Raw genomic sequence first — 72,089 nt, 5'->3', positions numbered from 1 at the left:
GCACTTAAAATAGAAACTACAAACTGAAACAGATTAACATTACAAATTCAGGATCCAAAGAAGAATATTCTTTAGAGAAGTAAGAAATCCACTTGTCTATACATGCTTGTTAGAAATTTTAAAAAGATGTATCTGCTTTAGCCATGTGCATTTTGCTATGCATTTTTTCCCCCAAGGCTGAAAGGCAGAATTTCAATGAAACGATACATAACAGTGTCATGAAATATTTTCCTTCAAGCTATAAGGAAAGGGATAACCAGGCAGAGAAATTTGGAGCTATTATGAAGGTTGAAAAGAAAATAATTAAAATTAACTGCACAGCAATTTATTGGTTTGGACAGTTGATACATCTATTTTTGTTGTAGAAAGTTTCAGATTTTTATAACTATCTACATAGGAATTCTCATTTCTCTACAATGTTTAGATAAAGGTATCTTTTCTTTGTTAATTTTAGGAATGCAAACTGAAATGTTCAAAGAACTACAGTTTCCTCCATTAAAGTGAGTGGGTGGAAGCAGATTCTTTTGTAATGAGCAAAAATATTTGCTGTTCTCTCTGTTCTTTTATTGGCTTGCATTGGTTTCTTGTCCTCTTGTGGGAAAGCAGAAACAATAGCTCCATGTTCCATGTAACCAACTGAAATGCCTGGAACAGATGGAGGCACCATTATATGAATGACTCGGCAGCCAAAATTTGTTTGCATAATCTGTTTGGGATATGCCCATGGATGGTCTATAATCACTCATGAATCTTTCCCAACTTATGTATATATAATTGGAGCGGATTCATGAAGGATTTATGAACAAAAAACTGAACTACACTTGTCAGAGGAATTATCTACAGTAGGTAATTTAACCTACTCATTAAAGGTCTCATATTTTGAGATTAAATGTTATTTGGGTCCACTTGTCTGATGGCATTTTTAGTAAGTTCTTCTTCAAAAAGTACTTTATTAGAATTTTTTATTCAAGCCATATTGACTCTTATTATGCTACATATGTCAAAATATGCAATAAAATAATAAGCTAAATTAAAAAGTCATTTTTAATTTCATAGACTTTAATTTCATAGACTTTAATTTCATAGACTTTAAAAGTCTATGAAGATTCTAAGCAAACAGAGAAAGGATTTTCTGTTACTGAATATTTTCTTTAAGATGACAAGAATAAAAAAAAATCCTGCAGCATGAAAGCAGTTGAATGTATCACTAAATGTCCATCAGATTCTCTAAACAGGTCATTGCCAAGCTAGTGAATTTCTTGGTTGGTTACACATCCTCATTTTCATTTCAAGATGCCATGGAAAGCATTCACTGCCAGGCAGCAATTAGTACTTAATCAGGTCTTATGGCTGAAATATTTGTCAGCAGCAATGGGGAGGAATCATTTGCTTCATTTCTAAAGTTCAGCACTGTCCTCTATGTAAAGTGATGCTCATTAGCATTCAGAATCATTGCATGGACAGCCTTTCCAGTGCTTGTTTTCAGATGGCTCTTTTTATCACTAGGAATGATTAGTGCCCTTACAAAGAGGCCCTTCAGATTTTTTTCTCAAGTACCAATTTCCTGTTATTGTTTATAGAATATTTGTTTCTAGTTCTTTAGCTGTGTATTGGATTTTTAGGTTAAAAACATCATAATATTCTTCCTTTTTCTGGCAACTCATTTCAACTTTTAGATGGAACTGTGCCTTCTGGGATCCAAAACAGCTCCCCGTGCAATGTAGAAATGCACACAGACTGATTGAATATTACAAATCTGCCTGTTTTCCCTTACTATGAGGAAGAAAAGGATTAATGTATCCTCCATTTCTGTGTATCAGGAAAGATAAGTGTAGAATAGAAGCAAAAACAGAGAGCATGCCCTGCCCCCATCTTTCCAGGAGACACATGGAGCAGTTTCAGAGAAAGGGAAGAGAAAATCAAGCAAATAGTTGTGCTGCAAAAATTCAAATAGTGCCTGTGCTTGTTTCCTCTGTTATAGATGTTAACAGCAATAGCTGAGTAAAACAACTGAAAGGCACAGCTGCTTTATTCCACATCCGTGCTGATTCTGATTATATTACAGAGCTCCAGCAGCTGGTCTGTACTCACAAAGACCGTTTTATTAGATATTTCTAATTTCTATTGACACTGCATCAGCGGATTTTAAATTCCCACAAGTAAGACTTCAGAGAAGAAAAAGAGGTGAAAGCAATCCTTTCTTTACTTATCTGTGAGACGAAACTATATTACCATATTTTATATGTAAATTATTCTTTACAAGAATTCTGGAGCCTTGCAATTCAATTAATATATGACAATATTTAAAAAATGAGAATAGAGAAAAAATGCAGAGCAAGTTTTGGTGTTTTGTTTCCTTTTGAAGGGGGGTTGTTAGTTGTCTGTTTGGTTTGTTGGGTTTTTTGGATGTCACATTTAAAATCTTTAATTTCTCTCTTTGAGTATTGGATTTCAGGGTGAATCATAAAGAACAAAGCAAGCATAATTTGGTCAAGGAAATTTGTTTGCCTAATTTTAAAGTAGTCTAGATAAATATCTGAATGGGAAATACCCATCAATTGGACAAGCTCCGATTAGAGTTTTCTGGCTTATTATTCCCTGTAACTGTTCTTGGAAAAGAGAGGTAGTAAATTTTAAACTATCAGAAATTTTCAATACTTCAATATGTGATCAGAAGCTGATAATTTCTTAGCTTAGATTGGGAAAACTGAGCCAAAATGTGCAAAAACATTCAATTTTTCCACTGTTTTTAGCAGTTGAACAATGCTTATCCATGGTGTAAAAAACCTCCCTTTTCAGTGAATTATATAGTCCTTTAAAAATATATTTATATTTTCTTTTAAATTTGAATGTCTATTTATTCCTACATTCCAGAAAGCAGTTTTTTTCTTTTCTTCCCATGAAAGGTATCATGTTTTCATGCAAAACATATTAGGAATAAATTATTATTGAAGCTAAAATCGCTGAAATCTTATCCATGTAGCATCATTCTAAGAGCAATGACATACGTCTTATGAAACAAAATCCATTGTTCTTGTGGAGGCTCAAAATGTGGACATTAAGGACAACATTAGAAGGCTTACATTTTCGTTACTGTAGATTCTGGGAAGGAATTGCTTGAATACTAATTCTTTTCTGGTGAGTTTGTACATTTTCTATTTGCATTACAAAGAAAAGCAAATAATCATGGTGATCCTGTTAATCAAGGTGTCATGGAAATTAAAGGGGAAAAGTTTTTTTTTCCTTCAAAATCAATGACTGTAATGCTATAGGTTAAGTGCTACCAATTTGGAGCAGAGTGGTAGAGTTAATTAATTCATCTTACGTTCTGTCCTCCTATTTATACATTCCCACTTAATATTTACATTACCTGAGGGCATGGTCTGTGGTTAACTAGAGTTCATCTTACAGTCGTATATATTTTATTAATTTCTCTTTTGAAGAATTGCTTACCAACCAGTTTGCTCTTCTCTAAGGGACTAAATATAATGAAATAATCTTTGGTTTATGTTGTTTCTCTTTGTTGTCAACAACTTTTGAGTTGGACAGAAATCTTAATCTTTCAGCCATGCTTATTTTTCTTCCAAATATAGAATGCAATTATTTTTATATAGAATATATAACATGCAAATATGTTTGCCTTCTCTATCAGGATGTTTTAATACGTAATAAAAGCATCTTCTTGTCTCATATTCATTTAATTGGTGATATGACAAGCAGGCATGGACCTGAACCAAGCCTCCACAGAATCCCATGAAATAAATCTGTCCATTGATTCAGTGAAACCTTAGTGACTTTTTGCTAGGTCTGGAAATACTGAATCTGTGCTCGTGTTGGAAGATTTTTCATAATTTTTGTTATGTTCTAGTTCTTTAATTTGCTTTATGAAAGTGAAATAAGACTCAGAAGTCTTACTAAACTTCATAAAACTTCTTATCCTGTCAGGACACAGGACCACAGCATGGCAGAAATGGTCCAGTGCTTGTGGAGATAGGTCAGTCCCACCCTTGCTCAGAGCAAGGCCAGCAGGTTGTGCAGGATCATGTCCAGATGAGAGTGGTCGTGTCCAGGGACGGAAGTTTCACGACTTTTCTCTGCATCTTGTGCTAGTGTTTAACTGTTTGCACAGTAAAAATGTGTTTTCTCCTGCTTAAGCAGAATTTTGTATGTTTCGGCTATATTTCAACTTGTCCCTGTTGCCTCTTGTCATGCCAGAGGGCATCACAGAAAAGAGTCTATCGCCACCCTCATGAGGTTCTTATATACACGTCTAAGATCCTTCTGTGCCTTTTTTTCTCCAGGCAAACACTACCAACTTCCTCTTTTGTTGTGTGAGAAAACTACCTTCACATGCTTCTTCTTCTTTTTTTTTTTTTTTTTTTTTTGGTAATTAAACCTGCTTCTGCTGTAACTCATAGTGTTGGTAGTTTCATTTGCCTACTAATAGCTAATTTACCCTCAAATGTATACAGGTATTCCAATTAAGCTAATTATCTAAGTTCTGTCTCCTTTTAAAGAAATACAGCATATTTGCGTTTTTCTTCCATTCTAATTCATTCCCTTGGAGATCTCAGAGTGACTCTCTAGTGATTCTATCTGTTTAATAGACCATCTTTAGTATTCTATGGTTATACTTATCTTCTTGAAGGTATTTCAAAGTATCTGAGTATTTTAAATATACTCTGATCTGGTCTGTTCCTCTTCCTGGTTGAGATTTTTTTTTTTTTAACTTTAACTGCTGTGATTAATGGGAATGATGGGACTAAAAATAAATATGCGTTTTTAATTACTTCTGAGTTCTATTATTTTGGAATATGAGATTAGTAGAGCCATGTTCTGCCAAAGCTGAATACTTAATGAAAATGGCTTGCATTAGTAGTAACGATTATTGCTAGTGATAGTACTCTCTGATGCGTTTTTTTCCACTTCTCCTTAGAAAGAAAAGAAAGGACGAGAGCACTTGGGCAGTACAGAAATGTGCAAGGCACTAATTGAGACCAATTCATCTCTGAATGTTCTAGTGGTGGGATGATTTAGCATAGTTATGCTTAGTTTCACTCTTTTGTTCTCTGTAATGAATTTTAAAGGGAGCTGACTGAGCCAAAGGGAAAGCAGGAAAAAACTATGGAAACCAGAATAACTCAAAACACATAAAAAATAATTCAAATTGATGATAACTCAATTTCAAATCCCCTGTAAGGAGTTGTTTGTTAGGAAAAGGCCCTAAGCTTCTGTCTGAAAGTTCAGTGAGACTGGAAGCTGCTTTTCTTGGTCATGGCAGCAAATCACTAAGCTACAGGCAAGAGGAGCTTGGCTGACTGGCAGAAACAGAAAAGAAGAATTCTGTATGTCATCACAGGAGTTGGCCAAGTAGCACAGTAAAGAAAAAAGAAAGGTTTATTTTTAACAATTTTATTGAAGTTCAGATACATAATAGGAAAGTGGCAAATAACTTTGAGAGATTTCTTTCCTGTTTCATACCAATGCCTCTTTCATTGACAAAGATTTTGCACACAAGAAAGCCAATAGGTTAGCTTGGCATAGGCTTCAGACACCCCAACTTCATTTAAGAATTTCATGCTTTAAAGTGCAGTACTGACAACTAACCACACTTGGATTTGTTCCAAGTTTGCAATATCGGTCTTTGAAGGAAGTTTCCATATTTTTTGCTTGATGAAGATACAAGACCTTTCCATCCTCAGAGTGAGAGAAAAAGAAACTAAGGAAAATTTCTACTCACTCTAAGAACACATTCTAGCCTTTTCTTCATAAAACAGAATACTTTGAATTCATTGCATGCTATTTCTTGGCTGAACATAGCACTTCTCTCTGAATTTCAATGCAATATGGCTAACAGCCAGAAAACTATCCCCATCCTTTTTCCTTTTCCCACTGAACAGAAGTTCGAGTATAGTGTTACTGTGCATTCAGATCCACCTTTTACACAGAATACAACATGATGAAATATTTGACTTTCAAAATGTGAATACGTTTTGTGGTTCAGAAACATTCTTATTCCCATGTGACATTTCTTCTTGCACCAACCCATGGAGTTAAGTTTCCTCTCTCTCTGTTCAGGTGGTTCAGAGCGCCATCTGTGTTTGTTTGAGGACTTGCAAATACAAAAAATTTGTAGAAAGGCAGATAAGTATAAACCAAAAAAATCAACAACCCCCATGTCACAACAGATCATATAGAAATAGAAAATTTGGCTATCTACAAAGTAAAACTTGAAGTAACTTAAAAATTGGGATATTTATGGGAAAAGACTAACCATTCCTGTCCCATCTCAAATGCCACCTGCCTACTATATTGAGTTTTTTTATATTCCGTATTGACTAACTTTTTCTCACTGGGATCTCAGAGCACTTCTGTCAGCTGTATGCTGTGTAATAATTTTGTCTCTCGAAATATAAAATTTGTTTTTCAGATTATTGTTTAGCAGCATGGATAGATATGAAAATTAAATGCAATTATTCAGGTGATGACTTCATAGTCTTTGCATTCATATAAGAGTATGCCTTTTGTATACTTATGTTTATAGGTATATAATGAGCATGCTTATAAGGCATATAATTATGCCTTTTGAATGCAAACATATAATTGAAGTAATCTCATAGTGACCTCACAGTGGTACAGGAATACTGATTCTTGCAAACTGAAGGTCAAATGGAAATGGAAGAACGGATTGTAATAAACAATTGATTTGAAAACCATTCATCTTTTTTGGAATGCTCATATGTTAAATTATGGAAAGTAATTAGTTTGAAAACTGTTTAAAGTAACTACTTATGATGGTCTTATATTCCTAAATTTTAGAATTAATTGATGAAATATACTGAATATTTTCTTTTGAGCCTTAATTCTGCCTCTTAGATCACCTTTATCAGTCACTCATCAGAATGGTTTTAATCCATAGAATGAGACACGGAAGAGAGCAAGATAGGGTAGCTCAGGATAAAGATATGGAATTATAAACCTAAATCTACTAGAAAATGATTTCTCATCTTTGTACTGAAAGACTCAAAAAGAAATAAAATATTAGTGCAAACTGTATTTCTAAGGCTGAGATGTCATACTTCTAACTTCATGTTGTACTTCTAACTCACTTTCAAGGACACTGAAGCCAGATATGGTGATCTCTCTGTTAATGAATGTTGGGTTTAGCTGTGCCACAGCTCATCTGAGAAAAGAATAAGCTGTAAGGGGTTGCAGAATCCTAAAGTATGAATTTTATTGTCAGAAACCTATTATTCCTATTTTAAAACCTATGTGTCTGTTTCAGTCTTTTTACTTCTGTCATCTCTAGGCAATCCTAAACCATTCACAAAAAGCTGTAGATTTGTTACTGGTGTAAGAACAAAATGTACAGAATTCCTAGTAAGAGACCGACTTATTATTCTGTTATTTTAATAAGCCATCTGCATTAGTTTAGAGCTTGAGCTGCAGTGGTTTCTGCACTACATTTAGTGCTGAAATTCAAGACAACAGTTTGATCAAATGATTGTTTTAGCCTTTTTATGCACTCATTATTGGCTGCTATCATGGGACTGTGGATAGTTTAGGAGCATTTAGGTCTTGCAGCTGTAAGAGTTTATGAACTAGAAAGCTTACGTGAGAGTTTAGTCCTAAAAGTGCTGATCAGGTAGTTTCGTCTTTCTGTCTGTCTGGGGAGGTTTTCTCTCCTGAATTTGCAGTGATTCCTAGATTTGATTAAGTACAGAGATGGTAGATTAGAGTAAATAATTAAGTAAGCAAATAAATAAATAATGTTACCTTCAGGCAGTGGCAACCAGGTTTTCAGTGAAAAAATTAGGAATGTCATAGGATTTTATTATACTATTTCAAATCTGTGCTCTAGGATTCATGCAATCATGGAATCATGCTGAGTTGGAAGGTACTCACCAGGACTATCAAGTCCAGCACCTGGCCCTGCACAGGATAGCCCAAAGAGTCATACCAGCTGCCCCAGGGCATTATCCAAATGCTTTTTGAACTCTGTCAGGCTGGTGCTGTGGCCACTGCCCTGGGGAGCCTGTTCTCGTGCCCAAACACCTTCTGGGTGAAAAGCCTTTTCGTGATGTTCAACCTAAACCTCCCCTGACACAAATTCAGGCCATTTGCTGTCACTGTCACCCCAGAGAAGAGATCAGAGCCTGCCCCTCCTCTTCCCCTCACAAGGAAATTGTAACTGCAATGAGGTCTCTCCTCAGTCTCCTCTTCTCCAGGCTGAACAGACCAAGAGACCACAGCCACTCCTCATACAGCTTCCCCTCCATATCCTTCACCATCCTCATGGCCCTCCTTTGGACACTCTCCAGTAGCTTTATATCTCTTTTATTGTGGCACTGGAGGTGAGGCTGCCCCAGCTCACAGAGCAGAGCAGGACAATCCCCTCCCTTGCCTGGCTGGCCATGCTGCCCCTGATGTCCCCAGGCCATGCCTGGCCCTCCTGGCTGCCAGGGCACTGCTGACTCAAGTTCAGTTTAGGGACTGAGCAACCATCCTATCTGTTAGGATGTAAAGGTGCCCTTTGATGTGAGACAAAAAGTTACTCTAAGACAGCAAATTTAACCTACCTAGGGACAGACACGGATTTTCCATTACGTAGCAGAAAAATAGATATTAATAAACAGCATAACAATAATAATAATGAGAATTGTTTGAAAGCTGATTCCGAAGTTATCTTAAAACAGATCTTAATTAAATTTAGAAAACTATCTGTTGGCTTTCCTAGCAGTGAAAATTGATAGTGACGTTGGAGAATACCACTGAAGCTAGTGGAAGCCTATGGTTGGAATTAGGGTTTAATAAAGTGGAAGGTGTGAACTGACAGCAAAATGATGTAAGAAAACAGATTATAGAAAGAAACTGCTTGTCAGAAAAAGATGAGTAATGTCTAAGATGGTATTACTGAGGTTCACTGAAATCAAGACCTATGATTTACCTTTAGTATTTAGAAGTTTTTCACACTAAAAATCAATTTCTAAGAAGTGGACTCTAGGTGTTAGAACACTGGTTCAGTTCTCCTCTTTCCATATTAGAAATGCTATTCGATTGGAGTTTTTTCCAGGGATATGGTAAGGACTATGACTTAGATATACTGAGGCTGTAGCAATACATTAAGACCATACTGGTAGACAATCCCAAAGTATATTTAGAATCATGATTACTGCGTTTTTCAAAGGTAAACTGAGAAATAGAATCATCTAGGGAGTTATGAAGTTCAGCCTAAACCAAGAACTTACATTCACATATGTAAACCAGAGCTTACAAAATAGCAAGTTCAACAAATTACAGACAAGACCAAAAATGAGTTCAGAATATTCACTTTAGTGAAAATTTAGCACTGTCACTAAACTCAGTTTGAGGTTTAATAAATTAGAAACTGTGACTGTACAAAACGATAGTCATAGAAAAAGAGATGGCAAAAAATTTGACAAATTTAGTGTTGGACATTTTGGTAATAATGTGGCCCAATCTCTTGGACTGAAAATAAATGCCTAGTTGAAGCAAAACCACATGAAATCTAGATAAATAATTTTTAGATTTCTCACCGAAAAGAACAAATCATTTAAATGTGTTTAGAATCTTGTGGAAATTTGGACTTAGGGTTCAGTTAGGGTTTAAGTTAATTGAATTTGGAAATTAAGGTATGAGAGTAAGAAAGTCTCTGAAAAGATTACACCGGTGGTTGGTTGTTAAGGTTAACAGTGAAAAAATAGTATGAAGTATTTCTGAGCCTGAGAGAAGCCCAGATTTGGTGACAGACAGCAAGTCTACAAATAAAAGGAGATTTTAGAATATCAATGCTGTTAGAAGATATGGAATTTCTGAAGCAACAAAAGCATGCCCAAGGAAGTCTGGTCCAGGAGAACAACTAGGGCAAGATTAGGAATGGCATCTTAAATGTATCCCAGAAAGAGTGTGGAAAATTGTCATGGGGTTTCTCAAAAAAAAAAAAAAAAAAAAAAAGAGAGAGAGAAATGACAGTCTGAGGAACACTGCAATGAACTGAGGGTAAAGTATGAGTCAAAGAAAGAGGCTAGGTAAATATATGGTTTACGGCACAAAAAGTAAATGGGATAAGGCATAGCTTGCAATTAAATGCAATGAGATATGAATGAGAAGTTTGGGACATCTGTGAATATGCTAAAAGAAAGCTTAAGAGTAAGCTATTTGTCTTTTTCTATGAGAAACTGATGAAAGTTTCTTGTGGTTTGACATTGGCCAAAATGCCAGGTATTCATGAAAGTAGTTTGCTTATTCTCTCTTGCTAGAGCTGGTAGAGGAGAGAGGAAAAAATTAACAAAGGGCTCATGAGTTAAGGACTGGGAGAAAAAAAAGAAGAACGAAATAGGTTCAAATTTAAAGGTATAAAGTAAATTTATAATTAACAGATTCAGAGGACTGTAATGAAATGTAAAATAAGGCTTTCAAACACTTTTTTGCCCCCAGCTCCTCCCTCTTTCCCACCGACAGCATAGGGAGACAGGGCATGGGGAGTTTGGTCAGTTTATCACTTGAGATTTTTTCTGTTTGTTCAGGGAGAGGAGTATTTTTTCTGCTATGCTGTGAGGTCTGTCCCACAGGCAAAGTCTTCCCAAAACTGTTGTGGTATGGGTCACTCGCCCATGGGATGTAGTCTTTTAAAGACAGGGTTCTTGCTCTAGTTTGGAAGCCAGGGCCCCCTCTCTCTCTCTTCATCTTTGGAAGTAAGGGCCCTCTCTCTCTCTGTCTCTGGAAACTGGGGCCTCTCTCTCTTTATTCAGGTCTTCCACTTGTTCACAACTTTCTCTGGCATCTGCCCACTCCAGTGTGAGCACTTTTCCCATGGGCATGGGAGTGGATCTCTGCATCCTCCATGACTTCATGCGTTACAGGGGGACAGCTTGTTTCACCATAGTCATCATCACAGCCTGCAGAGGAATCTTGGCCACAACACTTGAAGCACCTCCTCCCTCCTCTTTCTTTTCCTTTGACCTTGGTGCTGCCATGTTGTTTTCCCTCACATGCTCTCACCTCCTCCTGACATGTTCTCACAGTCCTCTCTGACTAAAAGAAAAAACTGCTGCTTGTAGGTACCATTGTCAACAAGGGCCACAAATTCAGTTTTTGCAAGATCCTGCAGTGCTGAAAGGTTGATCTTGCCTAGGTGTTGTTGGGGAATTGCTCATCATGCGTCTGCTGCCAGCGAGGCGACCCCACTGCCATCACATGGGTGGTGATGGCTGCTGTGGTGCTGGTGTATTTAAGGTCTCTTCATGCAGAGTGCCGAGAAGGGAAAGCTGCCACTGGCCTTGTCCTTCTGCAAGTGGTGCAGCTGGCTAGGGGTGGCCAGGCAGGCAAGGCTCACTGCAGGCTGTGCTGAGATGGCAGTGGCTGCAGGGGCACATTGCTGTGGGCCATGCTGGCATGGTGGCGGCCACAGTAGCAACCATGGTGCCTCCCCCTCAGAAAAACTGATCTTGTGTTGTTTTGATTTTTTCTTAAATATTTTATCACAGAGGCATTACCAACCGCTCTAATTGGGTCAGCAGCATGTCCATCTTCAGAGCTATCAGAGATTGGCTCTATCAGACATGGTGGAAGCTTCTAGAAGCTTCTGACAGAAGCTACCCTGTGGCCCCCCCGGCTACCAAAAGCCAGGCTATGTCAAACCAACACAAAGGTTCAAAGTAGATCACAGCTAAGGTAGACAAAATAGTATTCTTAGGACAGTGCCCAAAACATTTTCAAAGGATGCAGTTTTTTATGGTGTGTACTTCTTAACTCAGATTCTAGATGGGACAATTTGTTGTGATGCTCGTGAATGGTGTGACTCATGAATGAAGGAACTGGTACTGAAAATTATGATCAGTGACATCTATGGCTGTGAGAAACAAGTAATAATGGATTTCATGGTCCTGACAGGAGTGAAGAAATCAAGTTTGAAGAGCAGGTCCCTGGACACCAGGGGAAAGGAAAAATATCTCTTCAGGGAACTGAGATAGATCTGTGAAGGACAAAGAAATTCAGTTGCATAGGACAACATCCTCCACCTTCAAGACAGGTCTATCTCAACATTCAGAGAAACATCTGGACACATCAAGAGACTGCGGCTAAACAGAGAACTTATGATTGAGATTGCAAAAAGGTCTATACAAAAGCTGAAAGTGGGGACAGACTGCAATTCTAGCCAAGGAATTTTCAGTAAACCTTGCCTCATACAAGAGTAGACCAAACAGAATGCATCTGAGAATGCTAAGAGAACTTGCTGCTCTTGGCTGTCTTTGAAAAACTTACAAAACCTGTTATGGCTGGAGAAAGGAAAATGTAGCCACCAGCTTCAAAATCTGCAAGAGAAACATTCGAGGGATCTACAGATTGGACAGTTTCACTCTTGTGTCTGGGAAAATGATGGAATAAGTGGTCTTGGAAGCCATTTCTGGATGCATGAAATTAAGGCTTCTGCAAATGGCCAGTGTGAATTTATCAGGACTAAGCCAGGTAAGTGAAGGAGAGGGAGCTGTTTTCTACCTTGTAGGAGGTGAATCTTGACTTTTGCAGGTGTTTTGATCAAGTTTCCTGTAGAATCTGGGTAGGCAGCATGGCATGTCAAAATATAGGTGGTTGGCCTACTATCTAGGTGAAAAATTGGCTTAACCAATATAGAGGTTAATGAATCAGAATCCTTGTTGGGGTTGAAAGCTCTCTGGGTGTATCCTGGAACCTGTTCTGTTTAGCATCCTTGTCAATGGCCTAGATGACAAAGTGAAATACCCTTCATCAAGTTTTGAACAAGAGAGGGTTAAGGGTACAGTCCATAAAATAAAGAAGCCGAGCTGCACATCTGGGAGGACTAGACTGACTGTCCCATGGAATGAAAAGATGTGGAGTACTGCATCACTGTCAGCTGTGGCAGTAACTCTGCAGGATAGGTCCTTTGGATCCTAGAATAATTTTCGTTTCAGCTGGAAAAGATCTTTAGATCAGTCCAGCTGTTGGAAGTGTGAAGCTGAGAAGAAAACAAAAGCTCAAACATGATCGGGCCAATGGTGATCTGAATGGACACTGATACCAGATGGAGATAAGTGGTTTGTGGTGCCATGGCATCAGAGGGGAGCACAAAGTGGGGTAAAAGTTGTGTGGTCCTGTTATTTCTGTTGATATAAAGGAATGTTTTGTACAAAACATTCCAAAATAGCCAATGCTACCAAAATACCCATCATACATATTCCATAGAATGTGACCATGAAGAACGAAAACTTTGACCAGTTCCATCCAGAGTGTATCTAACTGGAGGATGAGAACTCAACATGGAATTTGTAGGGACAGCTTGATGGGTTTTCCCTCCTTATTCTCCCTAGAAGGGACATATTTCGCTAAGTCTTTTATCCTCATCTACACCAAGTGTTTTCATCTGGGAAATTAATTTTGTGATTGCATTAATATTGTTAGTGATAGATATAGCTGTTGTTGGGGGTTATGTTCCTTTCCTTTTGTTACTTTTTACTTAGGGAATTTTTTTCCCATAAATTGCTAGGAAACACTAATGACTGGGTACTTAAAAAAACCCAAAAGAAGTGGCCAAGCTCAGGGGAGGAGGGCATCTGGTTGCACTTCTCTTATCTGGGAGCTCCTCTCTGAGGGGCAGAGACACTGAGAATTGGGCTGACGAGATGGGGCTGGGGAAGCTGCTTTCTCTCTCTCTCTCTCTCTCTCTCTCTCTCTCTCTCTATTGGCTTTGGATGAGGACAGTCAGAGCTGCTGCTTAGAGGAGGGAATTCACTGCTACTGTCAGAGCCCAGCCCAGAGCTGCTTCTGCCATGGGGTGAGCCTCTGCTCGTGAGAGCAGCCATCGGGCTGGGACCTTATTATCACCCACCTCGCCAAGAGAGGGACCTGTCACCGTCTGCTCGGGCGCCCGGGATCTTGACTTGCCCCTCTCTGCCCTGCTGGGAGCCGGGCTGCCCCTGTCCCGCCCCCGGCACTTCTTCAGCACCGCTCCGAGCTTTCACTGCACTGTAGCCCCGCACCCCTTGCATGTCCTGCAGTTCCCGCCACAGCTCCAGAGCTTCTGATGCAACTTGGCTACTGCCCCAGGAGTTTTGCTTTTTCATGTCAGCCCAGCTTGCTGTTTCCGTAAGTGCTGCTGGGGCACGGGGATCGGCTGCCCCAGGGTTTGTGCAGCAGCAAAGCCTCCCCGCCATCCCTGCCCGTCCGGGCCGAGCCGCCATTACCGCGCGCTGCCCGAGCCGCGCCACAGCGCCCCCTGCAGCCGCGGGCAGTCCCCGCACCCGCCCTGCCCGCCGGGAGCCAGCAGCGCCCCTGCTGGCTGCGAGCGGAACTGCGCCGGCGGGGAAGGCGCCTGCGGCCCAGAGAGGGCCGGCAGCGGCTCTGGGCTCTGCTGCTGTCAGCGCCGAGCTGCTGCTGCTGTTTGCTCCATCGTACATACTAGTAAAGAACTGTTATTCCTGTTCTCGTATCTTTGCCTGAGAACGCCTTAATTTCAAAATTATAATAATTTGGAGGGAAGAGGTTTATATTTCCCATTCCTGCCTTCCTTAGTAGACACCTGTCTTTCAAACCAAGATAGCCATTCTGCAGCTAACGTGTATATTGACAAAAATCCCAAAGTACTCTGTCTGTTGCATTTAATAAACACATTACCTTACTGGTTCTTTTGAATGTAACTGGACCCACCCATAGTTAATATTCTTGCACTCATGGTTGGGCATGTTATGTTTTTGCAACAAAACTAACTCTGTCAAGTCCACCAGTAAACCATGCATTTAAGCACATCCTGATGAGGAAGCTGACTGAACTGAGCCTGCAGTGAACCCTGGCAGTAAGCAAACAGCAAACAGCACCATGGGCTACCTCAAAATGAATATATTCAGTAGATCGAAGAAAGTGAATACGGCTCTTCACCTGGCACTGGGGTTATCCTAGCCCTGCAATATGATGCAATCAAGTGTAGGCTACCAAAATGGCAGGATCTGGAACTCGTGTCCTGTGGGCAGAGGCTGCAGCATAGGGCTGGTTCATCCAGGTGCAGTGTTGGTACCTATTAGCAACTCTGTCCCTGACAGGAGAGGATCAAGCAGACTATGTTTATCACAGTAGTACATGTGGGAGGGAAAGAGGCAACAGTCAGTAGTTGAAACATGGGAGGCTCAGGCTGGACATAGAGAAGAATCCCTCACAGTGAGGAAAAATATGATAGACTGAAATACCTGTGACTGGTGGCTTCCAGACTGTGTAGCAACTTGGCCTGAATGCACTGTTGAGTCTGCTTCGGCAGGGAGACTGGACAGAGAGGACCTCTCATGGTCTACTCCAGTTGCATGACCAAGCGATTCTAGGTGTTTCACAGGGTATCAGCACAGTCTCAGGCTTTTGTTGCATTTTAGTAAACAAGAAACTCTGAGAGACAAATGCAGCATTTGAAATTAGATTTCAAATTACATTGAAGATGGGAGTGATTAAATTTCTGTCTTGGCATGTAATTCATATGATTGAACTGTGAACCTAGGTGTGTGAGTGTAGATTAAGGACTAGTAAATGAGAAGCTCTGGAATGACACTAAGTGTGCCATTGGTTATTAGGTTTCCCAGGGGAAAAATTAAGACTGTCACCACTCTGATTATATTGATCTAATCAAGCCTTTTTCTAGTGCTGGGTTTTGGAGATGGGTATTCTTCAGTGTGACAGTATGAGCACAATTAAAATGCATGCCACAAAATAAATTTAGAACAGGAACCAGTTGGTTTCTCAGTGTAAAAAATAGAAGAGATATTCCACATAATGCCAATGAACTTAATTTAATTTTGGTATTATGGTTGGGGGTTAGTAGACTCCCTAAAATGTCTCTAAAAATGACAGATTAAACCAGAACCCAAAAGGAAGAATAGCATGATACCAGACAGTGTTTTCATGGTTGAAATAGGAAATGTTATACCCTGTTAACATTGTGCAAAATCATGGTTCACCTATACTGTAGTAGATGTAACTGTCACTAACACTCTCAACTCACTTCAGTTGAGTAAACAAGGGGAACTGTTTTCACCTGAGATACTTGATATCCTGCTTCTTGGCTTCTGGCTGTCTCTCCAAAATGGCAAAGATTTTCTCTCAAATCTAGGTTGTGGGTTGTAGGTTGTATCTGCCAGCCAACAGCTGATGTGAAAATAGGATTAGAGCTGACTTTTTATTTAGGGCTCAATAAAACAGATCATGTAGAACAAAATTTAGCCCCATTACCAATGTTATTAAGAATGTTAGCCATTAAGGCTCTAAAGGTGACTATGAGTTGTGCTTCTGTAGGGCTTTACTGCATGTTGGCTAACCAAGAGACAAGATTTCATAAATTTGAAGATAATCTATTCTAAGATTTCGACTAAAAATCAAATCCCAAAGTGGGCTTTGAACAGCAGATTCATTTTCATGTTTGGCTGTCTTATGACCCAGAGGTGCATTAAGGATAAGATTAAGGATAAGGATAGAGTTTGTGCTAGAGTTTAGATAAAAGGATCACCCTAAATTACAGTAATTTTGGAGTTTTTGACCAGAGTAAATTGCTAAAACATGATGGTTTATTTCCCTGTGGATTTTTCTGGTCATGTTCTGGTAACATTATCTGTTCAGAGGTGTAAGATAGATACAGGGCTGTACTAAAAGCTGTGGTTTACAGACATAGAAGCTGACAGAGAAGAAATCTCATTTTGTTCTTCATTCCAGCCTTGCCTGTATTTCTGTCCTTTCCCTATTCCTTTTCCTGCTGGCAATTGAACCACAAGGCTATAAGCAGAAAAGAAGGAGAAAGAGGTACACTTCTTCCATAAAGTTTGTGGTAATGGACTGGGGGGGAATCAGATGCCTAAATTTCAATTAAAGATATGGAGAATTTCCTCTACTAGCTTTGAGCTGAGCTCTGGGAATAGGCTCATGCTTGGTCCAATAGTTTTCGATAAGTAGATTCATACAAGATGTAACAAAGGCCACAGAATTCAATCAAGTAGAGGTATCACTGTAAGATTAGTACAGAACCAAAGACAAAAATAAGTATATTGGATATATATAGGATTTTTTAACTTTGGTGAGGTGAGTAGGGCTGAGATACCCATATATCTAGTACTAGCATTATTAGGAAGCTTAGAATGCAGGTTAGCAGGTGCTAAGGGCTAGGAATACTGCCTGTCCAGAAAGGACAAAAGGACTCACATTAGAGCTGAACCTGACCAGTCTTGTGCTGTTATAATCTGACCTGCCAGGTATCACTAGAGCTGTTATTGAGGTTGGGGTTTAGTTAAGAGTCTGGTCCAGCAGTACTCAGTGAACTGGATTTTTTTGCCTCATCCAAATTCTCTTACTGAGTTAGGGCTAGGACTATATTCATGATTGGTCCTCCACATGAACTCAGGGGCTGCTGAGTGTCATTGAGTTTAAATTGGTGGCAGAAGTGGTGTGAGTAAAGTTTAGTGTGCTACACTGACTAGCATGTCTGGCAGAAGAAGTGGGGATTGCACAAAGCTCAGGACTCAGAACTTGGGTAACAAAGATAGGTTTACTGGTGTGTGCTCAAATGTCAGTCAAACTAGATGAGGTTCCAGATTTGACATGCTCTATGATTAAGTTTTTTTCTGGCTCGTTACCTATTACTGGAATAGACAGGGCTGATGAGCTGCGTTTGGGAGATGGCAGGTTCACTGTCAGACACTAGGCTATGTTGTGGTGTGACATACCCAGGTTCAAATTCCATATATTAATGTACTAAGCTTGTGGGTGCAAGGGGCTAGATGTCGCTGTAATGTGCAATATGTGCTGCTGCCATAGTATTTTTTTCATGAAAAGGTGTAGTTTGGTTGAGAAGGAAAGGAAAATGATTATATCTCTGCTTACCATTCCAGGAACATGTCAGCAGTCAAGGAATTAGTCACTGAATGCAAGACAGGAAGATCTGTTGGTGTTTTCCTTGATGGCTGCTTCTGCTGATTACCTTCAGGGAGGCAAATGCTGGAAAGTGTAATTATCTCCGTAATCTTAACTGGATTTCCTGATCATCCTTTTACTGCAATATTAATAACATTGTTCCAGTCCCTCTCAGTAGTATTACTCACTTCTCTTAATGATGACACACTCACCACTGGCAAAGTTTAGACCATACTAAAAGTGTGTCTATCAAGGAGCTAATAAAAAGCACCCAGCTGCTCTGATAGAAAGAACTGGAGTGCAGGAGAAGAAAGCATGGTTATCCAAAATGCTCTTCAGTAGCAACCTAAAGACATGTCCAATTAAAATTACTTTTGTTAAACACCTGACTACTCTTCAGTAAAAGAGCATGAGGATGAGATGATGGTGAAATGTTTTTGACAGAAACTGGATATTCTTTGGCAGAAATAGTTGGCATAGTGAGGGAGCAAACAACAGCAGCAACAAACCATCATATTCTATACATATTACATATCCTGTAAAAAAATGGTCTACTTATATACTCTTCCATGTAGTCTCCTGTGCCATACCCCTAGTACCACATTGCTATTCTCAGGTGTGAAAATCCACAGAAAACCCTCAGAGTGGCTATTGTATTCCCTTGTGCTCTCCTGAAATATGGGGGATGCTTGTCTGAGTAGCAAGGATTTATTAGGCATAGTGCAGTACTACCAGATGGGTTTTCAATAAAGTCTACTGTTTCAGAAAACTAAAAATTCTCTGGTGTAAGAACTACTGAAGAGAAGAACATTTTCATTTTATAGATGTCAATTAAAGATGTCTGTCAAATAAATAAACTTATTCAGAAAGTTATTAAGAATTAAATAATTATCTCTGTAAGATTTCATGTAGACTTATATAAGAATAACTCCAAAAGAGTTTGTTATAATTAGGATACTCTGTTTTATAAAATAAATAAACATAGAATATCTTTCAGTATTTTGAGAAGATGCTAAATTCAGACCTGTTCAATGTAACTAGAAGGTAACCTGACTTTGAGACACTATTTCTCTAAAAATTCAGTTATTTTTCAAAAGTAAATCAAAACTGCTGTAATGAAATCAGAAGGAAATGCAGGAAACCAAATGAGCCCCGTAAGAGTGCAATGAGAAAAGACGAATATGAATTGTAGGTGGAATAGGTACTTATTGACTGTTTTTGGTTGTCTTCCTTGCATTCAGTAAAGTCCAAAAGACAGCAAACTTGTAGATACATCTATTGTATCCGGTAAAAGCCGAGCCAAATGGCATTTTCCTTATGCTGCAGAGAATTAAATTCTGTAGTTATAGACCTCCAATGTTCATGAGGGAAAAAAAAGAGAAAAAAAAACTCTTTGGCAGTCTGTTTCTGATTAGTGAGATCACATTATAAAATAGACATACATTTTTTAAACATTGCTTAAGAGAAGGAGATAAGCAGAGAGAATCTGGAACATCTCACTGAACAAGTGTCACGGTTTTAAACCCATCTGAAGGTGAAACACCACACTTGTTCAACTCTGCCTCTCTTCCCCCATCACCCCACTGGAATGGGGAGGAAAATGGAAATAAAACTTGTATGTTAAGATAAGTGAAGTTTAGTAATTGAAAATAAAGTAAAATAACATAAACAATTAAAATAATGATAATAAAAAGGGTGAAAACCAAATGATCCATGGTACAGTTGCTCACCATTTACTGACTGGTGCCAGACCTCCCTTCCTGGACCCAGATCAGCCCCTTCCAGGTAACTCCCCCCAGTTTATATACTGGCCATGATGTTCTGTGGTGTGGAATATCTTTTTGGTTGGTTCCGGTCACTTGTCTCAGATATGTTCCCTCCTGGTTTCTTTTGCTCACCTCCTCACTGGTGGAGCACAGGCCAAAGGAAAAAAGTCATTGATTTAGGATAAACACAATTTAGCAAAACCCCAAACATTACCAACCCCAAACATTACCAAAACCATTCTCATTCTGAACCCTAAACACAGCAGTGGAAGAAATTAACTCTGCCTGAGCTGAAACCAGCACAGCATGAAATCACAAATTCTCAGTAGAAACATTTGAATAACAGAATGAAAAACCCAGACTCCCTCACACTCTAGGACTTTGCATGTATCTTTGGTAATATAGCATATTGACAGTAGGTCAGACTGCTCATGTAATGATAAATCCACTGTATGCTAGAAAACCCATTTTGTTCTCTTATACTTCAAGCAAGGGTTTGCCAATTTCACTAACGCAGAAAAAAAAAAAAAGTGGTACTAAGAACAATATACTTTGTGTGAAGTACTTGTAGCTTGTACCACTTTGTAGTAGTGGCAAAGCAGAAGTATTCTGAAGAAGCTTAGAATTACAGCTTTTCTTTTTCTCTTTTTTTTTTAATTTTTATTTTTAATTGCAGGCATATGCCTGAAAGGTAAAAAGTAGCAGCTAGTATATTCATGCAATTTGCTCTTGCACAGACTCCAGAGGATGAGACCACATTGTTTTTTTTTTTGACTAAGTAAACAGGTAAGTAAAATATGTAATTTCTAATTACCTATATCAGAGTACCTAAAATAATTAAAAATAACTTCAGAGGCTTCCATCTTCTTGGTGGAGCAGTTGCCTTTAACAGTTTTGCTATTAATTTTAAAGTTCCGATTCATCCTCAAGGGAGAGTCTAGTCCTGACTCAAGGGAGATCAGTGAGATGTTTGTCTTTCCTTGGAGATTTTTGTCCAGTGTATCTAGAAGATATAGAATGATGAAGATTATATAGACATGACTTGCAGTGTCTTCTGTGTTATTTTTACTGTAAGAATATTTTCTCTGTAGAGTTTTCTTAATTTTCAAGATTTAAATGAGACAAACAGTAGCCATTTTCTGTTCTTTCTTCAATCTGTTAAGTTTTCATCAAGAATTAATATATGCATACGTGTAAGCAATGTATATGTAATAATAATGCATATGTACAGAGCTTCACAGACTTTCACAGAACAGTCTGAGTTGGAACGGACCCAGAGGGATCATCGAATCCAATTCTTAAGTGAATGCCCATAAGGAGATTGAATCTGTGATCTTGGTGTTATTACATATCTGTGAGAATGTGCAAATATATTGGTAAATTTGTCTATCTGTTCATAGGTAGGTTCACATACATTTTTTTTAAGCAGAGGACCAGAATTAGTCACAAATATCTAGCTGGCGACTACAGCTGCTTCAGATTATCTGACATCTGTTGTGAGTTTATAAAGCATGGATTGTGCACCCTAGGGTGTTGTTAGGAAGGAAGGGGACCTCCTAAAGATCATTTGAATGCTGTATGTAAAGTTACCACAAAATTTTTTCCAGATGGCAATAAATACTTGAAATTCTATTGCAGTCCTTTATAATGACCATACTATTTTGCCAACAGTGATACCTGAAACAGTGTTTTAAGAAAGCATCACTTAAAGAAAGGAGCTTCAGCTAATAAAAAAAAACTTATATTTTTCAGTCCTGAGAAACAGAAATGTACTCTAAGCATACAAGAAACTCATAGAACTCAGGGAACTCAAAAAAGGAACTATTGTGGGTGAGCTTCAGCACAATATTTCTTGAAAATACACACATTATTAAAGCACATATACTTGTGTGCCACATGTTCTTTGATCTGTTGTGATCTGTTATTCATTTCACCAAGCAGCCTCTACCTCAGTACAAATGCTTTATGTATGTGTGTGTACATGAGTGTGCACATTGTTTGTATGTAAGACAGTACATACTCTCAGTTTAGCCACATTCAAATGTGAAAGGAGAGAAAGTTCATACTGAGTTGGAAAAATATAAGACCTTGGGTTTTGCTTCTGGGAAGATGCAGAACAAGACAAAAAAAAGGCAGATGTTATACTCCATTTATTTTCATCAGAGTAAAAACAGTGAAAGTAAAAATAGATGAAAAGCTGCTTTCAAAGATTGATGAGATGTTATTTTAACAGTATAAATGCCCTACATACACTAAGCCTGTGGTAAGTAATGGTGTTTTAGATGACAGTAAAAATTGTTTCTCATCAAAAAGGAAAGATGTTTTCCAGAAGTTTTGGATTCATCTCAGTGAAAGTAACAATCAAACTGCCTGCTATGAATTTAGGAAGTCAGGGCAAATGGTACTAGACTTACACGGATGGCCTGTGCAATTATTTTCCCTTACAAGGTCTGTGTCATAGAATTCACTGTGAGGGCATGACAATCACATCAGTGTGATGGATGGGTGTTTTGGGAGGGCCCCACTTCCTCTGTATAGTCTCAGTGTGGCCAGCATATCCAGGGTGCATCAAACTCTTCTTTCTGTGCAAGCTACATGTGCCCAGTGTACCTTTATGCAGATGGGAGCAGTATGTCCAGGCTGATTGCATCCCCTGGATGTGCTCTGGACAGCACTTCCAGTCCCATTCTCATCTGGAATTTCCTTAGTGAAAGACACCTTTGCAGGACAATCCTATCTGTGAGAAACAGAAGGAAAAAACACCCTGAAGAGGTGTTCCAGCACATCTTATGGAAGACAGAGTTAATTGCTATGGAGGTTAGGGAAATGAGGAGTTCACTAATGAGGCCCTGGCCTGAGTACTGGCGTCACAATAATGATACTGATGCCTCTTCCAAGAATAATTATTCTTGCAAACATATGCATAAGAGTTTTGGGAAAGGAGGACAGTCTTAACAGTTGAGGGGCATAGAATTTAGAAATTTGAACATTACATTTTCATTGTTCCTGATCTGCTTCTTCTTCCTCTTCCTATGTGGTGTTAATATCCACTGCACTTTAACACTACCTGATTAATTTTGAACTTAGAAATGCTGAGAAAGATGAAAACTTCTAGAGGTAGTTATCTAACTACCCCTAGTAGGTAGTTAGATAGCGGAGTTAGTTATCTAACCCTTGATTGAAGACTTTAATTAAAAAGTAGCATTTTTGTGTACCATTTATGTTCAAACTCTGAACATAACCGGTCATGTCTTTCTTAATTAAGACAAAAGGTGATCATAGTCTTCCTATATATGAGATGTTTATATCAGTCTCCTAGTGTGATCTTTTATAATATTGTGATATTTTAAGACTGATGCTAGTATTTAATAAAGTATTATTTTTCATGAGGAAGCTTTCATGAGCTATTCAGGACATGAGATATCTGAATTATGTGTCAACCTCAACATGAGAAAACCGCCTTACAAACCTCACTTTTCTGGTAAAGCCTGTGGATTGTGCTGAGCAAATGGCACTGCTATTCTGGCTCTTGGAGCTCTGACACTGTAGAAAGGGACTAGAGAGAGTACACTTCAGAGCATGCTAAACCTGTGGTAGAAATTAAAGTTCATGGCTTTTACAACACTGGGTAAGCCCTGATAGCAGGCCTGGCTCACACCACGATATGTGTATTTTACTTATACATCAGTGAGAGTAGGTGTGCAGCTCAACTCTCAAGAGTGAACACCAGGTTATTTTTATCTTTCCTGTTCTAACAGACATCCAATTTGTCCCCAGGAACCAGAGACTAAAAGTGAGCTAAACTACCCCCAAATATGTGCATCACTGAGGAACCCTTAGGAAAGAGGAGAGGCTGAGCTGTACAAAAATTTGCATTTCCTTATCTGAGTCCTAGGGCAGGATTTCAACTTCATCCCAAGAGTAGCATGCAGGAGAAACTCTGTTTTGCCCATGGAAAGCTGCTGAATGAGGAGGAAGAATGGAGATGGTGGGGTCCAACTTCAGATTTAGCTGCACAGCAATGCCTCATTTAGATAATGTGCCTGAATGGGTATATCATCAGAACCCGAGAGAGCTGAGATTCACAGCTGTCCTTCAGGGTAAGCCTGCTTCCTGCAGCAAAGAAGGAAGATAGAGGTGTAACAATGGAGGAGGATGCTTTACATTTGTGTGCAAGATTGACCGGGTTAAATTAATTTTAATAAGAAGCAACAGTCCATATTCCCTCTTCAAACAGTAGAGCTCTTATTTAATACCAGCACTTTTTTAGATTGGTCTGAATTTTGCATTTGGTATTACATTAGTGAAGGGATATTATTTGATAACCACTGGAGACAGAATAATATAGGAAGGAATCTGAGTGGTAATGTTGCTGTGTTGCTTCAGTTTTTTGTTTTTTTGTTTTTTTGTTTTTTTTTTGGGGGGGGGGGTTTGTTTTGTTTTGTTTGGTTTTTTTTTTTTTGGTTTTTTTTTTTTTTTTTTTGTCAACTAAATAGAACTGAAGGTGAGACACTGAGATGGATCAAAATATATCACAGGTAAAATTGTGAAGTAGCTAGCAGCTTGAAAGCACAACAGAACTGTAGAATCATGGAAGAGTCTGACCTGGAAAGGACCCATGAGGGTGATTGAATACAGCTTATTACTCCACAGAGGTCAACCAAAAAGATGAATGATATATCTGAAAGCACTGTTCAAACTTTCTTTGAACACCAGCAGGCTTGGCACCATAAACACTTCTCTGCTGAGTCTGTTTCAGTGCTTGACCAGTCTCTCAATAAAGACCTTTTTCTTCCAATATCTGTTCTAAATTTTTCCTTGACATAGCTTTAATTTATTCCCTCATGTCCCAGCACCAGACACCAGAAAAAAAGAGATCAGCATCGCTCTGTATTCTTCCCCTCATGTAGGATGTTTTGGACAATGATGATGTCAGCCCTATGCCTCTGCTACTCTAAGATGAACAAACTTAGTACCCTCAGCTGTTGCTCATAAGTCAAACCCTCTAGTTCTTTCACCATCTTTGTTGACATCCTTTGAACACATTCTCACATTTCTCTATCCTGCTTCTGTTGTGTAGCTCAAAACTGCACACAGAGGCCCCACCAACACTGAGTATAATGAGACAATGACTCCTCTTGATGCTAGGATGTGGTTGACCTTTTTGGCTGCCAGGACATACTGTTGACTCACAGTGAACTTAGCATCATCCAAAACTACCAGATGCTTTTCTGCAGAGGCTCTAATTCCAGCTCTCATTCCTCCATCTATACAACATCTGTTTTACACCATTCCAGATGCAAAATCTGACATTTTGTCCTTGTTAGACTTCATATAAGGGGTGATTGCCCAGTGTTGCAATCTCTAAAGGTCTCTTCAGGACCTCTCTGCCCTGAAGGTAAAAAGTGGCTCCTCCTAGTTCAATCTCTTGCAGGTCATCTGTATTTATCTAATGTAGTTTGAGGTATCTTTTATTACTATTCATTAGGATGAGGAATGGTGGGTAGGCAGCCTAGCTTCCTTTCCTTTTTCCATTTTCCATTTTCCATTTTCCCTTTTCCTTTTTCCTTTTTTCTTTTTCCTTTTTCCTTTTTTCTTTTTCCTTTTTCCTTTTTCCTTTTTCCTCTTCCACCTTCCCTTCCCTTCCCTTCCCTTCCCTTCCCTTCCCTTCCCTTCCCTTCCCTTCCCTTCCCTTCCCTTCCCTTCCCTTCCCTTCCCTTCCCTTCCCTTCCCTTCCCTTCCCTTCCCTTCCCTTCCCTTCCCTTCCCTTCCCTTCCCTTCCCTTCCCTTCCCTTCCCTTCCCTTCCCTTCCCTTCCCTTCCCTTCCCTTCCCTTCCCTTCCCTTCCCTTCCCTTCCCTTCCCTTCCCGAACCTTCCCTTCCCTTCCCTTCCCTTCCCTTCCCTTCCCTTCCCTTCCCTTCCCTTCCCTTCCCTTCCCTTCCCTTCCCTTCCCTTCCCTTCCCTTCCCTTCCCTTCCCTTCCCTTCCCTTCCCTTCCCTTCCCTTCCCGAACCTTCCCTTCCCTTCCCTTCCCTTCCCTTCCCTTCCCTTCCCTTCCCTTCCCGAACCTTCCCTTCCCTTCCCTTCCCTTCCCTTCCCTTCCCGAACCTTCCCTTCCCGAACCTTCCCTTCCCGAACCTTCCCTTCCCGAACCTTCCCGAACTTTCCCTTCCCTTCCCGAACCTTCCCTTCCCTTCCCGAACCTTCCCTTCCCGAACCTTCCCGAACCTTCCCGAACCTTCCCGAACCTTCCCTTCCCGAACCTTCCCGAACTTTCCCTTCCCTTCCCGAACCTTCCCTTCCCTTCCCGAACCTTCCCTTCCCGAACCTTCCCTTCCCTTCCCGAACCTTCCCTTCCCTTCCTGAACCTTCCCTTCCCGAACCTTCCCTTCCCTTTTCATTCACTTTCTGTAAACCATTGATTTCTCCTCACTTTGACCATAACAGATGTGCTCCTACCCCAAATGCACAGGGAATGCATACTGAAACTTTTTTCAAGTGAGTTTTAAGTGCACTCTATAAATGGTTTTATCAGTATTTCTTCTCCCCCCTTCCCCCCCAAGTCTTTGCATCTCAAATCCACTACGTATTTTATTGGCACAATGGTGTTGCTCTGATTCATTAACATAAAGGACTTGCTGTCAGATGACTCCTGACGGACCACAAATTGAAGACCACTGGGAAATCCTATGCTGCTGCAGCCAAGATGTCTAATCTGAGATGTAATGGATTGCTTTTCCACAGTATTGAGCAGCAGCAAAATTAACAGTGAGCTTCACTGTTATGGCACTTTGGTTTGGATTACTTTTTTTCTTGAAAATTTTAAAGGAAAAGAATCTTTACCTCATGGTAAAGATTCAACTTTCTTTTAAAATAGTTATGTGTATCATAAATGAAGAAATTGTAACTCTCCGCCTTTTGCTCGAGTAATTTTTTAGGCAACTCACCCCCTAGTCTCCAATGTAAGCCTAAAGGCTGTAAAATCAACAATTTATTTTCCCAGCAAGATTTGTCACTTCTTTTGTAACTGTTAAAGGTGTATTTAAACATCATATTACACAATTTTCTGTTTAGCATACTCATTCTTCTTGGTAAAATTATGTCACAAAGTCCAGCATTTTGCCTAACTTTCCTGTAATCATCTTTCATCATGTAAGACATTTAAAAGGGAAAAGTGAAACAAGATCCCAAACACCTGTACTATGTTCTAGTTCTACTACCAACTATTTTGAGGTAGGTTAAGCCCAGCAGCACAGAAGACAGTCTAGACTTTATTAGAATTTCTATAATATTTGAAAAATATTCAGATGCTTTAATGAAGTAAAAAGAAGCAAAATTTGTGAATCTCTTCTATGATGTGTATTTATACACTCATATATAACATATTTCAGTTACTCTGAAATTAAGAAAGGGAAGTCCTTGCCATATTTCTAAATATTGAAAGAGACTTTTTGTACTTAGTGTTTTCAGGGTTTTTTTTAAAATCTGGGTGATTTTCAGGACCAGAATTTGATACCTGCTCCTCAAAATTTATACAGTCATGAACAAGAATCTTTGACCTGTGAAAACCAGAAATATTAGATGTGCATGCTTACATTACATAGAAGAACTGAATGTTTAAGATTCTCTCTCCTGAGCAAATAAGATGACTTCAGGAGTTCTAAAACCTAGGTCTCAAATCTATTTTCAGTTAATCCCCCATTTGATCTATTTATGCCACTAGCTGGCAGCTAAGTTCAATGATATTATAAGGACATTTGGGTAGGTACTTGTTAGAGGATATATAATTAATGAAATTCTCACCACCACCTTCAAAACCCTGGCAGCAGTAGAAAGATTATTTAAACCAAAGAAGTGTGCTGAGTAAAGAACACAATAGGATTGTAAACTCAGAGAAACCCTCAGGGAAAGGGACTCTGTTTACTATATTTATGGTGGGCCCAGTTCCAAGACACAGGAGAAGAAACACAAACATTCGCTGCCACAATGGATCAGAAAAGGTCTCTTTCTGCAAATGTTAAGAACAGACAGTAGTAGGTTAACAGGTCTCTTACACTGCTAATAAATTGAAAAGCAAATGGCTACACAAATCTGATAAAATCTTCTTGATCTCTGAAGTTTGTGAAGGATTATTTTAGCAATTTATGTCTGAAGCTCTGTTAAATTCCGCAGAGGAGGAACTGAAAAAACAAGTGCGTTCTGGAATTTTAGCCTAGATGGATGTAGGGTTGCTTTGTAGAAAAAAATCACACTACTAGAAAAGAGAAAGAGATTCTTGAAACACTCTTGAAAACTGAGATATTATAATAAAATCTCACTTTTTTTTTTTTAATGTTCTATATAGTTATGACAAAAGTAGTGGTCATAACCAGTCCCAAACATAAAGTTTCATTGCACTGGGACCAGAAGTTTCTCTATGAGGCTGTTTCTGTTGCTTTCTCAGCTGTGGAGTACAGGAAAAAATGAAGAATAAGAGAGAAGCCATGGTGTTTAAATGACATGTACGGTTCCTGGAGAATCTATGGAAACCGCAAAGATGAACAACATGGACTACAGACAGTTAGCTCATGCATCTTAACCTCGGGATGTTTTGGGTATGTGCTTTCCACAACACTGCCTGGACTGGATTGGGAGTTGGATTCACTGTATGTGTTTCCCACAGAGAGAAAACCTTTGTGGCATTGCTGGCATTCAAGAGCACCTCAACAAGTTATATCTGATAAAGAGTGATTCTGTGTCTGAGAAAAATTCTGCTAATGACAGCATTCTGTTAATGTAGTGTAATTTAATAAAGCCATTTTTGAAAGAGAATGTTGCCTCAAGTTTAGTGATGTGCGTATTATTTTGAATGCCAGAATTTGCATGAAATGAATTGGGTCATTTCTAATTATGCCCTTACTTACATTTTATCTTTCAAATATTTCTCAGATAAAGAAATATGGTCTAAAAAGGCTGTAAAATGCATAGTAAAAGAAAAAAGCCAAAACCATGTTGGAAACACAGTTATTTCCATGGGCCAAATTCCAACTTTACTCACAACTGTGGCCAATGCCACTGAAGTTAATGGAGTTGAAAAGGGTGTAAGTTAACTCAGACTTGGCCTTGTATGTTTCCAGATTTGTCCCTTGTGGCTTACAATAGAAGGAAATTATTTGATTTTTTAAAAAACAAACTCTGACAGCTTGAGGTGGAAGCAAATGTCTCTTTTTCTGCCAAAAATCATATAATTTGGGGTAGAAAAATATACTTTATAGTCTATGATGAAACTAAGTGCTTACTGGATGTCATACTGAAATGGAATTGTATTCTCCAGATTGCTGTACAGTTAGCATAATGATATATAATGGCACATTTTTTCCCGTGTTATGTATTTCCCTGCACTCTGGCTGTTACATAAATACCAAGTTTATTGTCTTACAATACGAAAATCAGTGTAGATTGATTGTCTTACAATCACTGTTAGCCATTCAGGGGACAGGGATTTGTATAATTGCTGCACAGTCTCATTGGCTGTACTGTGACTATTCAAATGTCCATAGTCAAGCTGTTAGTGTAGCTCTTGACCTAAATGTGTGAAGTATGCTAGATATATAGAGGTCCCTCTGAAATCAGTGGAAACTACTATGAAGCTCAGCACCTTTAAAAGCCTTGCCATCTGGCCTGTCTGGTTCTTATGCTTGAGGTGAAAGTGACAGAAGTGTTTGCCAGCAACTTACATGAGGCTTCTGCTTTTGTCTTTTTTGGTGCAGATACAAAAAAATTTGGACAAACACTAAAGACATGGGTGATAAGGAGAAGTTCAGATATAGCATGAAATAATGGAAAAGTCATCTGGTTTTAAGTGTATACAGCAAAAGAAGGCTAATATTTCCCATATTACTATTATTCAATTGGTCTTTCCATTCATTTTTATATATAGGCAAAACTTGTGTTCTCAGAACAACAAGAATGCATAAGTATAGACATTTACCCTTTTTAATCACTCTTTTGGCAGGAGGGAGACTATCTAGTATTTTATGGAAACTTATGTCGTTAAAAAAACCTCAGCTTGGGGGAGGAGGATGGAGGAAGGGAGGATTGGGAAGCAAGGGAATAAAGCAGTGACGACAGAAGTTACTATAGAAAGCCAGATAATGGCCCTCAGGAGAAAAGTTTTTAAAGCCTTCTATTCTCTTTGAGCAATTTGGCAAGCTCTTTTGTTTGCACATTCGTATACTTTTTGTATTTAGTTTTTAGTAGCGATATCCTTCTCTGAAAATACCACTTTCTCTAGACCTTAGCCTGCAAATTCATCAAGTCTGTGGTCTATTACTACTTTAAAAGCAAAATGATCTCTTGAGTTATAATTTAAAAAATGATAAAAAATGGAGATTGATAATAATTCCATTGTCAATTCAACTCTTCAAAAGTTTTGCCAGAGATGCTAAATTAATTGTATGTTTCTAAGGAATTACCATTATGCATGGTGGTTATGACTAATGTAACACATGCATAATGTTTGTTTGAAGATATTATACTGCTCTTTCAAGGCCTATAGAACCTTTTGGTTCATAAGAAATCATAAAATCATAAAATAACCTGGTTTGGAAAGGATCTAAAAAATCATCTAGATCCAAACCCCTTGCTGAAGGCAAGGACACCTTTCACAGTACAGGTTGTTCTGAGTCCCATTCAAACCTAACCTCAAACATTTCCTGGGATGGGCCATCCAAAACTTCTCTGGACAACCTCTTCCTCTACTTCACCTCTCTTACAGGGAAGAATTTCTTCCTAATTTCTATACTCAACCTACAATTTTTCAAACTGTGAGTTTGAAGCCTTCAAATTCACCTTCCACCTTCCTGTCACTACATGCCCTTGTAAAAAATTCTCTTTCTGGCTTCCTTGAAGGCTTTTTTCAGGCATGGGAAAGCTGCCAGTAGGTCACCTGGTCAACTTCTGTTGTCCAGACTGAACAATTCCATTTCTCTCAGCCTTTCTTTACAGGAGAGGTGCTCCAGGCCTCTAATGGTCTTGGTGACCTTTGGACTCACTCCAACATGTCCTTCCATGTCCTTCCTGTGCTGGGAGCCCAGAGCTGATGCAGCCCTGCAGGTGGGGTCTCAGCAGGGCAGAGCAGAGGGGCAGAATCCCCTCCCTGCCCTGCTGCCCACCCTGCTGTGGATGCAGCCCAGGACACGTGTGGCTCTCTGGGCTGGCAGTGCCCATGGCTGGGGCAGGTCCAGCCTCTCACCCACCAGCACCCCCAATTCCTTCTGGATAGGGGGGATCTGATCTGTTCATCCCCAGCCTGTGCTGGCACCCGGGGGTTGTCCTGACCCAGGTGTGGCGCCTTGCACTTGATCTTTGGAGATTTCCTCATGAGATTTCCATGGATTGACTACTCAATCTTGCCCAGGTCCTTCAGAATGCCATCCCACCCTTCAGGTGTGTCAACTGCACCAATTCATCTTGGTGTCATCTGCGAATTTGCTGGCAGTACACTGGATCCCTCTGTTCATGTCATTAAAGAAGAAATTAAATATCACTGGTCCCAGTATGCACCCTTGAGGGACATCACTTGTCCCTAATATCCATTGGGACTCTGAGCCATTGACCACTACCCTCTGGATGCCACTATCCAAACAATTTCCTATCCATCTAACAGTGCAGACATTGAATCCATGTCTCTCCAATTTTAGAGAGAAAGATGTTGTGGGGGTCCATGTCAAAGGCTTTACAAATGTCCAGATAAATGGCATCTGTACTCCTTCCCGTGTCCACTGATACAGTCACCCCATCAGCCACAGGGTTGGTCAGTGAGGGCTTGCTCTTCATGAAGCCAGGCTGGCTGTTTTGAATCAAATGTGTTTCAAATCAAAATGCATTTAACTATTTCACATAAATGTGTGAAAATAGCGTAGTGTATTCTCATTATGTTGATGTGACTGACAGTTCAGGCTCCTGAGCTAACTGTCAGAAAAATAAACGTGTCTTGATTAAAAGGCAAATCCAATGTCACTTTCCATAGGTCTTAGCGACTCTTCCATGGCTTAGCTCTATAATACAAGATAATTAATCTGTTTTTTTCTCAATAAATTAAACCCTTGTGGTATTTGTGTCCATGTCTAAGGACAACACACCATCAAAACAGTGAGATTGTCAGGAGAGTAGACCTGATATGAGAGTGATTTGTGGAGTGTGTAGTACAATGTTACTTCATATCTCACTGGGAAACTGGAGAATTCAAAATAGTTTATTCAAAAGATAATGAGATTCTTTGATTCTTTTTTCTTCACAGAATTTTGAAGGAAGTCACCACCACTTTTGGATGGGCTAGTGAACAGAAACTGTAACTATATTTAGTCTTTTCAGCATGTTAAATGCTTTTGTCCTCTCTGGGAATTACTGTCAGGGTACTTTTAAAAGCAAACTGTGTCTGCATGGACAGATGTATCACACAATCTAAAGAAGATCAGTGTCTTCCCAGAGAAGCAGCTAGGATCCATATAACATGGACTGGGATACTGAAAAAAATTATATCTCATGGCTATTTTAGCCACTAGATCCAACATTTTCTTTCCTCTGCACAAAACCACAGAAATTCTGACTCAAAATAAGTGTTTATTCAGGATGGGAAGAGATGGGTATTCTTAATTTCCTAAGTAATGAAGAGGTGGAAATAATTATAAGAACTGTAACTTTTTTTCAGCTTTATCTACAGCAGTTTCCTGGGATTACACAAAGATAAATATAGGTAAATATAGGTAAACCTGAAAATTGAAAACAAATCATGGAATCATAGAAGGTTTTGGGTAGGAAATGGCTATAAAGGTCATTGAGTTCCAACTACCCTACTATGGACAGGGGTGCCTTCCAGGGGAAGGCGCTCACAATGCCTCTGGGCAAACTCGTCCCTTACCTCACCACCCTCACACAGAAAAATTTCTTCCTAGCGTCTAATCTAAACCTACTCTCTTTCATTTTTCATCACTTCTCCTTGATGTCTCTTGTGACTCTGAGCTATTGACCACTACCCTCTGGACATCACCATCCATTCTTATTCATCTAGCAGTCCACTTATCAAATTCCCCTCTCTTTAATTTTAGAGGGAAGGATGTGTGGTGTACTGTGTTAAAGTCTGTACAGAAATCCAGACAAATGACATCAGTAGCCCTTCCCTTTCCCGCTGTTGCAGTCACTCCATCATAGCAGGCCACTTGATTGGTCAAGCAGGACTTGTTGATGAAGCCATGCTAGCTGTCTTCCAGATGCCTTAACATAGCTTCTAAGAGTATCTGTTTCCAGTAGTTCTCAGAGTTCTCCTTTTGACCTTTTTTAAAGACAGGCACACATTTTCCTTATTTTCAGTCACCTGAGATTTCACCTGACTGTCAGGACTTTTCAAATATCATGGAGAGCGAAAGGGACTCTGCTCCCCTACTCCCCATCCTGCCATCCATCCAATTGAGAGGTGTGGAAACAGTGGTTGTCGTTGAACATTGAGGCAAAAATTGTTGAATACTTCCGCTTTCTCCTCATCTGCTGCTTCCAGCTTTTCACCCTTGTTTATCAGAGAGGGTCACCTTCTTTGACTTTCCTTTCCTGCTTCACATGCTTGTAAAAAGCCATCTTCAAGTTCCTTACCAGGTTCTGTTGCAGCTTCATCTTGGACTTCCTCACCATAACCCTACAAAACTGTATTTCATCTCTATATTTTTCTCAGGTTATCTGCACTTGTTTCCATTATGTGTGCATTTGCTTCTTTCCCTTTAGTTGACCCAGCAGTTTCCTACTAAGCCATATTGGCGTCTTGCTTTTTTCCCCTGAGTTCTTATTCCTGGGGATTGCCAGCTTTTAAGCTCAGTGGAACACTTCCCTACAAATCTCCCATCTCTGTTCAACTTCCTTGTCTCTGAGGGAAGTCTCCCAGTGAATCCTGTTGACTGTCTCCCTGAAGAGCTGGAAATTTGCTTTCCCAAATTCAGGGGCATAACATTTTTCCTGATTTCTATCTCCCAGTATGGCAAATGTATGATCACTGCATCCTAATGCATGATCACTGCTGCCCAGGCTCCCCCCAGTTTTGATGTTCAAGATTAGCTTGCCTACATCAGATCCAGTATTGCATCCCCTCTGGTAGGGCTGCTGTCTATGCCCTGGCTGAAGAAAGTATCCTTCATGGATTTCCTGAGTCCTCTGGATTGCCTGTGATATTTTTTTCAGCAGGTATCAGAGTGGACAAGAACCTGTGAGTGTGATGCATCCAGCAGCTGGAGCAAGTCTTTGTGAATACAGGTCTCTTCATCTGCAGTGGGCACCACCCACGGGGATCCCTTTGTTGATTTTGTTTCCGATTCTTACCCACAGACTTTTGACCTGCCCGCAGTTCTTCTGCAGATGCAGCCCTTCACACTTAATCCATCTCTTGATGTAGAAGGCAGACTCTCCATATCTTCTTCCTCCCCAGTTCCTTCTGAATACCCTGCAGCCATCGATAGTCATCATTGGTAGTTTCTCCCATCAAGTTTCAGTATGGGCAACAAGGTCATAACTTCCTAGCAGCAGAGTGACTTCCAGCTCCTCCTGTTTGTTGCCCGTACTGTGTGTATTTTTGCACTTCAGGTGGGCTGATGGGCATGTTGCCTTCCTGCAGGAACACCCTCTAAACACTTTGATATATTTTGCTGTTTTTTTCCCCAGTTACCTGTTTTTCCCTGTCACTGGTTCCTGCTATGCCAGAAGTCCCTAGCTCATCTCTGTAAGACTGGAAGTGTGGCCCAGTATGGCTGGCATTCAGAGCCTCTGGCAGTGGGCCCTTGCTAGCACCCCGTCCCCCTAACCTTGGTCTGTCATCCCACAGCTTGCCAGTGTGATGGGTCTCTCTGTCCTATCACATCTAGTTTAAAGCTCTGTCAATGAGCCCTGCTAGTTCCATTCAGTGTAAACTGTATACTGCAGTATTTTCAATCTTGTGAGCCAAATTGTCCTTAAACAGATGGATCTAATTGTGATTTACGAGTGCTTGTCTCAGGAAACAGAATTTGGCTGTGAATTTGATGCATGTGTGGGAGTGAGTATGCAGGCCTGCCTGGGTACACGTGCAGATATTACTGAGGTAAAACCCTCTAGGGCTCACTGGGCAAAGAAAGAGAAAAAGGTTAGTTTGTTGTTCTATTGCTTGGATTTTAGCCTGTCCATCAGAAAGAAGTTAGAAGACAATATTGAATCAGGTCCTTATAGTTCATTGTAATGTGTTCATCTATTTTAAATAATGGCAAAGGCTGTTACCATCCTTGTCAAGAGCCAATATCCTTTTTTTTTTTCTTTTTGTAAAATTCTAAAAGGAAATTGATATTTTTTCCCTGTGCCAACAGGACTGGAAATAGTGCCATCCTTGGAAAAAATGAGACAATTTATGTCCTTCCTTGTTAGGTGTGAACCTCACTGGCTAACATACAACATTAAGTCTGATGAAATGCTTTCTGAATCATTGAGCTGTTTAATTTAAATAAGCAAATACATTTATAGGGTAGTGCATACTGGGCTATGAGCATATGCATTCCACTTGTATTTACTCTGCACATTTTGTGGAAACATGAGAGTTCCAGATAGGAACTGAAAGTGTAGATTAAATTGTACAATTTTTCTGCAAGAAAACTATCTTTACAAGGCTTTGAAAATGTCCACTGATTCTTCCAGCTTCCCAAGCAACCTATTTGAGAAGTAATGGTGTTCATAAAAGCTACTGCCTCATCACAGCTGATAGACCTGATGCCCTATGTCAATGCTAATCATTAGCATCACCTAGTTACCATTTTCACGGCTGAATCCAGACTTCTCATGAGCTTTATTATTAATCTTTGATCTACTTTGAAATGGCTGATCAGAGTCATAAACTTAACAACTCTAGCAATTGCTGTCAATGATTTTATAACACCCTGAAATGAAATAGACTGGTTTTTTAATAACACCTTCTAATAATTGCATTAATGCAACTGTCAAGAACATTGAAATTCAATACACCTTCAGTTTGATCTGATAATCTGAACAAGGTGCTGGCTGAAATGAAATTCTGATTGGTGCTTGGCTCACATTTCCAGAATATACAATGAGCATTCTATCAGAATTATAATTTTAAACCCTCTTTAAACTTCTGTGATATTCAGGTTTATACTAAGTTCTTTCTGAAAATGTAAATGTGGTAGTTGATTCTGCTACTCGTTCGTACCTTGCAATTATCTTGAATCCTTTACCAATTATACTCAATCAGATGCTGTATTGACTGCAGAAGAGATTTCAAGATCTGCCTCACAGCTATTTCTCATTATTATAATCAAAAGCGTATGTTTTGTGATGAGCTCTATGCTTTCAAATGGAGTTTGGGAAAAAGGAATTCTCATTTGTAGACAAAATTCAGTCTCAAGGGTTTCTAGTCTTTCACAAGTTGCCTCTGAATAAATTTGATTCTTCAAAATTTAGGATGTTTATTCGAAATGACACTTGAGCATTTAATTTTGGTTATTTATTAAATGTGTGAAAAGCCCTCAATGAAATGACCCAAGTTGCCTGTAGCTGATCCGAACTGGGAAACAAACTTACAAAAGGCATGAAACATCCACATCCATATATGGGGAGTATTTAATTGCCTTTTTTTGTTGTTGTTGTTTGTGGGAGTTTTTTTCGTTTGGTTGGTTTTGGTTTTTTGTTTGTTTGGTGTTTTGTTTTTGTTTGTTTAGTCTTTTGTTTTTGTTCTAACACTACAGAATGTTATATAAGTGGATTTTTTTCTTCCTGCTACCCGTATATAATATTTTAAGGTGGATGTTTATGAAATTTACAAACAAGCACAGACAGTGACAGAGGAATTGTATTATTAACATTTAACTCCAACTACATGACTTTTGAGATTTTCCTTCTTCTCACACTCAAAAGGTCTGCTTCTGCTCTGAAGGTACATCTTGAAGGTACTGGTATATCAAAAACTTGGTCTGTGTAATTTCTCAAACAGTCATTTGTCCAAACTGTTTTTAAAAATTCTTAGTACCAGAGACCTCGTCACATCCCAGGACAACTGACACTAGTAATTTACTGTTTCTATAGATACAGCCTGCTTCATTGCTTTATTTGAAACTAGACTTATGTTTTCTTGCATGATTTATATAGCCCTTCTATGTCTACCTGCTTATCCTGCAGTCATGTCGTGTAGCTCTCAACACCTTTCAAGCACTGAGTAGCAAAGTGTCAGCAGAGGCTTTGCTGAGTACACTGGAGGTGGAACTTTACATAACAACCTATGTTCCTGCTAAAGCATTCTGGGGGCAATATATGCTTTTCCTGAACCCCTTTAACAGGAGTTACTAATACACAACAGAACTTACTCATTATCAACTCACTGGAAATATTTTTCTCCATATTTTCTAAGCAGTTATTGCCAGTCCCGCCTAAGAATATGCCAGGTAGCTAACTTACTGAATCATTAAGCCTCTACAATTCATGGAGTTACTCTTCATGAATTCATTATGAATAGCTTGATGCACTAGATTTTACTTTTCCAGACAGGTTATCAGGAACACCAATAAATTCTTTAGACTCACTTTATGTTTAAATTCTATTCTCCACTATATCTGTATATCTGTTATCTGTGAATTTGTAGAAGGGCTATAGGGGTGGCTTCTGTGCAAAGCTGATAGAAGCTTCCCCCATGTCTGACAGGGCAAAAGCCAGACAGATCCAAGACAGTCTCTTTGATGGCTGAGACCATAGACATCATCATCCTCTGGGATAATATATTTAAGAAGCAGGAAAAATTATTGTGCAGGAACAGCTGTGGCCAGAGTAGAGAGGAGTGAGAATGTGTAAGACGGTTCCGCAGATGCCAAAATCAGTGAAAAAGAGGGAAGAAGTGTTCCAGGTACCAAAGCATGGTTTTCTCAGAAGCTTGTAGTGAAGACCATGGTGAAGAAGGCTGAAGATCTGAAGGATGCTGTGGCTCCATGGAGCAGGCTCCTGCCAGGTGGTGTGGCCCTATGAAGAGAGGGGCACACAATGGAGCAAGTTTTCTGTCAGAACTTGTGACCCTATGGGAGACCCACACTGGAACAGGCAACTCTGGAAGGACTGCATTCCATGGGATGGACCCACACTGGAACAGTTTGGAAAGAATTGCAGCCTGTGGGAAGGACTCATGTTGGAGAAGTTCCTGCAGGACTGTCTTCCATGGGAGGGATCTCATACTGGAGCAAGGGAAAGAGAAGAAACAATGAGGCAATGGTGATGAACTGACTATAACTCCCATTCCCCATCCCTTTGTGCTGCTCAGGGGTGGGAGGTAGAGAATTCAAAAATGATGTTTAGCTTATGAAGAAAGATGGGATGAGAGGCAGGTTTATTAAGGTTTGCTTTCATATCTCAGTACCCTATTCTGATTTGATTGATAATAAATTAAATTAAATTAAATTCTCTGAGTCTGTCTTATCTGTGACCCTAATCGGCAGTGATATGTCCTTGCCCTTATCTCAGTCTATGAGCCCTTTATTGTATTTTTCTGCCTCTGTACAGGTAAAGTGGGAGGTGGTAGAGCTGCTGTTGGGCTCCCAATGTCCAGCCACATTCAATCCACCACAGAAGATAAGTAAATATCTCTTAACTATTACAGTATACACATGCCATATTGAGTAGGTTCAGATCCAGGACAGGTAGCTCATACAATGTATCTTTATGTCCCTTACCTCAGACTTCAAACCTTTCATTCACCACACATTCTCAACATAATCTTTAATGGCTTTAGTGAGCACCACACATTTTACTAAATATGTATAATAAAATCCATTAATATTTCTTAATTATCTCATTTTTTTACTCAGTGGTTCTGCCAGCTCTAGTACATACGTCACAGAGGCAGCATACATGTCCATACACTTCTCTTGAATTCCACAGGGTTAATTAATGACAATAGTACATTGTAAAATAAGATCGTAATTTTACAGTTTAAAAAACTTCAGTACAGATTCTCAGTGGTGCAATATTGACGATTATGTTGTGTCTCTGTCTTCCTTCTTCATTGTCCAAAGTACTGATGTATGTGCAAAACCTACATAATACTTTGAACAGCATACATTAAAAGATTAATTCAACAATATCTTAGTCTGTGCAATGGTTTCCTATTAATTGGATATTATAAGAAATAATTTAGTAGAAATTTGACAGATGCTTGCCATAAGTGTGAATACTAAAAGTGTACAAAAAATGTGACATTAGATGCATTCACAACTAGAGGAGAGTCACACAGCTTGCTTATGCAAAACATATGAAAGACAAAAGGCAAGATAAAAGTTCACTGCCAAAAATTATATACTACATGTGTGCAAGTAGACAGCATATGTTCAGCTATAAAGACCATGTAAGAAATTCCAGAGCCACAGGAAATCATGTATTCACCACGTACCTTGGACTTCCTAATCTGTCCTTCGGTCACTAATCCAACTTTCTTAGGATTCATTTTGGCATTCGAGTTCCTAAATATACTCAAACAGATGTAACTCCTTCAATACAATTCTTACAGGAATGTTGTCTTTCCTGCATCAGATTCACTGGTGTGCACCCAGATTGGACAAAATTTCTTCCTGGACCAGGAACAGGTTTGAATTGCAATATTCAAGATTTCTCATTGTTAGTGCAGGAGTTTTGCGTACTTTGAAAGCTAAATATCAAATAATTTTAAATAAACATAAACATTTTAAATTCTAAAATTTCAAACACTATTTTCATTTTACTAGACTGCCTTTACATAAGTGGCATAACATGTACCTGAGAAAAGTAAACATGAAACTATTTGAAATGTTGAGAGAGATGATCAGCAGAAAGGTAGATATCACTGCAGATTTCTCACACATAAATAATTTTCAATTTTTTTAGTTAGTAAATTGCAAATAAACTTTATTAATATAAGTTAAATAAACTTTATTAATATCTTTGAGTTCCTTGGACTGCATGCACTTGAATGAATTATAGGTGACATCTTTCCTGTATTTGAAAGACTGAGTTTTAGAATAAGTTTAGAAAACATACTCTGTTTGGATATGCTGAAAAATTATTTTCTGCCAAACTAGTTACAAGGTAAACAAATATGGTAGAATTTTCTTTCAGGCTGTGTAAGCATCAGTATGTGGTATAATAGTGCTCTTTCTGCACTAATATGAATATGATAATGTATTTGATTTGACTATAAACTATCATTTTTAAGTTAATCAAAGTGACTGTCATGTATGTCTCAGTGTTGCACCAAAATAATTAAGTAAAAAATCCTGTCACAGTTCTTTACAACTGGAACCAAGAAAGAAAAACTTATCACAAGTTAATACAGCAAAACCATGAAAAATTTCTGCTGTAGCTGAAACAAAGTCAGCCTCTGCTACGTGTGTGTCTGGTAAAAGAAGAAGAAAACATTATCCAGCCTGAACATACAGATTAGGAGATATGCTGTATTTACAGCTCCTGATTCTCTGAGGAAACATGTGACTCAAAATAGCAAGAGAATCACAATAACCATAGATATACAAATCCCATTGACATTGTAGCTTCAATGTAAATTATAGATTGTAAATAAGATTCATTGTAATTCAATATTGGAAAGAACTGGTATGGTTTAGAACAACAAGGGGATAAAATCCACTGTGCACTGCAGAACTCACCTTTGCAGCTCACTGACATTTTAGGCTGTTGTCCCACCCATTTGCTATGTCTGGTGGTATTTCAATGACATTCTGTCATTGACATTAATGTCATCTGAGTTTTGTTGTCATAGCTATAGATGGATCAATGCCTAACATCATGCCAAACAATGGGAAACAAACCTGAAGTTATCTGAAGTCTGCAGCTCAGAGAACTTTAATTTTAGGAGATTTTTTTAAAGCATGCACATTTACAAGATTAAAGAAATAAATATTTTTACTCAGTATCTCATTAATATCTTATTTTTCCCCCTGGGAAAAATTTTCTAGCTTTTAACAGTGCACTGCCAAGCAACAGCATTGGAAGCATGCTTGTCTCAGAGCAGAAGTTTTACTGCTATTCCATTTGAATACTTTCCAAACATGTACTTCCTGTAACACCACAGTAAGCTCCTACGAGAATGAAGTGCAAGGGAATTTAATGAGCACACAGCATAAACTCCAGATTAATTAACTTTTTTTATTTGGATATTTTCAAGAACACCCCCAAACACAACCCTAGTAGTCATGCAAAAGGATCATAAGTATCTGAAAATACGGAGGTGATTATTTTTCTCTCAAAATATCAGGAAATTTATTTTGTTAAAAATAAATTGATACTTGTCTTACAAGGTCTTGATTCTAAGACCTAAAGCTGGTGAAATGTAAATGTCTTTGGTATCTTACAAGGTTATCCCACCAAAGCTTCTTTTGACTAGCATTTTTCAAGTTTCTGAAGAGGAAATAATCTAAGAAATGGCACCTTTATTTAATCAGATTTGAATTCCTCATTCAAGGAATAAGACTTTCAAAATTTTTGTTGCAACATTTTATGATTAAAAAATACTTTGCAATTTTGTTAAGTTATGGATTTGTTTTCATTTGAAAGGGATAACTTTTTTTTCTGAAAATTTCTTGGGGATCTTCACAGCTTTTCTATGCCCTGTTTTGGACTCTTTTGTATGTCCACAGGAACCCTGTCTATAACATACTGGTGACCTCTGGCTGGACCATTCAGGAATAAGATAAGGATTTCACTGTGCTATATTGAGTATTGAATTTGTATGCATGCACTCAGTGTGAAGTACAGTTCCTAAAATCAACAGATTAAATTTTTCTGTTGGAAAACAACTAATGCAAGCCATAGCAATGATAATGATCCCAGGTTTAAAATATACACTCCATATTGATCCTAATAATGGTAACACAGAAATGAATTCTGTTGCTAATTGTGTTCCTCGAATAGAGGAATATATGTGAACTGAATAATGAAAGGCTGTTTAAGTACATTCATTAGCACTGTTTACATGGGCAAATACTATACAACATGGAAAAATGGAAATTAAAAGTTCATTTTCATAGTCACATGGATGAAATAAGATTATAAATTGTTCACATTAGCTGAAGTCTTTCTTTACTTTCAAAATATAATATAAAATAAATCAAGGCATTCTTACACATTTATGTATTAGCTAAGTTTGTCTCAGGAACTCTTATTAATCAGTGCAAGTATGTGATTGATAAATTTGTAACTCTAGACTCTGTATCTGCTGAGCTTGGATTTTCACACAGTATAATTTCTTTCAAATTTCCTCAGAAGAAAAAAATTGTTGTTGTCTTCGTCTTCTCTCATCCTGTCAGTCTAAGAGTCCTCTAAAGCAGATCTCTTTATTTAGCGCAGTTTTCTGAGATGTTGACCCAATATATTTATACTTTTAGGCATGATATTCCCACTGTTTACAGCCAAACAGGATATAAAGATCTCACATCATCAAGCAAAATTTTTTCTTCATTATGCCACTTGCATATTTTGTTAGTGTAAGAATTTTTGTGCCATTGATTTGCAGCGTATATTAGTATTAATTCTAATGTAAATACATACATAATCACATAAGCAAATGGACTGCTGTTGAACAAACCATAAAGTCTTTTCCAATTTCTTTCAGTTTAGAATTACATAAATAAGACAAACAAATTTGAATATGTTTGTGATTAGAGATGAAAACTATGACTGTATGCTGGCATTTTTTTCACTTCAGTGACTTGTGGTTGTCTATTTCCCTATGTAATATATCATAAAATTGAGATGTCCCATGTGTCTGAGGCTTAATCTTATCCTTGGCATAAGCAGATCCCAGAGCCAAATATTCGAAAATTAAGTTTCCCTTCTTCCCTTGTGGTTGTATGTTGACAAGTGCATTATGATCCATTTGTATAAACAATCTTCAAATAGCTGTCAGTAAGAGCTATGTTTAAACATTGCCATGAAACTTCCTAAGCAGATCAGATTACAAGAGCAAACTGTCAAAGAGAGGAAGTTATAAGGTAAGCAAAACTCTTCTTGTGTCTTTCATGACCACAGGGAGCAGTCCTATCTGTTGGATTTCTGAAGCCATAGTATCTCAGTCTAGAGAGAAATGATGGAGAATAATGCCAGATTCCTTAGGATCTAGGAAGCTGGTCCCTGAGAAACATGCAGCAATGCTTCAAATATAATTTACAGAAACGCAGAGTATTCTGAGTTGGAGGGGACCCACAGGGGTCATCTGAGTCCAACTCCTAAGTGAATGGCTCCCACGGACCTTGGCATTACTAATGCCATGCTCTAAGTGAGCTACTCTCATAATACTAGTGGAGACTGAAACCTGAGGTTCTGCTTCTTTGGAAGATCAATGGGGATAAACAAAATGTTTTGATAGAAACAGTGTAGATATTTTTCAAACTTTTAAAGAATAAGAATTCAGAGAGCTGAAATGGTGCTTGCAGTGCATTACATGCACTGTGCCAACTGGTGCTTGATCTCTCTGATACTTTGTTATTTCAAACTGGCAATCTATCTGGCTCTAGAGACGCTTCTTAGATGGATTTATGTTTTAATTACTCTCCAGGTTTGCCCTTACACATTATCTTGTGTCACAGGTACAGCACTCAATCTTGACTGAATGTCTGTGGCTTGAATCTGATCCCATCTCATCTCTTTCAGCTATGGCAAACTGACTCTGAGCCACTGCTCTATGGGCAAGTGCCAATTGCCAGTTCATCACCCTTCTAAATACTGACTAATTTGCGTGACTACAGGGATGCTGAAATAATCTCAGAGGATGAGGAGCTAGCAATGTGAGGTATTTACAGATGGGCATGATGACAGTTTTTAACAGGCTGTACATATCTGACCCTAGGACGAGCCTATGCAAAAGTCTTGTTTAGAGAAGTGATATTCTGATGGCATCTGCCCAGCTCCAACATTACCTGATTTTGATATATGCAGGGAAGACAAATAAGGTACAGACAACTGTTATGGGCAAGGGAGTACCAAAAGTTCTGGACTACAATTGCCTTTTCGCCGTGTTTAGGTATGACAAGGGGAGAATACAGCTGAATATTAACAGCTTTATATTTCTGCAACAAGTGACATACTTGAAAAAAGCTAAAAATGAATTCAGCAACAACTATTTCACCTTAGTAATGCAGAAAGTCAAAGAGAGTGGCCTGGGATGGTGTGACAATGAGGCCTGTGATGGCACATACCAACATTGAAATTAGCAAGAAAAAAATTAATGAAGACCGTGTTGCTTCAGCGTAACAAATCCGTGGGTCTCTGCACCATTCAGAAGGCTGAAGCATGGGGAAGCTGGTCTGCCAGACTGGGCTTGGAGGACCTCGCAATTGGAATCAGGGCCTGACATCCTGAAATCCCTAGTGCTGGTTGTGGCTAGTTGTGAACAGGCTTTGTACAGAGTATGGAGTGATGCGAGAAGAAGAAAGAAGAGCCAGCAGACCAATACCTGACTCGGTTCCTAGTGTCACTGGCAAAATTTGCATTCTTTGATAATGGGTTGGTTTACATTACCTGCTGGCAACAGACGGGGTACATTTGTAACAAAGGAGGAAAAGGAACTTGCACAGGATTTAACAAGACTCACTGAGAGAATTTTGGACTAGATTTGAAGGAGAGAGGGATGAAATCAGGCCTGCTAGAGATAAGCTTGAGGGCAGCATGACATTGTTTGAGGGGTGGTGTACTAGTGAGTGCACTTATGTGTCCATCTCAATAGACACAGGGGATGGAAAACATGAAACAGCAAAGACATGTGGGCTGTTGATGCCTTAGAAACCAGATGTGCCTGAGAATGGTGACATAAGCAGTAGAGCTTCTCTCCCTGGAAAGGTGTCAGGATCAATATCCCAGATGAACTGCTTCTACACAGCATGGACAAGAAATGGAGGAGCTGAAAGCCACTGTGCAGCAGCAACACTATGACATAGTCAGCATCACAGAATCATGGTGAGATGATTCAGGCAACTGGAATGCTGCAACAGAAGGCTTTGAGCTCTTCAGAAGGGATAAGCAAGGGAGGAGGTGGGGTAGCCCTGTGTGCTAGGGAGTCCAGAGCAGTCCAGAGCTTAATGAAGGCGACAATAGGTTTAAGTCCTTATGGGTCAGGGAGCTGGGAAGAAGGCTTACAGAGCAGATATCCTAGCTGGAGTCTGTTATGGACCCCCCAACCAGAATGGAAGGACAGATACAAAATATTCCATAAGTAGCTAGGAGAAGTCTCATGATCATTGGACCACCTTATTTTCACGGGGGGCTTTAGCTTAGGAGATGTTTTCTGGAAATACAACACACCTGGGAGGAGGTTTGTGGACTGTGTGAAAGTAACTTCCTGTCACAGCTGGTGAGGGATTCATCTTGGACATGCTGTTTGTGAGCAGAATGGACATGTGATTGATACGAAGGTTGGAGATAATTTTGGGCATAGCACCTATGAAATATATTTTTATTCTTAGAGAAATAAGGAGCAGATTCAGCAAAAGTGCTACCTTGGCCTTCTAGAGGGCAAACTTAGGCAGGCCTGTTTAGGAGACTGGTTGAGAGATTCACTTGGGAGGGAGTTATGAAGGCAAAATACCCTCTGAAAGTTCGACATTCTTTAAGAAGGAAATCCTAAAGGCTCAGGAGCAGGCTGAACTGACGTGCTAATAGATGAACCTTTGGGGCAGTAGACAAACTTGACTGAACAGTGAGCTGTGTCTGGAAGTGAGAATATAAAAAGAAAACCTGGGAGTCCTGGCTTATGGCAAGTTGAACATGAGTCAGCAGTGCCCTGGCAGCCAGGAGGGCCATCCATGCTCTGGGGGACATCAGGCAAAGCATCACCAGCCAGGTAAAGGAGGGGATTGTCCTGCTCTGCTCTGCTCTGGGACAGCCTCACCTCGAGTGCTGGGGGCAGCTCTGGGTGCCACAGTAAAAGAAAAAAACGCAGTTATCAGAAAGTGTCCAAAGGAGGACTCTGAATACGGTGAAGGGCCTGGCGAGGAAGCCATTTGGGGGAGTGGCCTGAGGGGAGACTGCCCACAGTCCCCAGCTTCCTTGTGAGGGAGAGCACAGGGACTGGCACTGATCTGCTTCCTGGCAGCCAGTGACAGGACCTGAGGGAGTGGCCTGAATTTGTGTCAGGGGAGATTTAGGTTGGAGATCAGGAAAAGGTTCTTCACCCAGATGGTGCTTGGGCACTGGATCAGGCTTCCTAGGGAAATGGTCCCAGCACAAGCCTGACAGAGTTCAAGAATTCTTGGGCAATGCTCTCAAGCACATGGTGTGATTCTGATCAATCAGGAATGGTCCTGTGCAGGGCCAGGAGTTGAACTCAAGGACCTTCTGAGTCCCTTCCAAATTAGGATATTCTATGGTTCTACAGTTCTATGAAAATTTTTGACCTTTGAAAAAAGAAATTCAGGAGGACTACAGCATGTCAGGGACTTAAACAGGGAGGAAATTAGAAGCACCAAAATGAGAGTAGAACCTAATCTGGCTACTGTAGTAAAAGACAATAAAAATGTACCTATAAGCACATTAGTGATAAGAAGAAGACTAAGGAGAATTTTCATTATTGGATATGAGGGGAAGCAGAGTAACAAAAGATGTGGAAAAGGCTGAGGGGTTGAGGTACTTAATGTCTTCTTTGCCTCAGTTAGTTTCCTCAATCTTTTGCCTCAGACCAGTTGTTCTGTGAGGACCCAGTCCCCTAAGGTGGAAAACAGGGATGGGGAGCAGGAAGAAGCCCCCAGAAGGCAAGGGAAATGGTCAGCAAGCTGCTACACACAAGTCTATGGGGCTGGGTGGGATACATCTAAGGGTGCTGAGGGAGCTGGTGGAAATGCTTGCTGAACCACTTTGCATCTTTTAGAAGCAGTTGTGGCTAACTGGCGAGGTTTCAGGTGACTGGAAGTTGGCAGATGTGACGCATCTACAAGAAGGCCCAGAAGGACTGGGGAGCTGCAGACCTGTTTCTTTGTACTGAGGAAGGTCTTGGAGCAGATCATCCTGAGTGCCATCACATGGCAAGTGCAGGACAACCCAGGAGTGTCAGAGCCAGCCAGGCTCTAGCTTGTGAAAAGCAAGCCCTGCTTGATCAACCTCATCCCCTTCTGTGACAGAGTGGCATACTGAGTGGACGAGAGAAAGGCTGTGGATTTTGTGTGCCTTTTACTCATTAAAGCCTTTGACACTTTCCCACAAGATCCATCTGGAAAAACTCTCTGCTCATGGCACACTGTTCAGTGGATAAAAACCTGTCTATATGGCTGGCCCAGAGATTGGTGGGGGATGGATTTACATACAGCTGGTGGCCAGTGACCAGTGATGTTCCCCAGGGCTCAGTACTGGGGCCAGTTCTGCTTAATACTGTTATTGATGATGTGGATGAATGGATCAAGTGCATCCTCAGTAAATTCACAGACAACACCACATTGGGCAGGACTGATGATCTGTTGCAGGGCAGCAAAGCCCTGCAGAGGGATCTGAACAGGATGGATGAATAGGTTGAGGACAATGGTCTAACAAAAAAAAAAGAAAATATTTGGTTGTGCTGTAGGGTCACAATAATCCACAGGCTGGGGCAGAGTGGCTGCAAAGCTGCCACAGGAAAAGGCCCTGGGGGTGCTGGTGACAGCAGCTGAGCGTGAGCCAGCAGTGCCCAGGTGGCCGAGAAGGCCAATGGCATCCTGGCCTGTGCCAGCAATGGTGTGGCCAGCAGGAGCAGGGCAGGGATTTTCCACTGGTGAGACCCACCTTGAATCCTGTGACCAGTTTTGGGACTTTCACTAAAGGAAAACTGTTGGGGTGCTGGAGTGAGTCCTGAGAAATTCCACAGAGCTGTTAAAGTCTCAAAAGGAGCAGTTGAGGAAACTCGGGTTGTTTTGCCTGGAGAAAAGGAAAGTGATAAGGGACCTTTTAATTCTCTGCAACTACCTGAAAGGAGGTTGTAGTGAACTAGGCGTTGGTTTCCTCCCAAGTACCCAGCTTTAGAAGAAAAGGAAATGGCTTCTATCTGGATCAGGTGAGGTTCAGATTGAACATTAGGAAAAATTTCTTCACCAAAAGGGTCATTAGGCATTGGACCAGTCTGTTCAGGGAAGGGGTTTAGTTGCCTTCTGTAGGGGTATTTAACAGACCCATAGATGTGGTGCTTTGGATCTAATTCTTGGTTAAGTTTGGCTAATAGTTGGGTTGATGATCTTAGAGGTCTTTCCCAGTGTAATTTATTCTATGACTCTATGCATATGTGTGTCTCAGTGGGAGATTAGAAAAATTTCTGATCCCACTTAGGAAATAAATTTTAGATTTTATGCCCCTGTGATATTGCAGGCCCTCTAGCCCCATTTCCTCTGTGGTAAAATCTCTGATATCTGTATCTATAAGAGCTTTTTAAAAGTTGATCTATTTTAGACATCAGAAGGCCATTGAAGAGGCAGATGAAAAATCCAGGACTGCTCTCTTCAGAGTTAGTTTTTATTTCCATTCTATTACTCTCTTTTGCAAAAGTGAAAACGCACAGATCTCTTTTCTCAGAGACAAGCCTGTCCTTTTTTTTATCCACTTCCTTTTATCCAGGTCTTCCTACTCTGGTTACATTTGAGTATTTTCCGGAGTGGTCCATATTGGTTTTACTTTCAGACAGCAACGGCAGTGATAACAGCCTACTTTCCTGCAGCTAGGGAATCCAAAACACCTACTGATTAGGGCATAGTTACAATAGAGAAATCTGCCTGGCAGAGGGTAAAGGATGAGTCTCCTGTTCAAGCGTGCCCTCGGCCCCACATGGGTGAAAAGGTCACAGTGGCCCTATCTTGGAGTCTATCTCCTCACCAGATGAAACACCAAAGTGAGATGGAGTATATCAGTTGGGCTGAGATGTTGAGTGATCTCCTGGGAGGCTGCAGTTCCACGGTCTTAACAAATATAATTCTTAGACACACTAAAATAATTGAATTGTTTGAACTGAAATAGTTTAAAGTCTACCCTTTTTCCCAGACTCATTCAAGTAGTTTCCCCATGCTTGAACTAGAGCCTTCTGTCACTACAACTTTTTGTCTTTTCCTTAAAACACATTTATCTGCTCATCTTGACATCTGAAGTAAAGAAAGAAGAGGTATCTAAATTAAATGTAATTAATAAGTAGTATCTGCTTGCTTCTTTAAAGGGGTCAAAACAATAAACCTGAGATGAAGGAACTGTTTGTGATCAAAGTACAGAAACAAGAATAACACGAATCAGATATACTTGCGCTGACTCAAATGTAAACAGAACTGGCAATGTATTAGTCAATAAAAGACTTTCTAAATTTTTCTCTATGAAGTAGAAGAAAAGCATTTATTCTTTACTCCATAGCACTGAACCAAGTGTCAAAGTCTCAGTGTGATCAGTCCATTAGGCAAATGGGATTCTCTCAAATCTCACAGATGAAGTGTCAACTGAAAACAGCCTCCACAATATGCGCACCCTTTGCTTTTAACCTGTTTTCCAAGGTACAACCCTAATATAACCAGGGCAAGCAATATGCACAGGGATGCATCCTGTTACATCTCTGTACCTCGAAGGTCAGCTATATCAGAAACACTCTAAGTGCTTTTAACTTGCTGTTTTTATTTCAACTTGCCTTTAGTGTGCATTGCATCCAGCTCTGTCATAGCACATTGTCCTGTAGGAATCATGCGATTTACAGAGCTGGCTATGGAGACTAGAAATCTGCATTTTTCTGCTCATTTGTTTGATTCTGAGTGTCTCTTTTTTTTTTCCCCTCAGAATTCTGAGCAGAACTTAGAGTTCTTCAATTTCTTTATATTCTATATCAGTGTCTAAGTGTCTATGCATGCTAGTCCCCAAAAGTTGTTATTATACCTTGTCCATTCCTATTATCCAGTCACTACAAGGCTGCCTGTGAGCTTCCTAGGAACATATTGGACATATTTTGGGTCATCCCCTACCAATGTTGAATTTTTGACTGTTCTTCTTACTCTGCCCTTCCACCATCCACTGCCTAGTTTAATCCTGGGGAGAACTGTACTCACACAGGTGTTACACAAACAGCCCAAAGTGGCAAGCTGTACACTGTTGCAGAGCATAGATTTTGCATTCTGATGCAATGAAAGCAGGAAAATACTCCAATATTTACAGTTAATATAATTGAAACATGAAGCAGAATATAAGTCTTGGTGATATCGAAACTTTCTGGGGGTGATCTTCAGTAGATGGAAATATTCACAAAAAAAAAAAAAGAAAAAATAAGTGATGAAACAAGGAATAAAATCAGAAATAATGCAGAAAGTGTGATTGAATTCCACTTCTGCTAGGGTGGATGCTTTGTTATCCCCTAGTACTTCTGAATCTTCACCTTTATTTTCTTAGGAAACAGGCATGAGGAATGAAGACTTTTTTTTCAGTCAGCTGCACTGCATCCCTTCTCCACCACATAAAAAAGCAATTCATTTGAGCTACTGCTGTCTGTCATTGTGTTCCATTTTTTCTTTCTTATCACCTTGCTTAAACTTGAAGGAAGCAGAAAGTTCACCTATGTCGTTTTAGCTGGCAGCTGAAATTCTTTCTGTTTTTTTAATGGAAGCAAAAATAGCTCCCAAGATCGAGCACTAGGTGTCCTGAGGCTTTCTTGGTTAGTAAATGGAGATGACAAGACTGGAATGTATTCAATCTGTTGCTGTCTCCTGGGCATCATTTATAGATTCTCTGTCAACCCACAAGATCCTCTATTACTATGAACAGTGTAATTAGTTTACAATTAAAGTTAATCACAAATCTATAAAAGGAGCTTCCAAATATTGACAATGATTAAGAAAGTGAAATTACCATATATAGCTAATTAATTCATGGTTAGAAAATTGTGAAAGGAAATGAATTCTTAAAGCTCCTTATAATCCTGGTAGCAGAAATTGCTCTTTCCTACTTCCAGACTCAGCAATTATTTGTGTATCTCTGATATCCTGAAGGAGGTGATTATTTGTAAAATACAAAAATAGTGTTTTCTGTCTCCTTCAGTTCTCTTCTAAAAAGTGTGTTAAAGCAGCACTTTCCTACGCAAAATGTCAGTTGTGTCCATGTATTCCAAGTCATCTTTCCACAATACTGTCACCCTCCTGGGGCTACAGAGAACACCTCAGAAAGGGAGACTAGCCAAATATAAATTTCTTGCCATAAGAAAAAGGTAGAAGAAAAAAAGAAATGTTTTGCTGACGTTTTTCCCCCTCTTTTTTACAGTCATTACTCACATCTTACCCATACAAAAGGTATGCCAACTTGAAAAAGGAATCTTCCCATCACTTAAATTGTCATTCTTTATTTGTTTATTTGTATTACCCTCCTGTTAGAGACTGAAGCCTTAATGTTTCAGACATTGTTCAAACAGGAAGCAAAATTCTGGTTCTTGCCTCAAAGGACTTACAGTACCCCAAATGGATATAGGCAGATCAAAGAATACAAGAAAGCAATGACACAATAAGAATGAATGGCACCAGTAGCAGTACATCTACAACACTTTGATTTGTGAGTTTGTGTTTTCTAATGGATAGGAAAAAAATAAGAAAATTTCAAATATATGATGCTGAGAAAAAATTAGGTACAATAAGGAAGCAGTATTATGCATGTTTATGGGAAAGTGTTGGCCTCATGTAATGAGTGGTACGGGGGGAAAGCAGGAGAAAGTTTATTTCAAAATGTAGCAACTATGAGGTAAGGATATACCATGGACCAGCCTGGATGAAATATGATCTACCTAATTGCATGTCTCAAATGAATAGGGTAGTATTATACTGTGAGAAGTAATGAGAGTGAAGACAGATTACTCAGGCTTGATCTTATAGATTGAGGAGAACTTGTGAAGGTGTTGAAAAAGAGGAGGCATCAGTACATACCCGGGCAAGCTGTGTTTCTCTGACAAAATGATCGTAAAGTACCCAAGGCTGCCAGTAGATTGTGGTGTCTTTTTTCTTGTCTGCTTCCTTCCTTTGATTCATGGAGGGATCATGGAGAAATGAGCAGCAGTTTAGAGTCCATTATTGGATCTGACAGCACAAAACAGTCATTGGTAGAAATGACAAAAAAGCAATACGATCATTCCTATGTTTTTCCTTCCTTGTGTGTGTGCGTGTGTGCACACACCTGCCTTTTTGTGTTTGAGCATGGATGAGGTGTGTCTATTGGTGTGGTTTTTGTTTCCAACAGAGAAGTCTATATCCAGAACAGTTGCAATACATGGAAAATGCATGGTACTGAGAATTTCAGTGGTGTCAATCAAGAAAACAAAGGAGCATGTCCTATAGAATTTTATACAATGTTGTAATGCAAAGTGAAATTTTCATGATAAGTGTTATTGCAGTGACTGACCACTTGTGCTAATCAATAATATGGACTCACATACAACTGTTTAAAATCTTCTAAGAAAATTGGTCAAAATTAGAAAGACATTTCTTATATTTCCATGGATTCCATTAAGCATTGCTGCAAAGAACTGCTAAAACTGTTTACCATGTGAAAGCAAGTAGCTTTGTACATTGCCAGTTACATTGCAATCCCTGATGTTCAATGTCATACTAGTCAGCACACCTGCTTGAAAATTGTTGAAGAAGCAGGTGGAGAACAATCTCCTAGGCAAAGTCTCCCACACTGTGGGGGGATAGACCTTCACCAGCTGGCGTGGCGTTTACTCTCTGGCTGTCAGAGAACGTCCTGCTGAAGGACCATATGCACTTCTAGGAAGCCACTATGGTGGCTCTGTCTACTGCAGTATAGGAAGAACAAACAAAGACTTAGACCACTGTAGGCCCATCTGGGCTGCCCATACATCTGCACAACCCCTTCTGCAAGCACTCCAGAACCCAGATTAGGACTGAAACCCATCCATCTATCTTGGTTTCATCTGTTTGGATCAGAGGTTGTTCATCTAAAGCAAATTAGGTACACTTTAGGCAAGCCAGAAATCTTAATCTTTCCATTGTCACTGCCAGAAATGACTTCCAATAAGATGCTGGTAACAACAGAAAATACAGAAATTGTCAGTACCACTATTAGAAGCTCATTAATTTCTTATCCAAAATTAATGTTAGGACTGAGAGATCTCTCATAAGTAAAATGGACAGTTTGTTTTGTTGGTTGGAATAGTCACAGTTGGCCATGAATTTCAACCAGACCAAGTGCAAGGTATTGCATGGGCTGATGCAATCACCTATATCAATGCAGACTGGATTGTGGATGGATTGACGACAGCCCAGAAGAGAACTTGGGAGTATTAGCTGGCATTGCCTTCTTGTAGCTCAAAAAGCCGGTTTCATCCTGGACTGCATAAAAGGAAGTGTGTCTGAGAGATTGAGGGAGGTGGTTCTTGCTCTCTGTTTGCTCTGATGAGAGCCCATCTGGAGTATTTCATCCTGCTTTGGGGTCCACAGTATGAAAGAGACATAGACCTGCTAGAACAGGTCCAGAGGAGAGCTAGAAAAACGATCAGAGGGTTGAAATATCCTTCCTAAGAAGAAAAGCTGAGAGAGATGCAGAGTTGCTTAGCCTGGAGAGGAGAAGGAGGCAGGCATACCTTATTGCATTCTTTCAATGGTTGGATGGCACTTACAAGAAAGAAGGAGGAGGACCACAGCCTGCAGTGACAGAATGGAAAAAGAGTTTTAAACATAAAAAGAGTAGATTAGATTGCAGAAAGGATTCTTTAAGAAGACTTTTTTTTATCATGAGGGTGCTCAGATACTGGTTGCCCAGAGAAGACGTAGATGACCCATCCTTGGGTTCCTTCAATGACGGGTTTGGCAGAGCTTTAAGCAAACTGACCAAGGAAAAGATGCCTGTGGCCTTATCAAGAAAGATGGACTAGATGATATTTTAGGTTCTTTCCAACCCCAAAAATTATGTGATTCTGTCATTGGCATGATAAGATATTTGAGTGGCTCACAGCCGGTCAAGCTTCTTCGTAGTGCCATTTTAGCCAGTGGGTAGAGGGTCTTGGTGTTTTAAGCAAGAGTAATTGACTTTTTTTTCTCAGAGGAAAAGATTTGGAAAAAAAAAGTCTTTCAAATGAAATGGTATTTAATTTTCCCAGCCATGATAATTTTGAATGCATATGTATAATGTAATGTTATATACAGAGTAGAGATCACTCTGTATGTGTTTTTTGTACCCAATTACAGTGCAAGGTCACTGCAATAAAGATCTATTGGCCCTTAATCAGTATGATTTTCCTTCTGTCTGGCTGCTACTTACTTCACATTTTGCCTGAAGCAAACTGCATATTGAGTGGCTGCAGTGTATTAGATGTCTAAGATGTACGCCATGGTTCTAAATTTACTGTACAATATTTTCTTTTTCTTGTTGTATCTCTTCCCTTTTCCTCAGTTCTATCCTCTTCTTTACCTTCTGGGACTTTCTTAATGACTTCTGTTCATCAGCATACACATATTTTTACTCTCCAATACTCTTTAAAATCAAACTTCACTAATCCATCTCCTTGGCCTCCTAGCTGTCAGGAGGATAAGGGCATGCCAGAGAGCTGAATATGTAGGTATCTACCTTTAGAAATCTAACATGTACTAGCAAGGAGGTAGCTTCTTTTGATACATCAAGAAAAATGTTCTTACTAAGACAGTTTGATTTATTCGCTCTTGCCCTTCTTCACTAAGTGAAGTCACTACCTCTTGACTCCTGAAAAAAATCTGTTCAGCCACTCTCCCATGCTATGCGTTCATGTTTCCTTCAAGTTACAATAAAACAAAGAATTTCCGGTCCTGCACTGCAGACGAAGGCCGCAGACTGCCTCTTCAATCACTGATGTGGTTATATATCTAAGATACAAAGTACCAGCAATCACTTTTCTTTCTTCCGATCCCCCCACCCCCTGCTACAAGCCTCAAGGATTCTTCAAAGCTTTTCTGTATGACATGGCAGTAGGCTGATTTTGAAATTGGTTTAGTTAAATAGATTTTTAAATGTGCTTAAAAATTTTCCTGTCCCTTCCCCAGTGCTTTGCAGGCTGAGCAATGGACACCCCAAAATCCACCATTCTCATGGTGCTAAGGGTTACTTATGGGCTGATCTTAAATCTTTTATTCTTCCATCCAGATGGAATGAATCAACCAAAAATAAAGATTTTAATACAAGATTTCATGAGTGAAGGAGATCGCAAAATTGAGGGAGAAGCATTTTCTCTGTACTTGTCTTTCCTCACAAAGTGTCCCGAATTTGCCCTTGCTCTGATTCATAATGTGTTCCTCTAGCAGTACAACCCATCCTTCTGTTTCCATTTTCACAGCTGCAAATTGCGCTGAATACTAGAAGGCCTTTCCTCACATTATTGCAAAAAGGGCTCCTGTTCAGTAAGCTGAGAGTTCTCTTAATTTGACAAATATTTCCTTTTTTTCTTTGCCCTAAAATGTGTTGTGCTATTTGTCAGCACTAAAGCATGTGCTTTCTTGGATCTGCTGTGCCTGGCTGCACTGCTACTTTGTTTATGCTAATAGTGATTAGCCAAATTGGAAGGAGGTTTTTTGAGACCCTTGCTAATAACATTTTCTCAGTCTGAAATAAAGGTTTAATTATTTGTGGAAGGCAGTGAAAACATCACCAGCATGTGCTTTCTCTGCTGGTCTGCTGTCATCAGATTTCATATATAGACTGTGTTCATACCTGGCAATTTCTTGGATGGGAAATGGCATCAGGCATGAAAATTCAGGAAGTGAGGGTAAAGTGTTAGAATCAAGCAACATGCTATTTTGCCTGAGCCTTTACAGAACAGGTGCTTCAGCATTGTCTCAGGGTCCTGAGAGAAGTGTTTAAATTTAATTCAGAAATAAAGCCAAGCTCACAACTGCTTGAGATGATTAAAAATCCCAATACTCTCTTCCTAAGAATAAGAGCATGACCCTGATAATTTGGCCAAATTCCAGACAGTGAAGTCACATTCTGCCAATATGAAATATACCTGTCATTTCAAATGCAAAGCTATTCTGAATTCCCTAAGAGAACTGCTGTTGAGTTTCAAATGCTTTAAGTGGCTGCCAGGTCCGCCACTTAGGCACAGCATTTCTGGGACCTCTGGCTAAGTCTGCTTCCAAAGCACATTCAAAGCAAAGAAATAAATTAAAGGCAGAATATAATCCTTATTTTCTATGGTAGCACTATTATTTCAAATTCCATCAAGCCACCAATTACTTTTTATTTTTCTTCTTAGTGATGTTGATTTGAGATTCCTTACAGGCAAAGACATAATTGAAAGACAGATATAAAAAGCAAGAGGTTGTGATAAAAATAAACCAAAACATGGTTAGAGGTTATGACTCTTCAAACACTGGGACTGTAAAGGAAGGTGGATGCTGCCTAAGAAATTTCATGTTTTGTGTTGGGGTTTTTTAAGTAAAATTTTAAAAAATGAAAATAATGAAACAGATGATGTAGCCATATTGAAATCATCTTATCTAACAATTAGAGAGCTTTTTATTTTTTTAGTGACAGCTCTATAACTGCAGGCTGGGAATTGGAATGAAGTATTCAATAAAATCTGTGTGATATCTCCAGCCTCCTGAGGGACCTATGACACACAAGAAAATTCTGTGTGGAATTAAATTAAAAATGACAATTAAAATATTATAAGCTGACCAAGAAAAGCATCATTTTTACTGTGCCAGAGGTGTGATTTAAAGAGCCCAGGAAAAGAAGCTTCATTTATGTTATTCCATTTATTAATTGACCACTTATGAGAGAATTGGAGCTTAGGACATTTCTATTCCACTGCTAAAGATGATCCTGGAAGCAATGATTTTGCCTCCATTCTTTATACTAACTGGACACAAGATACACTTTGAGGGTTTTAACTAAGGAAAACTTTCTTTTACCAGAGACATCATATACTATTGAAACTGTGCAGATGGGCACGTATCATTAAAACCTTAGCCAAAGGAACCTTGGTTATAAGCAGTTTGTTAGGAGCACACATAGGAACTGTTAAAACTCAAATAAATAAATATTGCATATGGTCTCTGCTTCCAGCAGTGTTTTGGTCACTACCGTCTGTCACTAGCAGACCTTCTGCCTTTGGGCTCAATTTTGGCAGCTGCTTTCATTGCCCTCATCTTCTCATTCTATCCCTAGGTTTTTATTTCCTTATTTCTCTTTTTCTGCTAAGGGCTGAAAAGCCTTCCTGCTCTGTGATGAAGTGCCACAGGGGCAATGTGCTTAATTTGTTGCACCCCTCCTTCCTTAGAAATTGCGAACATGAGCAGATCCCCAGGGCTTCAGAAAGTAACCCTATCTGACCTGACTCTATCTCTTCCTGCATGTGGATTCAAGGCCAAAGACAGCACTGAGTTTAGGTATTTACAGTTATTTTGCATGCCTGAGAGGCAGCGGCACTGTCATGAGCACAGGACATGGCTGAGATGTGCCAGGTACATTGCGTCATCTATCATCTATCTCATCTATCTTGCTCCTGCATCTGCTGAATAGTAAGGCTGTCCCTTGACCCAAAGCTGCCATATGGGGGACGCAGTCCATCTGAGGAAGGTGCCACACTTAGTTCTCCATACATTCTCCTAGACAAGAGATTGCACCCTCCTGGGAGCCTTTTCTGAGAGATTTGCTCTTCTAGACGTCCTTTTGTAACACCTCTTACTACTGCTCTTTATAATGGCCTCTGTGAGCTCTAAAAGTGCTCATTGAATTTGAGAGAAAAGGAAAAGGAATGTCTTTGGTGAATGTAATTTTTTGCTTGAGTCAATTGGAAGTGTTGGCCTGATGCAGATAAATATTTTTGATATGTGAGGTAGCCTAGATGTGCAGAATTACCAAAGGTTTGCAAGTTTAGATCATGGTAGGCAAAGTATTTTTTTTAGATTTACTTTAAATGGAATCACAGTTTTTCTTTACAAAAATGACTTTCTTCTTTACTTTATGACTTCCTCTCTCAAACTCTGCCCATTATTTTTCAAATGTTATCTAAATTATTAGATGTAATATCAAGTAGGACTAGATAGAATGTCATTTATCATGTCCATAATTTAATCTGAACAATGGGGTTAAAATCATATCTCAAAGGCATACTACAATTTTTCTTCCTGACTACACATACAGTAGTGATATCAAGCCTTTAGAACTCATGGGTTCTCCACTGCTACTTTTCTAATGTCATAGCTTGCTTGGTGCAGTGTGCTCTAAGAGAATATGTATCCCTTCTGAAACACACAGCTGCTTAAAACTGGCGAATTCTTGGTGTTCTCAAATTAGCTTGAAATTAAACTATTCTCTCAGTTACAATTACTTGTATCAGTAGTTTCACTAGGTTGATTCCCAGTGTCAGAAGGGACACTTTTTTTCCCAATGCACAGATTAGAAAGTGAATGCAAGCAATGTGATACGCTACACAGGGCAACATGCAGGGAACTAAAGAACAAGAGCAGTCTTATGTGACTCACAACCTAGTGATAAATAGTAACAAATGACATGCTGTCGTTGGAGACCTGCATTCATAGAGAACAAAACAAAGAGCTATGACAAAACTTTAATCTTTAGCATCCAGTAAAATTTTTACAGAAAATATACATGTGGGTCAAAAATTGGTTTTGCAGCTGTTAAACACTGATGACAACACAGTTTTGTTTTGTACAATCAAGGACCCCTGTGAGGATTGAGGATTGCTTGTGAGGGATGGGATTCATCTGAAGAAGCAGAACAAAAAGCATTTTGCCAGCTGGCTAGCTAGCCTGATGAAGAAACAGTTGAATTAGAAACAGGGAAAGAAGACGAGCAGTAATATGAAGAAGTGATGAACAAGATTGGGGTGTTAACTTGATATAAATACAAGGGATGTTGTAATCAAAAGATCAGGGCAGAAGGTAGCCCTTCAAATATATCCACATAAATAGGGAAGTGCCTACCAGATAGAACTGCAGGGAAGATTTCCCATTAACCTTCCTAGGAAAACAGGATGCCTTGCTGCCTCTCTGAAGGGGACAAACTTAAAGGTCTGTGTGCACTTAGAGAGTTGTTATCTCATTGGAATCATGGAGACATGTTAGAATAGCTCACACAGCTGGAGTGGATGTATACAGGCTACCAAGAAAGGGCAGCATGAGGGGACTAGCCTTTGCATGAGACTGCATCGGGGTGCATGTCTGCGGACGAACAATGACCTGAACAGAGCTGATGGGTCTGGATTAGTGGCAAACCACATGGATGACAATGTGGTGGGTGCCACAGACGGCCTTACTAGGAAGAAAATGTACATGAGGCTGTCTTAACACAGCTGGAAGAGTCCTTGTGTTCACAGACCCTATGTGTTATGAGAGACTTGAGGCCCAACAATATACATCTCAAAGAGGCTACAGCAGTGGGGAATCCGAGCCATTTTGGGAGAGTGCTGAAGGCACCTTCTTGACTCAGATCATCAGGCAGACAATGACAGGAGATGCTCTGTTGGATGTCACACAAACAGGGAAGAATTGACCAGGATGTAAACCTCAGGAACAGGCCATGGTGTCTATGAGGTGATAAGGAATCTGAACGATGGAAACAGAAAAAAGTAGGGTCACAGCTTAGACTTTTGGATAGATTCTTCAATACTGTCCAGAAGTCTGCTTGGAAGAATCCCATGAGTTGCAGTCCTAGAGAGAAGAGGTGCCCAGGAGAACTGGTGGATTTTCAAGGTTTTCCTTCTCCGTGATCAAGAAAGGTCCGTTTTGACAGACAGTAGGATTTCATGGATGATGATGGAGCTTCTGACTGAACTTAAACATAACAGAACATTGTAAAATGTGGAAGCAGAGAAAAGGTACCCTGGACTAACATAAATAGATAAACACTGGACTAACATAAAGGTATTAGGTTAGGAAAACAAAAGCTCTTCTGGAGCTGAAGGTGAAGTGCAAGAAAGAAATTTCTACACATGCATAAGCAGCAGAAGGAAGTTGAAGAAAAGTATGGGAAAGGGGATCTCATCACAAAGGACATTGAAAAGGGTAAAGGAATCTATAATACTCTCACCTTAGTCTTTACTGGTAAGACCTGTCTTCAGGAATTCCAGGGCAATAAGAATCTACTCAAGCATATTTAAACAAAACTGGGCTTACACATGCCCCTGGAATCTGATGCACCTCTTGAGTGCTGAGGGAGCTGATGCTTTTCAGAGCAAGAACAATCCTGATTAGCTTTGAAAGTCTCTGGCCAGTAAGGGAGATTCCTGTGTACTGGAAGAAAGCAACTGCCAGTTCTGCCTTCTGAAGGAAAAGAAGGAGGATCCAGTGCAACAAAGGCCAGTCAGTGTCTCCTTTATCTGATGGAAGCAATGGACTGAATCCTCTTCAAAAACATTTCCCAACACATGAAGAACAAGAAAGTAATTTGAAGTCATTAGCAGGGATTTATAAAGGAGAAATCATGTGTGACCAACTACATAGACTTCTACGATGAGGTGATTGTCATGGTGGATGAGGGGAAAGCATTGGATTCTGTTCATCTTACCTGTAGAAAGGTTTTCAACTCCATTTCCTGTAACATTCTCACTGATAAACTGATGTAGTTTGGGCTGAATATATGGACAGTGAGGTGGATTTAAAACTGGTTGTGACCAGAACACAAGTTTCAGATTGAGACCAGTCACTAGTTAAGCACCCCAGAGATTAAAACTGAAGCAAATATTATCTAACATCCTTTTTAGTGACTTGGGTTGTGTGACAGTGTTTCCTCAAAAAGTGTGAGAAGAGTGATTGATAGACCAGATGGATGTGTTGCAACTTGGAGGAGCCTGGACAAAAAATGAGCAGCAACCTCATAAATCGCAACAAAGGTAAGTGCAAAATTCTGCATTTGGACAAAATTATTCCCACACAACAACAGAGGCTGGGGGTTGATCAGCTGGAAATCAGTGTGGCAGAAAATGGCTGGACACCAAACTTGCCATGAGCCAACAATGTGCTTTTTTGGAAAACAAAAAGGTTAAAAGAATTAAGAGCTGCATGAGGCAGAGCACTGCTCAGGTAGACGGAGGTGATACTTTCCCTGTACTCATCTGGAGTACTGGGTCCTATGCTGGGCTCCCCAGGACATATAAAACATCAAAAGACTGGAGCAAGTCCAGCAAAGGACCTAAAAGATTAAAAAGTGGCAGGAGTAAGACAAGAGGCAATGGACATAGGGAAAAATACAAGACATTTCATTTAAACATAAGGGAAATGTGGGTTGGGAGGGGAGTGTGGCAGGGGGAAAGTTGTTTTCATTTTTCCCCCTGCAAGACTGGTTTGTGGGACAGCTTGCCTAGAGAATGTGGAGTCTCCATCCTCGGAGATACTCAAAATCCAACAGGACACAGCCCTCAGCAATCCACCGTAGCTCACCTTGTTTGAGCAGGAAGTTTAGATTAGATGATCTGTTGAGGTGCCTCTGCACAACTTTAGAACTGAGTGATACTTAAAAAGTTAATTATTTTCAGCCTAATTATTTCAACATCTCCTTAAGATGTGTTTGGGCAATAGTGCCAGATAAAACAAGCAACAATGTCTTCTGTAAAATGATCACTTTAAATTACCTACAGAACTTTGCATCAAAATATTTGTCGCGTGAAATAGAAAAAATTGAGTCTGGAAGCAACATGTTAGGCAGGGCTGAAGCCTATTTGAAATCTGGAAATTATGTTCTAAATAAATTACAGCAAATACAGCTGACCTCATAAATCCTTGGAAATCAAATTACTTGCAATAATTAATCTGTGAAATAAACATGAGTATCAGGATTTTCATATCTCATCTTCTCACTCTTTTCACTTTTACCTGCCTCCTTCCTTTTGGGATGTTCAATCAATTGGAGTTTTTAACATGCCAAGAATTTGCAAATGATAAAATGGAACGTTGTCAAAAATAATGTCAGATGCCAGGACTGCTCTGACACTCACAGTACATTAAAATGGGATAAAAGTAACATCAAATGAAAGTGTCTGCAGTGAAGGGAGTTGATATATAACAGTATAACATAGAAAAGGACCTTTGATTTAATGAGGTTCAATTTCATAAAAGTGCAGGTCTTCAAATGGGAATGTCATTGAAGTAATCAGACAGTCCTGCAACTTCCATCTTGTTGTAAAAGGAGACAGATAATTAAGTGTGGTTACCTCCTGAATAACAGCAGAAATCCCAACCCAATGGAATCCAGATCAAAACTGAGGCCCGGAACCACGCTATGAGGGTAATGCTCTACTTGCTGTTCTACTTGATCTACTTGCTAACAAAAGTTTGTGTGGGCCCACAGAATAGAGGTGACATCGCTCTTTGCCTGCTGCTAAAATTTGTTATTCATACCTGTTTTGAGTTGTAGGGCTTCTTATAACATAGATGAGATTTTTTACTAAAATAAGAATGCACAATATATACATCTGTATTGTATCACATACATCTGTATTATGTAATATAGGGGAAAAAAGTGTCTTTCCTCATGTTTAAAATTATTAGAAAGATCTAATCTGCTTTAACTGATTCAGCTGTATTAATACTAGTAAGCATATAAAATGCCTTTCTGTTCCTATATGACTAATGGGATGGACAGATGAAGAAAATGAGCGAAGGTTTAAGAATCCTTTGCAAAAGGCTCCCTTCTGACAGTGACATCAAGAAAACTTGTAGATGTTTTTGTTTTTTTATTGGGAAGTAAAAGGTAGGTACTAGCATATCCGTGTGTAGCAAAGATGTTTCAGGAAATGGGGAAGCTCCTGCTGTGATGGTTGACTGTCCAGCACGGAGGGTGTTAGCATGGCTGCTCTGTTCTCCAGAGTCAAGGTATATCTAGCAGTGATATTATTATAGCTTTTCTTTTTTTATCCACCTTGCTTGTGTTTTCCAAATTTTTCCCAGTACATTAATTTCAGCCCAGGGCAAATCCTAGGGCACAGAGCATTCTACAACTCCAGAGCATTTAGCTGCGAGCAGATGCATGTCTCTTTAAAATGCAGTTACATACAGTGAGATTTTCCTTGGATGAAAATGCGCATCTGTCGTGACTTCTACAGGACTTATAGATATTCGTAGCCATGTTGATAGATTCTCACTTGAGTTTGCTTCTTTGGATTGGACAGCTTTTTAAAACAGGGTTATCTATTTCAGATTAAGAGTTTGTTTTAAAATTTACATGAACGGTACTGTTATCTTTCCAGTGGTCCCTAGAGTCAGTCAGTCAGTCAGTCAGTCAGTCAGTCAGTCAGTCAGTCAGTCAACTAGCCAGTCAGTCAATCAGGAAAAAGCCACTATGAGAAGAGTCTGTTTTGCTGACAAATCTAAGTGCAGACCAAAACAAAACCAACCAACTAACCAACCAACCAGCCAACCAAAAACCCAACCCAAGCCATCCCAAACAACCATAAAGCCACAAAGCCAACACAAAATATGGCACTCAAAACAAGAAGTCCCAAACCCCCAGTAACAAGAAAACTAACAACTCTGAACACAACCCAAACTCCCAAACACCCAAAACCCCACATCGTAAAAACAGTTAAAATATCATCTTTACTAAAAAATAATCTTATAATCCAATCATTGCTAGTTGCAAAGACTTCACTTCAAAGTCGATGTGATTTAGTGTCTGTCCATTCATTACTAGATCCAGGGAAATGGTTTGTGTGATTTCATTAAACACTGTGCTAAGAGATTCCTGGGACTCAGTTGTTTGCTGACAAAAGAACCTTGTCTGTTAACAAGATGCCACAGCCCTGTGCCAGCCGTGAAAGCACACATCAGACGGAGAAATGAGAATCCTGCTTACACATCCACAATTATCTAAAAAGTGAAACTAGATGAAGCAGGAACTCCTCTCTGAAACTCTCTTTAAACAGACTGTGTAATAAAGTGCTAAACCCACTGTGTGTTTCTGTGTTCATTCTGTATTCCTTCAGGCCTGCATTTGACCATTGCTGAAGGTCTTCCTGCAGAGCATTCTGTTTTAGAAATTACACTGGAAGCATCCAAATGTGAACTCCTGGAAGAGCTACAGGCAACATTCAAACATTTCTTGGAGTAGGGGACAAAGTTTGCCTGCTAACATATGCTGAAGCATGTGTCACCTGATCTTCACTCTTCTTACTACATCCAAATGCTGGAAGATGATTCCATCACGTTTTCAATTTGCTGTGTGCAAAGGACTGCTTCTGACCCAGTGGGAACAAGTCTCACCAAAAGAAAGGATTAGTAATTCCCTGCCTTATCAGACACATCATCTCCTTCTTTTTCGTCTTTAATGTAGTTGTGTTTGCTCTTTTTCAAAATTCAAGTGCTGTATGAAGTGTGATAGCTTTATCCAGGGAAAAATCCAGGCCAAAAGCACATGTAGATGGAAAGTTACAATAGCTTAGATAGTGCAAACACAATTAATGGTCAGTTAAAGTCAGGTCAGAAGCAGATTGTGGCAATTTCTTCTCTACTTTTTGGTGTGATTGCAATGGATATAGACTGGAAACTTTAGTCAATGGAAATGACAGAATAATTACTGCAATGATGTCCACTTTTGCTTTGAATAAAGTAACGTACACTCTGCATAAGAAAATACATATTTTTCTCTAGGCGAACATTAGAGTTTTTCTGTATGTGCTTATGCATGTACCTGATTAAAACTTACTGCAAGCTCTGTACACAAGCCATTCATGCCATAAATATGGATGACTAACCATGAAAGCATTTAGAATGCACTGTACAGGAAAAGAAACTGAAGCACAGGAAAGAAAGATTATTTGTTCACTGTCCATGAGGGAGCTAAGAGGAATAACTCTGAAGAGCAACCTGCTTTTTAATTTCTGTTCAACTCTGTAATCACAAAGCTCTGCTTTCCAATTAGAAATAATAGTCATTCTTAGGGAATGCAGAGTTTTGCAATTGCAAAACTGCCTTGTGTTATATCTCTGCATAGACTAGAGCAGCAGACCATGATGCTTTCCTTGAAATTGGAACCTTTGTTGTCCTCTACTCTGAATGTGTTTGCACAGGCTCTGTGTAAACCCTTTCACAACTGTTTTTCTTTATGTTTTTATGTGCAAATGGGGAGTGGTGCTTGCCAAATGACTAAGCTGTTGTGTGGTACAGGTAAAAGGGTTGATAGGAAGATAGGGAAAAAAGTTTAAGAAGATTTATAAGTTTATATGGTTACATCTTGGCTGGCTAAAGAAAACTTTCTCTCAGAAAATGGTATTTCACTTAGCTGCATTACCTCTTGTTGGAAATGTGACCAAAAGACAGTGTGGTGACATTATATGCTCTTGGAAGGCAGCCAAAATTTTCTTATGATGGAAAGACCTTAGAAAATTTTATAGAATAAACTGAGATAGCTGCATCAAAAAGTCAGTAAAATCAGGGTAAGAGAAGAACATGTGCATTCAGCTTGTTCTGGTGTGCTAGCATTTTTCTTCAAGTAAAAGACTAAACAGTGTTTGGTACGACCGTGTGAATGCCTGAGGGATAGGAAGCAGCAGATATTGGTATTGTGGGAACAGTCTTAAGAAGAATTACTGCAGAGGTAGGAGGGTTGTAAAAATAAATCTAAAATGTGGGAGTGGAAACTGGTAATGAAGCATGTTTCAGAATCTTTTACACAGACTGGGAAGTAAAGGAAAGAGAGTGAACAAAGGGAATTTAAAACTAATATGAATAGCTAAGGACAAACAAAGGGGTGAAGATATAGGATCAATATGAGGATTCTTTGCACTGAAAAACAGCCCTCCCTCTTGCAGTGTTACAGAGATAAATTCTGCTCTCAGTGCAACTGATGTAAAGCCTGACTAATTCCATCTGTCACCTAGACTAGTGCAAATCTAAAAGAACTTGCAGAAAACACTGAAATTAATTTTAATTTAGTTTGATCTAGAGAGCAAGATTTTACCCTATCTTATATTTGGCAAGCTCCTTTCTTTTATATTCCATTTTAGAATAGTAATTAATTTACTCCATTCATTTTGATTTTTTTGTTTTGCTTTTTCCCCTTTACACTCCCTTTTTCTTTTTTGCAGTAGTAGTTTAAGCAAAAGAAACTAGGATCTTCCCCCATCTAGACTCTCTTTAAAGTGTCTTGTGAGATGTTTCTGCAGCACATTTCTGAGACCCTGATATATGCTGTTTATGTTGATATGATCCACTCTGTAATAGGAGTGTAATATGAAGTGTGCCCTTCTGTTATGCTTCAAATCACACAGGTTTCAATTCACACTCCCCCAAAAAGCAAAAATGAGATTAGCATCTAAATTGAAATTGATGCTAAAGGAATCTGTGAAAATAGGAGGTTGAAAAAACCCCTGAGTATCAGTTTTAGGTTTCTTTTTACACTGTATCTTGGTCATTTCTCAGAAAATAAGCTTTCAGTAGTAAGCACTGAATTATTTCTGGTCTTGCACAGGTGTGCTGAGAGATGAAAAAGGAAGAGATTTAACCCCATTTAGGTAATGTCAATGACTTCAATGAACATGTAGCTCCATCAGGAAAGCGTCAGCCCAGCCAAAGTGTGGGCTGCAAGAGTTCCAACTGCCCCTTCTTTCCCTGATGGGAGATGCAGGTAAAGCCTCTCCCAGGTGAGACACTGCTGTGGCTGGTCAGGATCTGGTGCCCACACCCCCACACGCCTCTACCCCAGCCAATTCTCAGAGCTTTGGGAATAATTTGGACATGTAGACAGGCTTTCTTTTGACACGGTAGTGCTCTGGGAATCTGTCTTGCACAGAGATAGCAATTGTTTGAATAAAGGGAAAGTTTTTAAAGATATGTTGTATTTCCTTAGTTTCCTACTGGTTCTCATGTATATTCTGAAAACAGTGTTCAGAGTGAAGTCAAAAGAAAAAGTTTTAAATTATTCATTCTTGCCTCCCCCAAAAATGCACAGTATGGTTTCCAAAATTTCTTTACACACATTCACTGATGATAAGTAAGGAGATCAGAGTGATGCATACCCCCTCAATTCTCATTACCGTCAGTGTGCAGGGAAGACATCAGGAGGTTTGCCACAAACCTCCAGTGACAGTAGATTTCCCACTAATGAGCTCTTTACCTCTCACCACCTGCGAGTGAAGGAGTCAGAATCTGTGTGAGAAAATCTAACAAAATGAAACGAACTAAAGAATTGAAAACAAAAGGTGATAAAAAATGAGAATGGGCTGAAGAAGTGTAATGGCATCATCACTTTTTTTACAGTTTTCAACACAGGCATGTGATGGTGGAAATTTGAGCATTGCATAGTAAATATTCTGACACTAATGGAATGTGCATTTTAAATGCACTCTAATATCTTTCTGATGAATAATGTGTGGTACTTGAAAGAAAGCTTGCCATGATGAAAAAGAAGAGAAGATACATCCTCTGCTGTGGTGTCCCCTCACATATTTCTAAATGTGAACAGCTTGAGCACTTCAAGCAACTATTGCTTATTTCACTCATAATGAATAGTTAGCTGTTGTGTTACTAAGGGAGAAAGGGGTGTTTATGTGACACAGACTTTCATAACAGCACAGCAAAACACAAGAAGTATGTGAAGCAAAAAAGCATGTTGACATATTTTTATTTTGTGTATGCAAAAAACAGCTACACCCTCCTCCACTGCTGAATTCTTGAAAACACATTCAGCCACTTGCTCCACCCAGTCATATCATCAGTCAACACGTTAATTTCAGCAGGGTTTCACTTGAACAGAAATAAAATAAATAAAATCATCAGGATTTTGGCCAGAAACATATAAATCTGCTGTTATCAGATTTAGTTACTGTTATCAGTTTAAACCAGCAGGCTAACTGAGACAATCTAGGGAGCCTGTTCCCACCCTGCCCATTTAAAACATCAAGATGGACTTTTTCAGGCAGGTCACAATGAGTTTGGAGTTTGAATTCCCATGAGGAGCAACTAATGTAGGAACAAGTGCTATTTTCATTTCACTAGCAGTGGACTAGAGTTCCATAAATCTGTGCATTTATAAGACTTAAAGATCCCATGACTCTATATGAAATCACATCAATCGCACTAACAAAATTGAAAATGGACATTTATAATGACTTACTAAAATTCTTGGTCAGCAATAAAATAAATTAAATGTCCCTCAAAAATCTTAGGAGTTATGTGGAGTATTTCCAGTCCATAAAGATAATGACAGCATGCAAAGCTGTATTACAGCTGGTTTTATAGCCAAACTTTTACAGGAGTGTTGTGAGACTGACTGAAATGCATGTTTGGACTTTTGCCCAAGAATTACTATGCTAGGCAGAATACCATTAAGAAAACTGAGAAAATTCAGTTAGAAACATATTTCTTTAGATTTTTGTTAGATACTTTTTATATTACTATCCAGATGATAATTCCTTATCCTTTCTTTACTCTTCTTAATTCCTTGTACAATAGCCATCGTATTCATGTGAATTTATACATTCAGTATCGACAAAACGTAAAATTGTCTGTTATTTTATCTACTTGCACTTTTAGTAGTTCTTATTTAACATGGTGAGAGAAATAAAAAGAAACTGGATGTCTCACCTGATCCACAAACCTTAAGACCTGAATGTGGAATAAAAAACATGACCTTTATTCAAAGTAATGTTAGTAAATAAAATATATAAACTCTAAACTAATATATCATTTTTTGTCTCCGTGTGTCACTCCTGTCTTCCTTCTTCTCCCACTTATCCAAGTTACTCTGAATCAGAAGCATTTTCCTATGTTCTGGATATAGATTTAACTGAACAGCCCATCTATCAAAATTTCAGCTAAGATACAATATCAAGCTCATCTTGTCATATTGTCCTGCAGAAAGTCTTCACCTTTCTGAAAGTTAGATAACAAGTGGTAACAGATGAGATACTATCAAACTTCCTAAAACATCTCTAAGGTTTATTTTAGCTATCCCTCTAAAACCAATTTTTTTTCATTTGCTTAAGAAAAATAACTATTTCTTCTGCCCTCTAAAAGTTGCAAAACATTACCTAAAATAACACTGCCAAAAGAGAGTGATATGGTAAGACTCACTGGCAGTTTTGATGAAGAAAAGAAACATACAGACAGAACTCATTAAAACAAATAATTACTTGGAATATATAATGCGAATACATCAAGAATATAAGAAATGTCATGGGAAGAATTCTGTCAACACAGGAGTTTAAGAGGTCAGCTACCTTTGCCAAACACATATATAAGATATCTAACATGGAATACCTTGCAAAGATACTTGCAAGAAAGATTGAGAAAGGAACGAGGTAGGCAAAAAAATTGGAACAGCTTATTCTGCGTGTCTCAGAATGTGAATCATAGGACTAAATGAAGATGTTTAATCTGTTAGTCACTGTGGTTTTCCTGTCTAATGTATGACAATCTAATCAAACTAGCCACTGGTGTCCTGGACATGATTAATTTCTTCTGAAAGAATATATCTAAAATAAGCCAGATCAATCAAATCTCAAAAGTGCCTATGAAGGCACTTTTCAGTGAAGAAAACTTCAGTTATTGAAAAAGAATTTTAGGACAGTGGCTCAGACATGTATATGTACACTGTGGACTTTATAGCTTGAGATGAGCTGAATCCTGTCCTTGGGCTCTGTAATTTACCTTCAACAGCAATTGGCAGCTTAATTGTGGATCATTGGGTCAGATCCTGTCAATGGAAAGCAAAGAAGAGACTAGCACAGAAAATCAAATTCCAAAATCAAATGGAAGAAACAAGGAGAAATTGCCACAACACTACTCTTTTCTGACTCAGCAGTTTTAAAATTACATCAGTAATTATATAGATAATGACATATTAATACATAAAAAGCTGCTATGTCAATAATCCTAGAATATTGAGATACAGTCATGTTCGGCTACTTAATTGGGTAATGCTAATGAGTTAAAGCAACTGGGATAATTACTCATGTTTTCCAGTTCTGGAATCATGTATTTGTGAAGCCTGGACTTCTGTTAAAACAGAAATGTAGCTAATGATGTAAGCAGAAGAGCAGGGAAAAAATAGTGTGAGGAATACCATAAATTTGAATGAGCATTTGCCACTGGGCAATCCAAAGCCTGAAAATCTTTGGATTTGAAAAAGTTCAAAGCTTGAAAGATACAAGACTTCAAAGAGGGTGTTTAGAGGACTGGGTGAATTTAATGCAGGCAATATAATGAAGTAGCATAGAAAAAAAGACAGTGAGCTGAAGAGAACTGATTGGTGAACTTACCCAAAAGAAGGAATGAAAAACTGAATCATACACTGAAAAATTTTCAAGTGCTCTTGGAGCACCTAAATCTGCTTTGTAAACTACAGAGTGCCTCCATAATAGATTGCTGTAGCTGTAGTCTACCTCACAGTAGAGATTCTTTAAAGCTAATCCAAAGAACAAAGTCACGGGGCCTTAGCACTACAAGAGTCTGCAATGCAATAGCCAGTACTATTGCTTGGAACCACTTGAGGATCACACTGAAGGCTCATATATCATTATGCTGTGAGGTAGCTCCCAGTGGTGGCAAACCTATAGAAAACAGTTGTGTTGCATTTTGTTCTGTTTTGTTTCGTGCTGTTTGTTTGGTTTTTTTATTGTTATGTTTGGATCAGGAGTCTGAGTGAGTTGCAAATTGCAACCATCCTCTAGATCCAGGTAATCTGAAAGCTTAAATGTCAGCACCACCTTAACTGTTCCCCCCATGGTAGTTACTTACGTCATGCTTATGCTGTGTATTGCTTTTACATTTTACATTTTACATTTTACATTTTACATTTTACATTTTACGTTTTACCATTTTACATTTTACGTTTTACATTTTGGTGCAGCCCCTCTGTAAATCTCCAGGAGAAAAAACACATAGTAAACCGAAGCAGGTTGATGTCACTGACATTTGGAGCATGCAAAGAAGCTCTGAGTCTTTTGTGAATGCATGGATGTAGTTAGTCCCTGCAAACTTCCAGATATGCTAGTGACAAAGGGAGAGGTAGGGGGGCCAAATGAAAGGGACTAAGTGACCCATGGAAAATTAGGAGCATCAGCAGAAAATGAAAGGGTTAGGATGTTTATTTAAAAGCTGAGCTTCACTGAGATACTACAAGATGAATCAGTTTGTCAGGGCATAAGATTTGTGTTGCAACCCATAAGGCCCTTAAGTGAATTGCACAAAGTGTTCATAAAAATTTATCTTCCTAGTTATGAATATTTTGTTATTTTGTGTTCACAAGCCTCTTTATATTTTACCTACAAAGAAATATAAAGGAGAATATATATATGTATATATGTGTGTGCATGTATTTCTTCATATCTGTGCCATAAACTTCAAGCATCATTTTTCCACAGTGAGTATGAGAAAAGAGAAATTTCTTCTAAGGAGGACCCTTATACTTGCTTAGTGAGATTTGTGATTATGCTGCTGGAAAAGTTAGTGACATTAACCATTTCAACAAAGTTCACAATCAGTTTACAAGCAGGGAAGAAAGTGAAGAACGCGACTGGGACAGGACATTGTCAATATATATCAAAAAGTTTGCTGAAACCTGATGAATTTTTTTTAAAGTCATGCTGTGCCAGGATCTATGTTGCTAAATTAAAAATTAACATCAGTGTAAGGACAGTTCTTCCAGTTTTAAGAACATGTGGACTATTTACTAATATATTCAGAAACATACAATTTTACTTCAAGTGTACATACACTTTTAAACAAATTGAAATATATATGTGTTTTGGAAGAATAACATTACACAACAGAAGTAATTTTTTGATGAGAATTAAGTTTTGTCTATTTTTATTTTCTGATTGTTAAAGCTGTTTTAAATACATAGCTGAACAAGAATGATGACATCCTCACTTCAAGTGAGAAGTCCTTAGTTTTTCATTAATGGAAAAAATGTAAATAAAGAAAAAGCAGTTTGGGTCTGTAGCAATAACTGTGCTTGAAATCAGCGTACAGCAATCCTTGCTGAAGACCTTGGAGGACCTAACAGACTTCTCTCACAGATTATTACTAAGATGGGAAAAGCACAAAGGTGAGTTGGGTCTCTTGACTAGCAGCCTTTTGTCAAGATCATGATGTGCTTTGTGGGCTTTAGAGATGGCTCAATAGCCTAGCGCCCATTGAAGCCGGAGATCAGCATCTAACCATGTCAGGAAAATGGAGGACAAATACTGACCATACTTTCAGGGACCAAAGCTGTTTTTACAATGCCTTGGTTTTTTTAAAGTGCTGTTAAATCAAGGCAACACGATCTGTTTTAGAGACTATCCCCATGGAACATGTCAAGAGAAATTGTGGTAGGAAAGGATGCTCCCTGGCCTGCTAGGAAACATTTTTGAATAGGTGACCACCAGTGCTGTTCACCAAACCAAACCAAATTATTTTAGTGTGACGGTGTTCACAGGGGTCTTATGTTGAAGGAAGAGACAGAGATCTGACTGCATATTTCACAAGGCTTGATTTATTATTTTATGATA

The sequence above is a fragment of the Melospiza georgiana genome, chromosome Z (genome assembly GCF_028018845.1).
Source record: "Melospiza georgiana isolate bMelGeo1 chromosome Z, bMelGeo1.pri, whole genome shotgun sequence".
Classification (NCBI taxonomy): Eukaryota; Metazoa; Chordata; class Aves; order Passeriformes; family Passerellidae; genus Melospiza; species Melospiza georgiana.
Note: the sequence above shows the minus strand (reverse complement) of the source record.